At 56.8% G+C, this 68766-nt stretch overlaps 3 protein-coding genes across 7 annotated transcripts in view; 1 reads left to right on the top strand and 2 right to left on the bottom strand.

Moving 5' to 3' along the window:
• INHA (inhibin subunit alpha) overlaps positions 1 to 283 on the top strand; it is a 3130-nt gene extending 2847 nt beyond the window's left edge. Inside the window, exon 2 of the mRNA XM_067537642.1 lies at positions 1 to 283. This exon is cut by the window's left edge and continues 614 nt beyond it. Coding sequence (XP_067393743.1) covers positions 1 to 147 — 147 coding nt within the window. The 3' untranslated portion in view covers positions 148 to 283.
• A 4558-nt stretch (positions 284 to 4841) lies between these two features.
• On the bottom strand, positions 4842 to 10375 carry LOC137146392 (gap junction gamma-1 protein-like). 2 transcript variants are annotated; one of them, XM_067537643.1, is made up of 4 exons: positions 9877 to 9910; positions 7967 to 8043; positions 5118 to 6319; positions 4842 to 4965 (listed from the first exon to the last, which is right to left on the bottom strand). In XM_067537643.1, the coding sequence occupies exons 3-4, from the start codon at positions 6292 to 6294 to the stop codon at positions 4958 to 4960; spliced, it is 1185 nt and encodes a 394-aa protein (XP_067393744.1). In that variant the 5' UTR covers positions 6295 to 6319; positions 7967 to 8043; positions 9877 to 9910; the 3' UTR covers positions 4842 to 4957. The 2 variants fall into 2 exon arrangements, with proteins under 2 accessions (XP_067393744.1, XP_067393745.1); XM_067537644.1 differs by lacking the exons at positions 7967 to 8043; positions 9877 to 9910 and adding an exon at positions 10335 to 10375.
• Positions 10376 to 28201: 17826 nt separating this feature from the next.
• On the bottom strand, positions 28202 to 62033 carry STK11IP (serine/threonine kinase 11 interacting protein). Of its 4 annotated transcripts, none has more exons than XM_067537650.1 (25): positions 61313 to 62033; positions 58878 to 58941; positions 56092 to 56294; positions 49408 to 49482; positions 49002 to 49097; positions 45159 to 45266; positions 44507 to 44578; positions 43089 to 43218; positions 42738 to 42841; positions 41808 to 41897; positions 39874 to 39915; positions 38947 to 39111; positions 38446 to 38527; positions 37958 to 38353; positions 37592 to 37782; positions 36307 to 36417; positions 35013 to 35205; positions 33967 to 34446; positions 32205 to 32320; positions 31884 to 31981; positions 31468 to 31646; positions 31120 to 31204; positions 30649 to 30731; positions 29534 to 29748; positions 28202 to 29109 (listed from the first exon to the last, which is right to left on the bottom strand). In XM_067537650.1, the coding sequence occupies exons 2-25, from the start codon at positions 58939 to 58941 to the stop codon at positions 28969 to 28971; spliced, it is 3519 nt and encodes a 1172-aa protein (XP_067393751.1). In that variant the 5' UTR covers positions 61313 to 62033; the 3' UTR covers positions 28202 to 28968. The 4 variants fall into 4 exon arrangements, with proteins under 4 accessions (XP_067393751.1, XP_067393753.1, XP_067393749.1 ...); XM_067537652.1 differs by lacking the exon at positions 61313 to 62033 and adding an exon at positions 59575 to 59844 and having other exon boundaries at positions 35040 to 35205; XM_067537648.1 differs by lacking the exon at positions 61313 to 62033 and adding an exon at positions 59575 to 59840.
• Between the last annotated feature and the right edge of the window lie 6733 nt (positions 62034 to 68766).

The raw sequence follows: 68766 nt of genomic DNA, 5'->3' as shown, positions 1-68766 counted from the left end.
ACGCACGCACTGGGCTTCCGTCTCTGCTGCGCGGCCCTGCCCAGCACCATGCGGCCCCTGCGTGTGCGCACCACCTCCGACGGCGGCTACTCCTTCAAGTACGAGACCGTGCCCAACATCCTCACACAGGACTGCGCCTGCATCTAGGGCCCGCGGCCCTGCGCTGGGCTCTGCCGATCCGTGGGTCCCAGCCACCACATCAACAGCCTGACTCTGCCAGGCGCCGCCTGCCTCCCCAGCCCCTGCGCCGGGGGTCCCTTTGCCTGCCAGGCGCCGCGGCCGCAGGGGCCATCCCCCTTGTCCCTGTGGGAGGCGAACACCAGCGCCTGGCTGGGATGAGCAGGGGCCCTCGCTACCACCCCCGACCACCTCGCTACCACCCCGACTGCGTGTTCCTCCCCTGCCCCACACACCTCCCTTCAGACCAGCCTCCAGGCCCCACGAACGGGGTCTTTGCCGGTCTCACGTTTCAGCCTGTCCAGCTGCCCAGAGGCACCCGGGCAATGAGCCGCCTCCCATCTCAGGGAGGTGATGAGCCAGGCCTGGCCCCACAGCATCAGTCTGAGCTGAGCCAGGCCAGACCCATAGGACGCAACCACCCGGTGCGACCCCTGGGCTTTCCTCCATCTAACCGAGCCACCCCATAAAGCCAGCTGCCGGGGGGGGGGGGGGGGGGGGGGGGGGCCCCGGGGGGGGGGCCCGGGACTTGCCTGATAAACGCTCTCTGATCTCTCTCCCGCCAGGGAAACCAGCCCCTCAACCCCTCCCAGCAGAGATCCAGGCACAGCACCCGGCCCCAGTGCCTGAGTCCGGGTCAGGAGTGGGGGCTGCCCCGCAGGAGGGAAAGCGAGCAGGGCCTGGGCTGGGGGCACCCTCCCTTGGCACCTGGTGCTCGCTGGCTCCTTCAAAAAGCCTGTCCAGGGCTGGGGGGTGCAGAATTTCCAACAGGATCCAGCTCCCTGGCATCCCCCCACGTGGCCCCCTCCCCACACCAGTCCCTGCCACCCCCCTGCAGCTGTGGAGCCGGGGTAGGGAGCAGTTGGGGGTGCCGTCCTGCAGACAGCGCGCTGCCCAATGCTCCAGTGCAGCGCCAAGGGGCCCTGTGTCACCGGGGGAGGGGAGAAGGGGTACAGTAGAGGGCTGGGGTGAGCACACGGTGGGGCACAGGCCCCCCAATAACCAGCAGGGCCCCAGGGGAAGAGCAAGCGCCTCTGGCCTGGAACCATGGTGAGGGCACAGAACCGGTCAGTTTTATCCCTGCACCGGCCCCGGGACGGGTGCTCTCCGTTGATGACCCCAGCACGCTAGATCCGGGCCGGGTTCCCTCTCCCAGGGCTAGCAGGTCCCTCTCTGACGAGACACAAGCTCCTGGGGGAGTCGGGGAGGGGTGGGTCCTTGCACCCAGGATGTTGACGTTTCCCAGAAGGATCCGCTCATCCCAGAGCAGACCCGAGCTTTGTGAGCCAGAGAAGAGGGGCTCAGGCTGGACCCCAGCAGCCCCACTCCCAGGGGAGGGGCAGCTCCCAGTCGAGAAGCCTGCAGCTGTGGCTGGGCAAAGGGAAGGCATGTTGTTCAACTTGCCAAACCTGCTCGCTGCTCCAGGGGCCATTCCCTGCCCCCCAGAGCCAGGCAGCTCACTCAGAGTCAGGGGCAGTCACAGCCCTTCACAGAGGAGCCTGCACTACCCGGCTACCCTGCCACGCTTCCCCACCCCACCGACTCCCCCTGCCCTACCCAGGTTCAGGCAGCCAGAGGCGGGGGAGGGAGGCGCTGCATCCTGGGAGGGGTCAGCAGGATATTGCTCAGCCTGACAGCAGCAGCAGCCCTGACCCCAGGAAACCCACCAGCGCCCAGCCCAGGCGGTCATGGGGAGCAGGAAGTGAGTCACCCCAAGGCAATCACGAGGCTGGAACGGAGCCAGCCCCGTAGCAGAGTCTTTGCCCTGCAGGGTCACCCTTCCCCAGACAGGCCCCAGGGCTGCTCCCCAGGGGTGTTATCGGTCCCCTGAGCACATAGAAGTGTTTCAGCTCCCGGATTGGGATGACACATTCTGCAATAAGGGGATCATCTCCTGCAACCATGGGGGAGAGCGGGCGGGCGGCAGGCCTGGGTCAGGGGGGCAGATCCCCTGTACCCGGCCTGACAGCCTGGGGCTGGGAAAGGTGGCAGTGGGCTGAGGCACCTAGGTGGGGCATCCTTCCCCACCGCCCCCTGTGCAGCATGGCCCACCAGCCCCTGAAGCATGCAAGTGATGGTGGTGGGGCCCTGGCCTGGGGGGGGGGGGGAAGCGGCAGGCTGCACTCTAATTGGCATGTGTTTATTAGCTAGAAAGGTGGCTTTCTCACCGTGTAAGTTAAATAAACCATCTGTGTTTAAAGAGAGTGCCCATGCAAAGTCTAATCACATGCACCCGAAAATTCCCCTCAGGGCGTAACTGGCAGGATTTGAACTCTGCCCTGTCGGCGCGCCTGTGCAGACCATCGCCAGCTTGAACGACAGGAGTGCCTGGGCCCAGCCCCGGACACACCATAGCAGCAGGCTACGGCTATGTGCTAGCTAGCAGTAGAATATCAGCGATGAGGGACCAGGGTCTCCACATCTGGGAGGAGGGTCACGGCTGTCGTGGTCAGACAGACAGGTTTGACCACAGCGCCTTTCAGGCTGGATGTGCCACATGACAGAGCTGGGTTTGCTGTAGTCGAGACCCGTGCACTAGTCAGAAGTACGCCGGAAGTGACCTGATGCCCCTATTTCCCAAATACTGGGCTCCCTCCTCGAGACCCGGCTGGGTCACAAGAGCTGTAATGAGCACAGAGCTACAAGAGCAGTCAGCAAAGATGAACCCAGAACGTCAGTCTCCTGGCTCCTAGCTCACTTCGCTTTCCCCGGCTGCAAGGGTGGAGGTCTCTCTCCTGCCACTCAGCCAGACACAACCAAAGGGCAGAAAATCAGGCCGTCTGGCACAGAGCTTGCAGGGGACTTGGGGTCACCAGAGCTGGCTGAAAGAGGCCCTCTGCATGGAGCCCACAAAGCTGGCGTTCCTGGGCACAGCCCCTTTGGCCCCTGCCTGCTCCAGCGCTCACCGAGCATTTGCACAGCTTGTGCCAAGGGCCGCATCATCCACTCCAGGGCCATGCTGAAACTTTTGGGCCCAGCCCAGCCCCTCTGGGCTCAGAGACACTCAGCTCAGCTCTGGAGCTGGTACCCGTGCAAGGGAGCCCCAGAACAGGGGGGCAGGGGATGGGCGACAGGGCCTTTCTCCTCCAGATGGCCCAGATTCCCATCCAGCCCCAGGATGGAACAGGATTCAAACTCTGCCTGCTCGTCACCAGCTCAGATATGGCCCAGGGCAGTCTGACGGACGGTCAGCAGGTCTGTGTGACCGGGCCCCCGTGCCAAGAACGGAGTCCATGCCCCTCACTTTCCCCGCTGGCAAACCCCAGCTGAACGGCCCCCTCCACACACGAGTGCCTGGGTCACACGGAAGGGAGGGGAAGTCATAATGGGGAAGGACAGACTGTGGGCAGCACTCTGCTTTTCAATGCAGCGCTCCCCACCCCCACCGAAGGACCAGATGCCAGGGCTCTGTACAAAACATCTCCAGAGTTTACTAAAATATAAAAGACTTCATAATCATCTGAGTAAAAAACAAAGATACAAACTAATCTCATGGGCCGGGCAGAGATGATCAGACACGCCCCACATTTCCCAGCTGTCTCCCGGCTGTCCAAAGGCCATAGCACAGGGACCAGCATTAGCTGTGCCCGCCCCCGACAAGAAAGCAGATCCTCCGGGATCCGGGATGCCAGAGTCTTGGAATGTAACCGAATCAGCTTTGGTCCAAACGCCAGCCACTTCCACAGGACGCAAACAGCCAGATGGAAAGCTGCCGGCAGGAGACGTGAGGTAGACAGGCTGGGCCAGGGGTCCTGCAGCAGGGGGGCAGGAGATGCCAGCCCCTCTGCCCCGTGCTCAGCAGACACCAGGCCCTGTGCAGAGCCTGGCAGTTCGTACCTATGCGTGCAGTGTGGGGAGCGTTGTCCCACGGCCTCCATAACCAGCTTCACAGTCAGTGCGGATCTTTGGCCCCCTTGGCTCTGAGTGTTTGCAGAATGACTGCCCCCTCTCAGCGTGGCCTCTGCCCTCCCGTGTGAGCAGGGCTGTGTTCCCCTCGCTGCCCCGCTCAGCCTTCGGCCAATTTACAACCCAGGGAGCGGGAGCATTAAGAACCCTGCAGGGTCTGCAGGAACACGAGCATGGCCCAGCATGCCCAGTGCCCTCCCAGACAGACAGGCATTTCCCACTGGCAGGGAACCAGCCCCCGTCCCCCCATCTTTAAAACTCAGCGCGACCCAGTCTGCCTGCAGCTCCGGGCAGGTGTCTCCACTGGCTCGGCTCTCCCAGGCCCGGCCCAGCCACGAGATCGAGGTGAAGACGTCTGATCCGGCTGGAAGGAGGGACCCCAAGGCAGTGATGCGGATAGGCCCTGCCCCGTTGGATCCCATGAGATTCCTACTCTGAGACAGCTCCCTGCCACAGTGGGAAAGCATCTGAGCATCAGCCGCCGCACGGCACCTACACTCAAGCCCTTTCCCATGACAGTGCAGCACCCCGCACTGCTGGCTGGGGGGTGGCAGGGCTGGGAAGGTGCCGGCTGAAGGCATTTGGGGGTCGGGGGCTGGGGATGTGCACCAACGAGTTTAAAAAAGTACAAAAATAAGAGATTCCCTTTTTTAAAAAAGTGAGAAAAGTGAAGGAATGCCCCCCCCCTCCCCAGGCCTGGGGTGTCACCTCCCCACTCCACAGGGGGCAGAGGCCTCCCAGCTCAGCCCCCTCCCTCCCCGGAAGCTCAACCCCCAAACCCATCCCTCACCCCCTTCCCTCAGCACAGGCTGCCGCGGGTTCCACCGCTTCATCAAGGCGGCCACTCCCAGCCGCCATCTCTGCAGCCAGCAGCTCACAGCCCTGTGGGGAGGAGAACACGCAGGTTAGGGTCCAGGCTGCCGACCGAAAGGGCTTGAGCACCCCCCAGAGGGGTCAGAGACAGCCAACTCCCCAGGGAGCCCCGTGGTCGGGGCACAGAGACGGGGGCAGGCTGCGGCCCAGCCCTTACTCACCTGTGGTCCTCTCGCAAACAGCCCCTTCCTTTTCGTGGGCGAAGTTGAGGCGGTTCTGCTCAGCCGCGATGCCGTTGGCCTCAGGGCTGCTGCTCCGCGAGGGGCTGGCTGTCTCGAGGGGGGGGTTCAGCTGGAAGGCCATCTCCAGGTGCTCCTGGGCCATGCGGAGGTGCTTGCGCAGCCGGTCCAGCTCGTGCTCCGGGGGCGCCCTGGCCAGAGCGAAGCGCTCGGCCGTGGAGTTGGCCAGGTTCTCGCTGCAGTCCAGCTTGCCGTTGGCCAGCTGGCCCTTCAGGGGCTCTTTCTTCAGCGAGTGGTAGTTGGGGGGCGCACTGGGGGCCTTCTTGGCATAGGGCGGCCCCGGGGGGGCGTTGTGGGGACTCGGGCCGTCGCTGCCCCGGCCCAGCAAGTCCCGGATGCGGCCTACGCCCAGGTGACAGAGCTCGCAGAAGTTGAGGAGGAGGCAGAGCCCGCTGACCGCATACATGATGAGCAGAAAGATGGTCTTCTCGGTGGGCCGGGAGACGAAGCAGTCGACGGTGTGCGGGCAGGGGCTGCGGGTGCACACGTAGGAGGGGCTCACCTCCAAGTGGTACAGCACATACTGCCCGCAGAGGAAGGCCACCTCCAGCACCGTGCGGCACAGCAGCTGCAGCACATAGGCCTTCATCAGCCCGTCCTGGCTGATACGCCGGCGCCCGTCGTGCTTCTCGCCCCCTTCCCCGCCCTTCTCCTTCTGCACCTCGATCTCCTCGAAGATCATGGGATCCTCCTCGTCGTCATCCTCGGCCTCCTCGTAGTCCCGCCCGGCACCCCGCCGCACCACTGGCATGCACGCCCGCCGGCCCCTGCTGCTCTGCCGGCTGCCTGCAGGCTCGCGGGCGATGCGGTGCATGGCGAAGCCCAAGTACATGACGGAGGGCGTGGCCACCATGATGATCTGGAAGATCCAGAAGCGGACGTGGGAGAGAGGCGCGAAGGCGTCGTAGCAGACGTTCTCGCAGCCTGGCTGCTGCGTGTTGCACACAAACTTGCTCTGCTCGTCATAGTAGATGGACTCGCCGCCCACGGCCGTCAGCACAATTCGGAAGACGATGAGGACGGTGAGCCAGACCTTGCCCACAAACGTTGAGTGGTTGTTGATCTCCTCCAGGAGCCGGGTCAGGAAACTCCAGCTCATCCTGATCTGGACGAGGGCTCAGACCCTGCAGGAGGCAAGGGGAGGGGACAGACGATAAACTTCAGAGTGAACCCAGCCCACAAGCCCCAGCTAAGCCCCAGCCCCACAAGCAGCAGCACAGCACTCACAACCAGGAGAGGATGCCCCCCCACCCCACGGCAGCAGGGCTCCAGCCAGAGCACCACAGCATGGGTATACTACAGGAGACAGAGGTCGCCGTGCCAGCCCCCAGTGCTGGGTTCCCTGCCCCACTGGCTGCAGTCCCAGGTCCAGGCAGTGGGCTGGGGCCAGGGGCATCTTGCAGAGGGGCAGAGAGCCAACGGCTCACTCCCGACCACCTACTCAGTACAGCCCCTCCAGAATCCTTCACGCAAAGGCTGCCTGCCTCCCTCCCCCAGGGCATCTCCCACCTGCCACTCAGCGCATCTCTCCCCCCCAAACAACACTACAAGTAGCTTCCCCCTCACGCCCCCGCCTGCCCGCATTCGCCCTCCATCAGCACAGGCCTGCGAGGAGCAGACAGCCTGTTTGCCAGCGGTCCGCCAGGAGCCTGTCGTAAACCCTGCACCTCAGAGGCAGACAGACAGGCGGGTCACGTGCACGCTCCCTCCCCCAGAAGGGAGCACCGCTGTCGGCGACTGGAAGCCATGCTCCCCACAGCCCAGCCCAGCCCAGCCCTCCACCCCCAGGACTGACTCTCTCTTTCAGCAGGAGACTCTGGCAGGGGCTGAGTGACCCAGCCCCACCGCACCCACCAGGGATGGGGTCAGCAGCAACTGGGGCCTACTTCAAACACAGTGCCACTCTGGATTGACTCCAGAGTCAATCCCGTGACTTTCTCTGCTCTGGCCTGACCCAGCCAGAGGCCCTGATCCCAAAAGTGCCTGCCCCGCACTGTGGGAACAAAGAGAGACCCCTGCCCAGAGGGCAGAGTGAAGATGCCTCCCAGCATAACACGCAGCCCCCCAATACACACACTGCTCCCGCCCCGCTCCTACTTCCTGCTAGGAAAGGGTGCAGAAAAGAGCCACAAAAATGATTCGAGGACTGGAGAAAACGTTTCACAGGGCGAGACCCACAGAGCTCAATCTGTTTGTTTGATCAAAAAGAAGACAGAGAAATTACTTGATTGCGGTGTATAATTGCCGCAAGGGGGAGAAATGACAGGGCTCCCTAATCTCGGGGAGAGAGGCAGGACAAGAACCGACGCTGCAAGCTGAAGCCAGACAAATTCAAATGAGAAATTAGGCACAAATTAAGAGTGAGGCTGATTAACCATCAGAACAAGCTGTCCAGGGAAGCGTTGGATTCCCCATCCCTGGACGTTTCAGACCAAGACTGGAGGCTTTCCTGGCAGACGCGTTAGTCCATCCCAAGTCAGTAGGCTGGACACAGGGGTCACTGAGTGGAGTTCTCTGGCCTGTGCTCTGCAGGTCAGACCAGATGATCTAATGGTCGAAGAGACCATTAAACTCTGGGACTTCAACTCTGGGACCATGCAAAAGGTGCTGCGCAGAGGGGATGTGAGGCCAAAGCACTGGGGAGGTTGGGAAGGACATCTCCTCCCCCGGCCCAGAAGAGATCTGGGGAAGGTAAAGAAGGGAGCATCCAGCGCAGAGGAGGCACCAGCTGGGAACGGCAGCGGGACAGCACCCTCCAGCGTGTTCCTTACAGCGCAGCCAGGCCAGGAGCTGCTCCTGTTTGTCCTCGTCACACGGATCCGCGCGGGTCCTGGACCAGTGCCACATCCTGGAACAAGGACAGAGGCTTTGTGAACGGCGCACCGCCCCGCTCCGGTGCTCACACACAACGAGCGCCCCAGGGGAGGCACCTCTGCACTGGCCACGGAGACACCACGGCTGCCTCAGCACCGCCACGTGGCACAGCAGCAGGGCAAGAACTTGCCTCCCACAAGGGGCAGCTGCCCTGCACAGCCAGGAGAGGGAGCTGACGGGTGCAGGCAGGACTCAGGTAGCCAGGGCAGTGGTGGGCACACCAGCCTTCGGAGACATCTGGAGCCGGCCCTCCGTGTGCACAGCGCCCAGTCAGGCAGGGACACTCCTGCGCTGCCCCTCGGGTCCCAGTCAGGGCTCTGCTTCTCCAGCGCAAAATGGAAAGAGACGCCGTCTTCGCCGAGACCACTGCTTGGACTCCCTGCAGCCAGCGCTCTCCCTGCTGCTCCCCGACCCGCCCGCTGCGAGGGGAAAGGCACTGAGCTCTCCCCTGTCCTGACCCAGCCAGGGACAGCAGCTTCCTGGTGCTCATTTCAAGCTCCAAGCAGCACCTGTAACTACGGGAGGGTGGGTCCAATGACACCCAGCCCAGCCCGGCCCAGGGGACCAGCACCTAGCAGCTCCCAAACAGGTCGGGCCCAGGCTGCTGCTTCCAGAGAGCGAGGATTCTCATCCTCTACGGCAGGGTCCCACACGTCCCCCTTCCCCTGTCTGCACCCCTCCCCCACTCTCCCCAGCTGGGGCTGGGAGTGGGGCCACAGTTGGGGCCGGGGGCTATGGCTGGGAGTGGGGCCAGGATCAGGGGGCTGCAGCTGGGGTCCAAGGCTGTACCTGGGGCCGTGGCCAGGCTCAGAGCAGAGCGGGCTGGGTGGCGCTCCCTTCCCACCTCCATGGGGGCTGGCCCGGGCCCTGCTCTGCTCCCCCGAATGTTCTTCCACGGCCCCCAAGGGGGGTGCCCCACAGTTTGGGGACCTCTGCTCTAAGGAAACAAGGGACGGAGCTTCCCCTGTGCCCACCCCCGAAGGCAGCGGAGTCCATGCGATGGAGACGGTGCCCATCCCAGGCCCAGACCGCCAGCCAGAACCCCCTGGATGGGGCATGGGGCACCCTTCAAGTCTCTTTATTTCCAATAACGTAAGCTATAAACCTCCCAGGGGCCCCGGGGGCCATCATCCCCCCCCCCGACCCCGCCACTAGCTGCATGGCCGGCCCTCATCCCTCCTGCATCTAACTCCCAATTTCCCTCCAGCCAGCCAGGCAGCCCAGGCCCCTCCTTGCTGGAGTCAGACCCTGCAGCCCCCTCACCCCGGGGAGGATTCACATTCCCAGAGGGCAGAGCTGGCAGAGGGGCCAGCTGGGAGCAGAGCCGGGGCAGTAGGTAGGAGGCCAAGGAGGCACCTGGCCCCAAAGGTCCCTCACAGCAGGGGCAGGGAGGCCAGAGGGCGGCCCTGGAACTGCTGAGGGGAGCTCCCGACGTGGAGGCTTTGTAGGGCTTCTCCCCTGGCTCCACTCCCTGCTGGCTCCAGGCTGATGCCAAGGGGGCGTCTGGCAAGTCAGCCGGGCCGGGGCAGGGGGGCCTGCAGAGCACAAAGGGGGGGGGCAAGGCTCTTCCACCTCACCCAGGTGACTCCGTGCGGCCCCTGTTCACTAGCCAGGGGCTTCCTCAGGGCTCGGCTACGGGCCAGCCCCAGCCCGCGCCAGCCCCTTTCCCAGAGCGCGGGGGCTGTGCTCCTCTCAGGGAGGGGCCCGGCCCCGGCCCCGCTTACAGCAGCCCGGCAGGGGAGGGCGCCCCAGGGAGCCCGGCCCCGGCCCGGCCAGCACCAAGAGCGAGCGAGCGGCGCAGACACACCTGGCTCGTGCCGCGCCCGCGTGGCTTTCCCGGGCCGGGCCGGATAGGCGAGCCCTGGGGCAGGGGCCGCCCAGCCCGGAGCTGTCCCGCGGCCCGGCTGCGGTGAGTCCGTCCGTCCGCATCCCGCAGCGGGGCCGCCCGAGCCACGCGGAGCTTCGGAAACGTCCCAGCTCCAGCGGCCCTGGCTGGGGGGCGGCGCGGGGCTGTAGCGCCCGGCGGGGGTCGCTACTCGCTGCCTCGGAGCCCGGCCGGGCGGGTTCCCTGCCCCACACAAAGCGCCTTTTGTCCCGGCCCGGCCGGGTCAGGTAACAGGGGCCGGCTCGGCTCGGCTCGGCGCTACACAAACCTGACCCCCGCCTGGCTCCCGAGCCCGCAGCGCTGGAGTCGGGGGCTCAGGCTGCCCCGGGACCCGCGGCGCTCCCCGAGCGAGCCCCCCCGCCCGGCCCCGATCCGCTCACCAGAGCTGGACACGCTCCCGGCCGGACAAAGCGCCGCCGCCGCCGCCTGGCTCCCGCCGCTACGATTCCGAACAAAGCCCGGCGGGGCGGGGAGGGAGGCGGCCCCGGCCCCGGCTGTCCCCGCCCCACGCCCGCCCGCCCGCCGGCCCCACCGCCCCGCCCCGCGGCGCCAACATGTTGCCAATGTTTTTCCTCCCGGGCAAGTGCAGGGCCCGCCCCCCCCCCCCGATCCTCCCCACCCCCAGCGCCCGGGACACCCCCGCGCCCCGGGACAGACCCTGCCCGCCCCCAACTCCCGGGACACCCGCCCGCCCGCTGCCCCAGCCGCCCCGGCCGTGCGGAGCGAGACACGTGCCGGCAAAGTGTGAGACGGGAGCGGGCCGGCCGGGGCTACCCCGGGGCGGGCGTGTGAGTGTGAGTGTGAGTGTGAGGCGCGAGCGAGCGTGTCAGCGGCGTGCGCCTGGGCCCGGCTCTTTCCGGGAGCTGTGCGGGACGCAGCCCCGCCGGGGCCAGCTCTGTGTCGGGGTGCCGAGGGTCGCGGGACACACCCCGCGACGGGCCGTGTGCGTGGCCAGCGGCTGTTCGGGCGGGGGGGGCCCTGCCGCTGGAGTTCCCTTAAAACTGTGCAAAGCGTGCCGTGCGCAGCTTGTGTCATCCCGCCGGTATGCAGCGGCCCTGCCCGCCCCGCACCTCCCGTCCGAGTCACTGGGCAGCTCAGGGCAGGGGTCCCAGCGGCTTGGGGAACCAGAGAAGGAGGCGCTGGGCTGGGCAGGAAAGTGCAGGGGCGCTGGGTTGGGGCAGGGGCTGTGGGGATTCAGGGAAACATTTAACATTCAAGGGACAGGTTGAATGCATGAATAAAAAGCATTGCCATTTAAAAAAACCTCCCGGCACAACCCTAGACCAGGTGCAGGTGTCTGCCCTGGTGTCTGGAGGAATGCGGAGGGGGGCGGGGTGTGTGTGTGTGTGCGCGCACAGACGAGTAAGGGCACATGTGAACTCGGGGGCTGGGGTGCTATGCATCAACCCCACCATCTATTTCCTTGGTGCCCTTCACAGGGACACTTGCTGCACAACTAAATCCCTCTTTAAAACTCTCCGTTGCCATAATGCCCACAGAAAAACCTGGCCTGGGTCAGACAGCCGGGGTGCCGTGCAGCGCCCACTGCCCGCTGCGTTGGCAGCCTTGTCTCACGGCTCCCTTGTGCGCCTTGCGCTGTCTGTCTAGCCAGCTCTTGTCTATCTTGTGCTTAGACTGGAAGGTTTTGGTGGCAGGGACCATCTTACTGCGCTGTATTTGTACAGCGCCTAGCACCACAGGGCTGTGGTCATGGCTGGGGCTCCTAGACTCCACTGCTAAACACGTCACTCATCTCTAACTAGACAGGTACAAGCAGCAGCTGGACAGAACCCGTGACACCGAGTGGTAGGGCTGTTACGGACCACAGGGTTGGTGCTGTGACCCCAGCTCGGGGACAGACTCTGGGAGGCCCCGTCCGTGGGCCAGGCCCCGAGGGGTCTCGCTCTCGCTCCAGGGGAAGCCACGTGGCTTCACCGCCTCTTAGACCGGACCCCTGGGCCTGCCGCCCTCCCGCTGCGCCCGGTGAGCTCCGGTAGGTCAGTGAATCCCACAGAGACAAGACTCTCAGCACCCTCTGCCAGCGTCTGCAGGGACACGCAGGCAGCGCAGGCTGACAGAATTGAACACATGGGGAGGGGTCCACCCAAGGGTGGCAGATCCCACTCCTCCCCCACAGCAAGTTCAGGGCGTCCCACTGCCCACCCACCACAATAGCAGGGGTCCTGCTTCCTCACCCCATGGAAAGGATGGCCCTGGGTCCTGCTGCAGTAGGGTGTTGGGATTGGAAAACATAATCCCAACCCCACATACAGAATGGTGGGAGGGAAAGTCGCTGTTACCACGCGTGAAAGATATCTTGGAGGCCCCGTGGAAAACACCCACTCAGCTGGGAACGAAGAGAACATAGCAGAATGCCGCACTAGAAATCCATGGCACGCCCACACCTTGAATCCTGCGTGCAGGTCTGGTCGTTCAATCTCAAAAAAGATAGATTAGACCTGGAAAAGGTCCAGCGAAGGGCAACCAAAATGGTGAGGGGTATGGACCAGCTTCCAGCTAAGGAGAGATTTAAAAGTCTGGGACTTTTCAGCCTGGAAAAGAGATGGTTAAGGGGGATATGAAAGAGCTCTCTAAAATGGTGCCTGGTGCAGAGAGAGTGAAGAAGGCAGTGTTATTTACCCCTTCACGTGACACAAGACCTGGGGTGGGAGGGGGTCACCCAGTGCAATGAACAGACAGTGGGATTAAAACAAGAGGAAGTGTTTCTGCACACCGTGCACAGGCAGGCCGTCCAGCTCATTGCCAGGGGATGCTGTGAAGGGCAAACCTATAACTGGGTTCAACAAGTCTGAGCTACGTGCTGCAAGCTAGGGCCAGCAATGGCTATTAGCCAAGAAGGTCAGGGATGCAAACTCATGCTGTGGGTGTCCCTAAGCCTCTGCCTGCCAGAAGCTGGGACCGGACAAAGGGGGCTGATCACGCAATAATGGCGCTGAAGCAGCTGGCCCAGACAGGACGCCGGGCTGGCGGGACCATTGGTCTGAACCACTATGGCTGCTCTTATTTTTATTTTAACCAGATGGGGAGTGGGCTGCCGCCCACCTCCAAGCCCATGTGTGGGGCTGTGAGGCACTGGTCAGCCCTGAAGAGGGGACCCTGACTTCCCGGGGGGGCAGACAGATGCTGGGCCTCCCAGGAGACTTGCTACAGCAGCTGGGGCAATGGGTGCACACGTCCCGGATAGATCATCTGCTCCTGTCTCATGGTTATACCTCTGGCATCCTCCTGTGGCAGGGTCACGGGGCAGGAGCCCAGGAGCCCCCCGGCCGGCACCGGTGCTGAACAGGCTGCACCAGCTCTGCCACATCCCAGCCGCAGAGCCAGAAGTGCTAAGCTAGGGCCAGAAAAGCAGCCTGGGGGGCAGGAGGATCCTGGTTCAGTTCCCCCTTGACAGGTGTCACCGTGGCTCAAATCATCACTAGAGACAGGCCCTGCCAGGTAGCCTCAGCAGAGAGGCCAAGGGCTGAATGGGCCTCACCTTTGCCTTCCATGGGGAGTCCTTGCAGGGCATCCCTGGGCTGACTGTGGGCGCCTGCCTGGCCCGGGGCAGGGCTGGGCCTGGGCCGCGGGAGCAGCCCAGCGTGCAGGGGTGGTGCTGGCGCTGTACACCACACCTTTAAACAAATAAACGTCCCTCCAGCTGCCTGAGCTGCTTAGCACGGCTGAGACGGGACGCCAGGCGGCGCTCCCTTTACCCAGCCCCCCAGAGTGCTGCCCCATTTCATTTCAGCTGTTACCATTCGGGCCAGTCTAGTTTTCAGAGTCCCCTTCGGGGAACGGGGCAACGACCCTGGGGCTGGGGGCACAGCAGAGATGGTGCGAAGTGAGGAGCACTGGCTGAAGGCAGCTGGGTCACTCGCTCTCTGCTGGGAAGTGCTCAGCTCTCCTGGCCCATGGTTGTGCAGCCGAGAGCTTCCCAGCCCTGGTGAGAAGTGGCCGGACAAGGGCTGGGAGTGGACGAGCTGGCAAGCAGGCCAGGTGCGGGGCTGGTTTCCAGTTACTCTGATTTCACGCTGCGATACCAGCCCCTGCAGGTTACGGCTGAGGCCTGTGTTGCTGAAATCAGTGCATGCTGGGCCGTGGGCAGGCGCTCACTCACTGCCCCCTGAACTTCCTTTTCCCTTGCACACAGTGGAGTGGCCACATACCCACCCCCCTACACACACACACACACACACACACACACACAGAGATCCTGGCAGGAGAAGCCAGAGCCAAGGACATGGAGGGGGCTAAGAGAGTTTAAGCCCTGTTCAGCTGGTTACTGCAGGAGAGTGAGACCCGCAGGGTGTGTGCTTGACTGGGGGGATGTTTCAGCGTAAAGGTTTTACTTCCTGGCCTGGCTGCCTGTTCCCCAGCCAGGCCCATGGAATTAGCCCCACAGGCAGGGCCGGGGAGCTGCAGTGCTTTGCTCCCATGGGCTGAAGCACGTTAGTTTTGTTTCAACACATTTAGCTCCAATGACAAATAATGAATCTTTTGTGACAAATTCAGAACCCTAAGCCCTTAATGAAGGGGGCGAGGCGCTGCCCTCCCTGGCCCCAGAGCCCTTCCAGCAGAACCAGGGCAGGGCAGACATGCTACAATTTTTAAGGTAAAGAACAAGCAAAGCCCCCCCACCCCCATTAACAAATCTTTCCCCTCCCAGAGACAAGCCCCCTCCCCCCCCTTTTTTGTGCATGTCCCTGCTGGTGGAAGGGACAGGGGGCAGGCGTGGGCGTGCTGGGGACAATGATGCTAATGTTCTTTGGAGGAGAAGGGGGCAGAGTCAGCAGCCAGCCCCACGAGCCAGGGAGTGAGCCAGGCGGGGGCCTGTAGAACCGCAGGAAGTCAGGGTGCAAACGGGGAGTAGCTATGGGGAAGGATGAGCTGTCCAGGTGGGGGCTGGGGTGGTGAAGTTTGCAGAAGCCCTTCTGCAAATACCACTATTGCCAGTTGGTTCGAAACAAACACACGCTGGCCCCCGCCTTCCTCGCACCATTTCAGACACACCCGGGCCCATTTTCAAGGTCTGGATGCAGTGCGCAGGGCTAGCAAGGTTTTGCACGTGTTCGTTCCCAGGCAGATACCAAGTGCAGCGCCAGCTCCACCTGGAAAGGGATTCTGGGTCGGTGCCTTTCCCCAGGAGCAGGGAAATGAGGCCTGAGCAGACACTTGGTTGGAACCTTTTGGTTCCTCCCCCCTACGGAGGTGGGCAGAGCTGCATGTGCCCTTCCTGTGTGCGGTTCTTCGGGCTGCCCCCCTGGGGGTGCTGCACCTCCAGTGCATATGCGCCTCTCCGCCCCTGGAGTGGAGATTTCCATTAGCAGCGTCCGTTCAGCTCACCCCTGCACTGCACTCGACAACGTCGTGCCACGCTCTGAGTGTCCATAGCGCTGCCTGGGTAAACTGCCCTCACTTCCTTCGTGTGGGCTGCTCCCAGAGAGAACGGGACAAAGCGAGGGGCAGGCGGGCAGACAGTGGAACGCCCATGTGGCTGGTTTGCCCCGGGCCCTGCAGCCTCCTAGGGTCAGCCCTGCGGCCAGCAGCAATGCACTCTGCCTGAGTCCTTAGGGCGTTGCAGCCAGTGGGAGGGAAGCAGCCAGCCACTTTGAAAGACGCCCGCGGGCCACAGCTTAGGAACCACTGCTTTAACCCGCGCTGTGAGGAGGTTGGGGTCTGTTACAAGAGGGCGTGGGCCAAGTTCTGGGGCCTGCGGAGTGCTGGCAGTCAGATTAGATGATCATGCTGGTCTCTTGTGCCTTAAAGTCTCTGAGTCTAACCCCGGTTACTCCACAAGGTGAGGAAATATTTCTTCTTCAAGCAGCGTCCCGCCACGCGCTCCACTTCAGGGGACTGCTGGGCAGCAAGCGCACGGGGGCAGGAAGCTTTGGACTCAAGTCCAAGCCTGAAGCGAGAACAACAGAACCAGGTGCTGCAGCCCATCTGGTGGCACGGACCAAGGCGTAGTGTTTGGACAAGGTGTGCACTGAGCCCCCGTGGAGCGCCGCGTATCTCCAGCCCAGGAATGTTTTTGAGTAACGCTGTGGAATTTTTTAGAGGGTTTACCCTGTTAGTCTGCATACAGCAAAAACAACCAGAGTCCTGTAGCACTTTAAAAACTAACACATTTAATTTCTGCAGGCAGAAGCTTTCATGGGCTCCAACCCACTTCGCCAGATGCAAGAAACAGAAATCCGAAATAGAAATCCCAGGGTAAGGAACAACACTGGGCTTGTGATCTCGTACAACGCGCTATGGACCTGTAGGGAGGCAAACCATCAACTGCAGCACAGTAAGCAGTAATACACCGGAGCTCATCTCGATAGCCTCTGTGAAGAAATCGTGGGCCCCTTCGCTCTTTCTGCAACGGAGACACAGAGTCTAGGTGATTTCCAAAACTGCTTGGTCCTATGCAGTAAAAGGCCAATGTCTGTCGTACCTCTCACCTTTGAAGGGAAGGCTGTGGCTGAGATTTATGCGGTTTAAGAAAAGAGAATGGTAGATGAATAGACTGGTTAAGATGGAAATCTGACAGCACCTTAGGTGTGACCTTTGGGGGTACTGTAGGGAGACACTGTCCTGGAAAAATATGGCAAATGGGGAGACCGTCTGCCCTCATGGCTCCAATGGATAGCTACTTGAACGGCCATCTTCATAGATGAGTGAAGCAAGGAGCAGGCGTCAAACGGAGGTGTTATCCAAACAACAAATGTCACAGGATCTTTGTCAGGGGTAAGGCAACAAGTCACTTTATTGTGACTACAGAAATTTGGTCAATAGTATGAATAATGCAAATACCAGGGAAACAGGATCAGCACTAACAATATCAATATTGTGCTTTACAAACACAGAGATTCTTGCTAATAAAGTACACTTCATTGACACACGTTTCAATTGGTGCTTTCATTCACACACACAGGCACACACAGACAGGGAGACAGACAAACACACACAGGGTCTCACAGATGTTATAGTTACCAGCCTCTCAGTGCTCATGGTAGTCACTGGCCAGGTGACTGCAGCACAAGGGTGAGGAGCAAGGTTCTGCCAATGGCACCGGTTCTCCTGGCTGGTTGGTGATGTAGACCCGAACCTCCAGCCTTCATCTTTCTGTCCCATTTTATAGGGAAAAGACCCCATGTCAGTCTGTGGGTTTTTGCTCTGTCCTGCTGCATCTGCATTTGGTGTGATCCTTAATCACCCATATCCTTGCAAGCCTGATCAGATTTTGTCCTTTGAAGTGGGCTGACTCCAAAGTTACCAGGGTGGCTCCTCTTTGGCCAGGTGAGTGGTAAAAGTTATTGTCTTCCCTCCTTTCTTCCTCCCTCAAATGTTTGAGGTGAGGCTGGTGTTTTCTTCATCATGTTTCGACATCTCTTACTTAGACCAATTGTTCGATCACTCTCCTTGTCTACACCCACCTCAATTGCTCAGCCATTCACACTCCAGTCACTCAGTGCCAACTCCTAGCTGAAGAACTCACATGTCCTTTAAAGCAAACATTTCATTTCTTTTTTTGGCTAGTGTCTTTCACAATGAGGTCGGTCTATTACATTTCACAGTGGGGCTTTTTATACTTAAAATAGGTTTTGTACAAAGATATTGAAAGTGGGTAAAATCAACAGATAAAACGGTCAGTGGATGGTTTTACAAACAATCTTAAACCAAACAGAATGATACAAAGTGCAGACAGACGTGGATTATTCTGCAGTAAATGGATATTTTAGAAAGGCTGAAGTGAACATTTCCAAGGGTAGAACAACACCAGTCAGCTGAGGTTCTAGCTTTTGATGAAAGGTGCGGTGTGTCAGGATGAAGTGTCTCTTGCTAGGAAGAGGAGGGGGCGGGGTGTGTGTGGCTCTGCTCTTTCCTGTATTTCATGAAAACAGGATTGGGCCAACAGAGGCCCCTCAGGTATCTAAATACCAGGGTGAGATCCCAAGGCAGAGCAGGATCCTTAGCCTGAGGGGGTAAAGATTCCCCAGACCTTTAATAAAGCTGCAGGACAGTGTGCACCAAAACAGAAAACCCCTCGAGCGGGGCAGTGGCGGCGGCACCAGCTGTGGAATCGCTTCCATTTCTGAAGGTTGGTAATTCAAGTTGACTCCTTCCTACTGTGGAGTAATACTTGTCGTACTCCATCAAGCAGGTGGAGTCTAGTCCCATAAACACCAGGCACTTCCTGTGGTTGAATGTGGCAAATAGATCCAGCAGTGGAAGTCCACACCTCTGGAACATCAAACCCTTCATGGGAGAGTCCAACTCCCACTCCTGGTCCTGGAGAAGTGCCGGCTGAGCATACCAGCTGTGACATTCCGGACTCCAGGCAGGGAAGGGGCGGAGATCTGAATCTGCTGGGTTCTACACCACTTCCATAGCTTGACAGCTCTGGTGCCCAGGGAGAGGGATCGTGCTCCTCCTTGTTTGTTGAGACAGAAGATGCCAGGCCCGCTGCCCATCAGGATTCTGATGGATTTGCCCTGCATGTGGCATTTTTGATTGCCCCTCATTCCACCACACTGATACGGAGACCGGTTCCTTGTTACACTTGTCTAAGAAAAGACGAGCAGGATCTTATTCAGGGGGACAAGGCAACACGTCACGTTTATTGTCAGTGTAAGAATATCAAAGAGCCATCACACACACACACACACACACACACACACCCCACACACACACACACACACACACACACACGAAGTTCTGTGAGCTGGTGTGATATAGCGACCGGCCCTTCTATGCGTTGCTCGAGCCAGCCTAGTGGCCAAATAGGCTGGCCACGAGGAGGGAGCCGGGCCTCTGGTGCTCCAAGATGACAATTGCAGAGCGAGACCCACAGTTTCCATGTTTTTTTAACCCCATCTTTGGTACTTGCTGGCTGTCCTGTCAGTCTCTGGGCCTGGCTGTGCCATGCTGCCTCCAGGCTCAGTGTGGTTGTTAATCACCAGCTAATTGCAGGCAGGACTCGTCTCTTCTTTCTGTGCTTTGTCTGTTCCCAGGGCGGATCCTTCTGTACTTTAGGGCGTTTATTTGCACGTTAGGGTCGTTGGTAGCTATTCTTCAGCTGCCAGGGTCAGGACAGGGCAGTCAGTGTCTTCACTCCCCGTCTGTTCTCAGAGCAGTTTAGGTCGGGTCTGTTCATGCCCTGCACCTGCATTCCTCACTCACACACACACAATTCATCCCGGTATTGTAGGTTCAATAGCACCGGGTTCAGGACAGAGCTCACTGCACGAACTAACGAGATGGATCCACTCCTGCCGCACTGAACAGCCTGCGCCGTTACCAGACCAGGAGAGGAAACATTTCTGTCTCTGTGTCTCAATGATACACTAGAGCAAGGAGCCTAGATCAGATTTGTTTGCACAGCTCCTGGGGAGAGCTCACATCCTGAGATGACCAGCCCCACTGGATCGCATAGTGTTAGGGTGGGGAGCACACCTCAGGATGCATCTGCTGTCCGTTACGATTGGAGTAGGGTGGATGAAAGGAATGTCTGCACGAGCATGGAGTTGATCATTCCACCAGTCCAGGAAGTTCTTCACCTGGAGGTGAATTGCGACCTGTATGTCCAGGCTCTCTCTGGTGAGGAACAGCTCCTCCTGAACCAGCCTTGAAAGCAGTAGAGGAGTCATCTTGAATACTCAGTCACAAAGGTTCAGGCTGCTAACAGGAACTGCTAACAGTTCCTTATTGTAGTACGGGGGGCTTCCTTGAATTTGGTGTATGCAATCCCGTCAAGCCAAGTCACAGAGTTCTTAACGATAGTCAAGGCACGAAGACCTCCAGGAAGTTGAGTTATTTTGCAGTCCTCAGCGATGTGTCTCATAGCTTGTGTCTGCCAACAGTCACGTAATGGATTCTCTCTAAAAACACCACCGAAATTCTCTGCAGCACAATTCCATTGCTGGTACAAACCAGTTGAGAAGGCTCCACTGCCTTTTGGTAAATCAAACCTGGGTTGATGTTGAGCGGGGTCTGAGACAAGCTAGTTATCCGTCACTTCCTCTGCGAACCATGACGCTCACCATGAGTTCTCTCCCGTAAATCCCTCACCCAGTAAATTTATCTGCAATGGTTGCTGTGAAGGCAGATGACCATGTGGTGGATTAAACAAGTCTTTAGTTAACAGTAGCTGTGGCATATCAGGCAATTTCATCACGAGCTTTGCTATGCTTCCCTCCCCACACCCAGTGGCTGGAGTAATATTGCAGAGAACCGGTAACCATGTAGAAGAGTAGATTTAAGAGTGTCTGAAATAATACACATGGAGGAATTAATCATCCGTGTGTGAGGCGAGCGAGCCCATCCTGGAGCGCAGTACTTTACTGCAGAATAACAGAGGCAAAGGCTGGCGTGCGAAACGTTTGGGTGTTGGCGCCCTGAGTTGTTCCAGCCAGTTTTCTGAGCAGGTTGTTGCGTGTTTTGACCTTAGTCGCTGTCTTTGTGAGCTGGTCAGGATAAGAACATAAGAACGGCCATACTGCATCAGACCACCTAGCCCAGCGTCCTGTCTTCCGACAGGGCCAAAGCCAGGTGCTTCAGAGGGAATGAACAGAACAGGTCATCACGTGATCCATCCCATCGCCCATTCCCAGCTTCTGGCCAACACAGGCTAGGGACACTTCAGAGCATGGTTTTGCCTCCCTGCCAATCCTGGCTAATAGCTATTGATGGACCTGTCCTCTATGAACTTGTCCAGTTCTTTGTTGAACCCTCTTCCAGGGATATGTGAGCACTCTAGCCAGTGTGACTCCTAGGTAGACCGGCTGTGAATCACCCTTTGTTTGCTGGCCACTGAGAGCTATATTCAGCTCTCTGCCCACTTGTGCATGATGTAAGTGGGAGACACTTCACATAGTTTTACTTCTGCTTTGTGTAGGTGCACTGACAACCCTAATCAGCCATAGTTGCCATGGCTGCATTCACAACACTCAAATATGTCACAGGGGTGTGACCGAGTGCCAAGGCAGATGATGACTGCATAAACAAACTTGTCAGACCTGAGCTATGGCAGGACATCTGAATGGAAGTTGAATGATGGAGGTAATGCTGAACCTTGGGGGATGCCGCCAAGCACTTGTTCTATCCCCAGTTTGCGCACAGAAATGGTGATTTCTCAAAAACAGCCATTGCAACTTGGCGGTGTTCGAGACAATGTCACCAAACGGCTCATGTGCCAACCCATAATGTGTGCCACGGGCAGGTCAAGAAAACCTGAGCCAGTCTTCAGCTTGTGCTGGAATCCGTTTCTGAGGCCAGCACTTGATCACCTGCACTACAACCATGGCAAAAAGCAGGTTGCTCTGGCACCAGCATGCCGTCCCGAGATGGTGACATGCTTTGTGAAATCAGGGGCTCAAGCACCTAAAAGCAGATGCTAAGAAATGAAACTGGTCTGTAGCTTCAAGGCAAGTGTGGACCTCGCCCAGGTTACAGCAAGGCAATGACCTTCGCTTGGCGCCAGGTTCTAGGCAGTCTGGATTCTGCAGAACTCCGTCAAAAAACTAAACAAGCCGTTCCAAGTGCGAGAACCCAGATGAACCCTAGAAGATGAGGGATGGAAGGGACCTCAGCAGGTCATCTAGTCCAACCCCCTACTCAGAGCAGGGCCAACCCCAACTAAACCATCCCAGCCAGGGCTTTGTCAAGCCGGGCCTTAAAAACCTCTAAGGATGGAGATTCCACCACCCTCCTACTAATGCAGCCCAATATGCCGTTAGCCTTCTTGGCAACCGGGGCACACTGCTGACTCATATCTAGCTTCTTGTCCTCTGTAACCCCAGGTCCTTTTCTGCAGAACTGCTGCCTAGCCCGTCGGTCCCCAGTCTGTAGCTGTGCATGGGATTCTTCCATCCTAAGTGCAGGACTCTGCACTTGTCCTTGTTGAACCTCATTAGATTTCTTTTGGCCCAATCCTCCAGTTTGTCTAGGTCAGTGTTTCTCAACCTTTTAAGTAGTAAGTACCCCCTAATTTCTGAACATTTTAATAAGTGCCTAACACTCAATTTTCCATGGGATTTTATATTTACAGATTAATGTGGGCCATACATTGGAAGAAGGCTGAGTATACCAGGCTGTGATAGGACAGATGTCAGATCTAGTGTGGGTAGGGTTATCACCTTTACACCAGGGGTGCACAACTCACGTATGTACCTGGGCTAGAGGTGATGTTGGCCAAAGCTAGGAGGCTTTGAGCGGCATGCCAATGCTGGGGAATATAAAGCACTGCCTCAAATTTTTTGCCATAGATTTGAGAGGAGGAAGGGGTGAGAGAGACAGGAAAAGAGGGTACCTGGTACAATCTGGGGCTAGAGCAGTGAAATTGACAAGTTTTTTGGGCACTGGACTTGGAGCCGGGGAGGGGAGCTGCCACCTGGGCAAGTTGCAGGTGGCTGCCGCCTGGCTGTCAGCCCGGGAGGTGGGCGACTGCCACCCAATCTGAGCTGGGGCAGAGGAGGCTTCCACGGTGGCTGGGACCCAGGAATGTGGGCAGGCCGCAGCTGCCTGTTTTCAAGCCAGGACGCGGGAGGCTGTCCCTCGGCTCGGAGCTGGGGTGCAGGTGGCTGCCACCCAGCTGTGAGCCCAGCTCGCGAGAGGCCTGCCTCCCCGCTGTGACTGGGCAGGAAGTGGGGCTGCCGCCCACCTCCCAACTGGGAGCTGTGACTGGGCAGGAAGTGGGCTGCCGCCCGGCTTCCCCAGAAGTCAGCAGCTGCCGCCCGCCTCCCCTTCACTCTCTTTGTCCCCGGGTACCCTCTGCTTGTGTCTCACGTACCCTGGGAGTACGTGTACCACAGGCTGAGAAACTGTGGTCTAGGTCACTCTGTATCCTATCCCTGTCTTCCAGGGTATCTACCACTCCCCCAGCTTAGTGTCACCTGCAAACTGGCTGAGGGTGCAATCTACCCCATCCTCCAGATCATTAGTGAAGATGTTGAACAAAACCGTCCCCAGCACCGATCTCTGGAGCACTCCGCTTGTGACTGGCTGCCAGCTAGACATGGAGCCATTGATCACTGCTGTTTAGTGCGATGATCTAGCCAGCTCTCTATCCATTGTATAGTCCAGGTTCATGCATTCAGGTGCAATCTATCGCATCCAGGAGCTGTCCCCGTTTTTGAACCATTAGCACTTTATCCAGTTCCAGACGAGTGAACGCTCCACCTTAGCGCCAGCTGATTGCTCCCTAGGAAACTCGCCACTTCTCATGGACTTGTCCCGCCCAATTCAGCGACCTTACGAATCCGTCTGTGGGGACAGCCCAGGCTGCCAAAGAATCCAAACTTGCCCAAAGGAGTTGTGCTCGCTGCACAAGGGTTACCCCGGCCGTCTCTGCCTGTAGCTGGAGATCCAACTCTGGGGAGAGGGAGAAGGGCTGGGTGGAAGTTAGTGCTGCTTCGTAACATCAGCCCGGAGGCGCCAGGCGTCCAGACGTGGGAAGCTAAGTTTGCTTCTTGCTGAAGGTAAGCAACCGCAACCGCGACCCCCTGCGGTAACGTCCCTGGAGCTGAAGAGAGGCTGCGGGAAGTGCCCGGTATGGGCCGTGATCCTGGCCCATGGCAACGTGCAGGTATCTCCTGCGTGGGGGGTGTCACTATGTGGAGATAGGCAGCCAGCAGGCTGAGAGCAAAACCAATCTCTTGCCTCTAGAGACAGGCTCAAAGCTGCCAGTCACTGCCCACGTTTGTTCGGTCGTCTTAGATCTAAAATCGGTCTCAAGAAAATTCTTTGCGTAAAACCCTTCCCCTGTGAGCGGATGGGACACTTCCATTGCTCTAACCCATCGACTCAGCCTCGTGTGGTGAGACAAGGGCTGGGGGGGGGGGAGCGTGAACTGGATTGGGGTAGCCCATGCTACAGCCTCCAGCCCCATTTCTCGCCTGTAATACGCCACCGGCCTGCTGGAAACGGGGAAGGCGCCAGAAAGTGAGGCTGGTCAAAGTTGCAGCTTGCAAACTGGCGGTGAGGGCGGAGTTGAGGCTCAACTGGTCAGACCTGCTGCTTCGGTGCCTGGGGTCTGCCTGAAGGAGGGTGGGGGGCTCGTTTCCTCCAGAATCTGTGTCTTTTTCTAATGGGTTCGCAGGTTCTGTGAAATCCAGAGACCTGAGCCAGGCACCATCTCTGGACAGTCAGACCTGCTAAATCTCTTCTCGTGGTAGGGGTGTATATATCCAGAGACCTCAGCCTGGCCCTGGAGTCCTTCAGCGTGTGCAGGCATTTGGCTGGAGTTCCCGAGAAGAGCTTCTGAGCATCACACAGGAGATCCTCACCCGTACTCTGAGCCGCTGTCAGAAATCCTCCAAATAGACACTATGCCGCCATGAGCAGGACAATTGCTGGAGATGGAGCTGTCTGCAGCGTCTAAGGGTGGGCTCTGGGCAGCATCACGTCTTACATCTGGTGGGTGGGTGGGGGAAGGGGGCAGTACTTTGTCAGGGTCCCAGCAGCTCCAGGGCAGGATCGTGTCACCTGGCACTCGACTGGCAGCGTGTTGTTAGTGCATGCCAGTGACCGCCAGACTAGCACCACTAGGGCATGGCCAGAGGTGGGTGTGTGTGTCACTCTGGCTGCTGTGGCCATATTCTGGGGCAGATGGTGTGGAATCAAAGCATTAATCATAGAATTGATTAGAGAGGGCCTGGCCTGAAACTGGGTAGCCTGAACTGTGATGGAAGCCCTCAGGTTAAATCATTGACAGGATGCCCCAAACTGAGACTAAGATAAAGATGCTAAAATCCCACAGGATGTCTCAGGACCACCATTTAAATGCAAACTCCTGTTGTGAACGCTAGCCCTTTTGATGTCTGTGAACAGACACCTCCTGTTCTGATAAGTATCGGTACGTGCCCCCCTGTCTTCCTGGCCCCATGGGAAGTTACTCCATAAAAATTAGCATTTTAACATATATTCTGTAGCCACCCATCTTCAGGTGATAGCCAGGGTACCTGATAACCACATTGTATAATCAAGTGACTCTTTGGTCTTTCCTGTGAAAACATCTGGTGTACCCCATTGTACAGATAATTGTCTTTCCTGAACTGTTAATCAAATTCCACTATACGATCAACATGTAAATGAACCTAAGCAACCCCTATATAAATCTTTTGTTTCTGGTAGCCAGGTGAAGTACATTTGCCCAGCATCCAGACATGCTGCTTGACTTCCCTATAGCCACCTGGCTTTTCCCTATGGCTATAGTATTCCCCATAGCTATGGTTATGTGATTGTGTGTGTCACAATTAAAACTGCACCCAATCCAACTCTAAAATGTAGCTGTGAGACTTTATTTTTCCACGACAATTGTCACGCCTGTATTCCCAGCCCTGCCCAGCCCGGGATGGAGCAGTCCCTCTGGCTAGAGGGGGGCTGGGAGAGCAGGAGAGACAGAAGCAAGAATGCCCTTTCATTGTAAGCAGCTCAGCTGCCCCTGCAAGCCCATTCCTCCCCGCTGGCTGGGCAGGAACTCCAGCCGCAGCAGCAGGTGCCATGGTGCTGAAACACCACTGGGCACCTGGGCTCACCCAGCTGCTACAGAGAATTCCTGCCGGGCGCCTGGCTGGTGAGTCTTGCCCACATGCTCAGGGTTGAGCTGAGTGCCAGATTTGGGGGCAGGAAGGAATTTTCCCCCAGGCAGATTGACAGAGGCCCTGGGGGTTTTGCTGGTGGATTCTCTGCCCCTCGCAGTCTGTAAACCATGATCTGAGGACTGCAGTAACTCAGCCGTAGGTCAGGGTCTGTCACAGGAGCGGGCGAGGCTCTGTGCCCTGCGCTGTGCAGCTCAGACTGGAGGATCACAGGGGGCCCTTCTGCCCTAGAGTCGAGGAGTGCAACGCCCACACCCCACGGGCAGTTGTCCCTGGCTGGGGCCTTGGCACACAATGCCCAGGTTGCAGCCGCCCCTCCCCGTGGCTGCTGGAGGGGGAGCACAGGGGCCGCTGTTCCTCAGCCTCTGCAGGTCCTTCGAGAAGCGCTCACGGGCCTCTGGGCCCAGCCCAGCAGCCTCCCCTCCCCTCCCCCCATCTCTTTGGGGGATGGTGGGTAAGAAGGGGGGCAGGGCAGCGTGATTAGTCCATGGCCTTGGCCCAGCTGGAACCTTTCAGCACAAGGCACTGCCCGGGAATGCCTCACGGCCACACCCGAGCCAGCGCCTGGGCGAGGGGGATTCACACACGCACCAGCCTGCCCTGGACCCCCTCGTCCTCCCGCTTCCATCCCACAGCGCTCGGCAGGGGGCCTGGCTGAGGTCGAGGTTGGCAGAAGCCCCTGCCTAGCCCAGGGAGCAGGGCACCTGCCTGGGGACAAGTACTGGCTGTGATCACAACCCCCATCACTCCCTGAGACTCCATCGCCAGCACGATGGAGGTAGCCCTGCCCCGGGGCACTGCCCCCAGGCTGGGAGCCAGCGGGACTCGGCCATTCACAGCGCCATGTGTGGAGTGGGACACGGCTACAGAGCAGAGGGGCTGTCGCTCTTTCCACGGAGACTTGAACAACAAAAAGGGGGGGTGGAAGTGTGCATGTATGTGTGTGTGTGTGTGTGTGTGTGTGTGTGTGTGTGTGTGGAGGGGAACAGGCCCCCTTCCCAGTGAGTTAGACAGAAGCTTGGCGAGTCCCAGGTATGCACTGAGCAGCTGTTTCTCCCCACCCCCCATTTCATGGAGCTGGGCCCCAGTAGCACCACAGAGGAAGGACGGTCGCAGGGTTTGGGCACATGCCTGGGACCCTAGAACATCAGTTCAATTCCCTGCCACCTCCATCTGTCTCAGCCTCTAGGCCCCTGGGGGCCACGGGGATGACAGCACGACCCTACTGCACCCCAGCTGGGGTGAGGGTCCACAGCGTAAAGGCCAGGAGGGGCTCAGCTCCCACTGGTGAGGGGTTCCTGCAGCAGTGCAGGGACTAGAGGCAGCCACTTGCCTCCCCCTGACTGAAGCTGCTGCTCTCCTCTTCAGTGAGAGCTGCTTCCACAGCTCCCGCCAACCCTGCGTGAGTCCCACGCTGGCCCTGGCCCCTGCCCCCAGCTCCTCTGCCCCCACCACCACTAGGCCAAGGAGCCATGGCCTCACTTGCTGGCAGGGAATTCAGAACTGAGCAGTCCTCTGCCCTGCATTCCTGCTATCTGCTGGGACAAGGCCCTGCCCTCCCTGCCAGGACTGCAGCCGTCCGCACAGGGCTGGGCTGGAGAACGAGGAGGGTAAAGGTAAGTGCTCGTTTGCTCACAGTTCAGTCTAGCTGGAACCTCTGCTAGGCCTGATTCGCAGGCTGCTTTTAACAAGGCAGCCCCAGGAGGAGCATTACTGAGGCAAGAGGCTGAAGTGGTGTCCTGGGCTGCCAGAGGGGAGACAGACAGACAGACAGGCACACGTGTGGCACTACCGTTGATGCCGCCTTTGACACAGGCCTTCTGCATCCACAGCTTCCAAGCGGCTGGTTTTCTGAAACGTGCGGCTGGAAGTGAGAGCTGGGAACAGAACGGGGCAGGCCTGATGCAGGTGCTGGCCCTACCTCACCCCACCACCTGGCTCTCAGAGCTGCCTCCGCCCCCTTCCTGGGAAGGGCACTGGCTGCACCGTAAAGAGATGACGAGCTCCCTCCCTCTGGCTGTGCAGTGTCACCTCTGGGGCTGCCTCCCTGGGGACAGGGGCTGGCAGGTGATCCTTCAACCAAGTGTCTGACTGGTGGGGGCCGGGTGCACCCGGGGACTGGAGACCGCTCCTCTCCTGGCCGCCTACAACTGAATTTCAAGGGGGAAGCAGAGAGCCCCCCTTTGACTTTTGCCCTGGGGACTCTTCAAGGCTGCGCTGCCGCCAGGGGGAGAGTAACCTGGGTCAGCAGCACTTAACCTCAGCCCACCCCCCAGCTGGCTCACCCAGGGCAGACCAGAAGTGCTGCACAAGTAGGAGAGAAGCAGTCGCAGTCAGAAGAGGCGGGGCAGCGTAGTGAGGCGGAACAGAACAGCAGACAGCAAACTAAACCCCTCGCCTAGGAGAGGGCTGAGGAGCAGAGATCTCAGCTGTGCGACCCAACAGGGAGACAGCGCGTCCAGCAGCACAGCACAGCACAGACCCCCTAGTGCCACCCGTGGGACGGCCCTGACTCGCGGAGACTGCCCCGCTGAGCCCCCTGCTCACCCACTGCAGCATCCTGGGGCTCCTGGGTCACCGACAGGGCCTGGCCCAGCCTGGCTTGCGCCCCAGCGGGAGCAGACGGCGAGGCAAAGGCTGCAGCACACGGGAGCCAGAACTCAATAAATATAAGCTTTTATTACAATAGGAAATAGTAAAACTGTCCGTTTAAAATAGACTCACTGCCCCCACTCCCACCCCAGGGCACGTCTTCCAGCAGCAGGCCTGGCACCACACTGCTAAGCAGACAGGCCCAGGGAACTCTGCACAGGGTTGTCCTGGCCCCGGCTGTGCAGTCAGGCCCCTGCTCAAGGCAGAGACTGCAGGGGAGGGCCATAAACAAACAAAGGGGGTTAGCAGCATGGAACTGGCGACTGTCCTGAGACCAAGTGACATGGAGCAGAGGCACCCGCTGGAGGAAAAGGGCGTCACCCAAAACCTGCCTATGGCCTGAGTTTGCATAATCCCACCCCAGGCCCTGTCTGAGCTGCTCCGGCTCTGCCATTCTCCCTCCCGCAGGCCCTGGACCCCAGTGGATACATAGGAAGTGACCTTGGGCTAGTCACTATTACCCGTGCGTGAGACGGTCAGAAACCAGCAGGCTGCAGCTTTGCGCAGTCTGCACGTGGTTACGCTAGTGTCCACACGTGTCACCCGTGCCCCCCCAGACACAACCAAGTCAGGGCAGCTGCCAGGCCAGACGAGCCGAAAGACTGTCAGTGCTCCCCACCAGCAAGGCCCGGGGTCCAGAACACAGGAGAAGGCAGAAGCTATTGGCCAGGAAGGACCGGCAGGGTTTGCCATGGGAGAGTCCCCTTTGCCCTGCCCCCTCCGCAGCAGCGTGCCCAGCCAGGCGACCAGCTCCACTTGCCAGCCGCTACCACGCTCACTCTAGGACCTCGAGCACTGTCTGCCGCAGGTCGATGGAGAACATCTCCTCCCAGGGACCACGGATCCACTCCACCAGCTGGGCCAGGAGCTCAGGACATTCGGTGTGGATGTGCCAGGTGCTCTCCACCTTCAGCACCTGCATGGGGAGGAGGGGAGTCAGGGTGGCTGCTCCAGTCTCCCAGGCCAGCAATCAGTCCCCCACAGCCTTGTGCCTGGAGCGCTAGCTGCACCCACTGACCCCGGCAGGTGGCACATCCCACAGCTGGGCGTCCAGTGCAGGGCCACGATCCACGCTCCCAGCCTCCACGTGCAGCAGGCCACACAGCACAGAAGCCAGGATTCAGGACAGGGGTCACGCTCCCAGGACGTGGCTTGGCTGGGCTGGCGTACACACACTGACACACCTGCCCCATAGCCAGAGACACTTGGGTCTGTGGCAGGAGAAAGACGTTCCAGAAGACAGGGTCCTCAACAGGACGGGCTCTGAGTCCGAGCCCAGCGCAGCAACCCCTGCCCAGAGCCCGGGAACCGTGCATGCCAAGGGATCCCCACCCCATCACCTCATCGTAGAACACCAGCTTGACGTCGCAGGGAGAGAAGCGGTAAGTGAGGACGCTGCTGATGCTGCTGATGGGCTGCTTCTCCTTCAGCTGGATGCCACTTTCAGGGGACCCCTCGCTCTCACCAGCTGCACCCCGCTGCCACTGGTGATTCTCCTCCAGCAGGAAGAGGGTGCTGCAGGTGCTCAGCAGAGTGACAGGGAAGGCAGATGCACCTAAGGAGAAGGAGGACAGATCGCTGGGACGGACTGGGCCTGGATTCACCATGGGCAGGCTTCACTGCCCCGGTCAGACAAGTCACACCAGTCCCAGAGGAGAGCCCCGCTCCCCACCCGGGAGTGGATGGTGCAGGAGGCCTGAGCACTCCCCATAGCTGAGGGGCAGGAGAGGGAAGCTCTTTGCAGCTGGCCTGGTGAGGGACTGGCGTGAGCTTTGATCCCTGGATCTCAAGGCCAGAGAACGCCATCCAGGTACCCCTGCACCGAGCCCAGGGACTCGTCTGAGCAAAGAACTGCCAGGAAGGCACCGGGCTGGCTCTGAAGACTCAAGAGATGGAGAATCCACCACTTCCCTCAGGAGTTGGTCCCCGTGGCTAATCACCCGCCCTGGGACAAAGTGTGTGCCGTATTTCTGACCGCGGGAGCTTGCTGCTATCGGTGCCTGTCCTGTCCTGTCCTGCCCGTCTCCAGCACAGCAAGGAGCCCGTTAGCAGCAGGCAGCAGCCCCCGGGATGCGACGTACGCGCTTGTCAAGTCACCAGACAGACGACTGCGAGGCAAGCTAGAGCAGAGCTCCGTCAGCTGCCCTGCAGGCCGTTGTCCCAGCCCTCCGGTCCTTTGTGCAGCTCTTCACCGCACCCTGTCACGCCAACCTTCGAAACGCCGGCCCCAGAACTGGGCTGCTCAGAGCCTGTGACGCTCACTGTCCCTTCGAGGGGGGCTCTGGGCCCAGAGGCGGAGTTGCTGCTGCCCTCCCCACCCCAGCTCTGAGAGGCTCCTCCAGGGACCCCGGCTGTCTGCTCCCAACAACGAGCCGTGCATGCACCGCCAGTCCCAGCTGCAGGCGAGCAGGGCCTAGCACGGGAAAGCCAGCAAGAGCAGCCGCGAGCACCGTACCTTGGATCAAGTACGCCAGCAGGTAGAAGTGGCGGGACGTGCTGTCTGCGGCCCCTGAGCACAGGGCCTTGTCCAGCAGAGGCCTGGCAGAGGAGACGACAGAGAGTTGCACAGACAGGGCACCCATACGCCTCCCGCTCGCTGCAGGGCCGTTCTCGCACTTCCACCACGTCCCCCCCACCTGCAGCACATCCCTCCCCTGCCCCAAGCACGTCCCTGCCTTCCCAGCTCAGATCCAAACCCCTCCCTTCAGGGCTCTGTGCTGCCCTGCACCTGGTCTCCCCACCTCCTATTTGGCCATGCTGTGCTCTGTCCACCCCTCCCCTGCTCCCTGCGCCTGCGCTCCCTATGCCTGGCCCAGCCGGCCTCTTTCCACCCTTCTCCCTCCGGCTGTGTCTGCCCCCCTCCCGCACATCTGTGGTGCTGCATTATGGCAGCTGGGTGGGTAGGGGTGGGGCAGGCTGCTCTTACCAGAGCCGATGCTGGGGATTCATCTCAATAGTGGGGATTTCCTTCACCCCACTCCTGTGCTTGGCTGGCAGCTCTTGCAGGAGATCTAGACAGGAGCAGACTGGTTAACCCTGAGTCCCTGCACACAGGTCTCCAAAACAGAGCATCCAAGATCAATGCGCTCATGCATGGACAGCTGGAGGGAGCCAGTGAAAACACGCTGCCTCTGGGCCGTTTCGCCTGCTTGTTCAGCAGGGAGGGGTTTTCCAACAGCCACGTCCCTGTGCAGCCTCTTGCCAGGAGAGGGGTCAGATCCCCTGCCCTAGAGGGACAATGGACAAAGGCTCCCCCCTCCCCGCCAACTCTTACGTGTCAAGCACTGCAGGAACTGGTCACAGCGGCTTTGGTTCCGGATCAGCAGGTTGTAGGAGGCCTTTGGATTTTCGAACTCCATGTGCAGGCTCTGGTGGCCCAGCCCTATCTCCAGGTAGCAGAGATCAGACAGGTAATGGCAGTCATTTTTCTTCAGCCAGCCCGCTGGCTGCCCCCTAGACACAGATCAGAGTTCTCCACAGGCTGCAGTCACGCCCCTCGGCAGGCCTCTTCCAGAAGAGGCTAAGCACATGCAGCCCCACCAGCTGCCTGTCCCAGCCTCAGCCAAGGGAGAGCCCAGAGCATGGAGCTCTGAATGAGCACCAGCACCGCCAGGACGGGGCCAGGACCAACAGCCTGCAGCAACGCAGCTGCCCCAGGGTCCCAGCAGCCTGTGTAGCACTGCTCCTCACCTGATCTCCTCCGTGACTTCCAGCACATGCAGCCTGAGATCGGAGGCCACCAGGAGAGAAGGAAACTCCCCGCACCGGCCAAACTTCACCACGGCCACCTGGAAGAGCAGAGTGGGGTAGGACATAACCCATCACAACCTGCTCCCTTGCCCCAGGTGCTGAGGAGCTGCCCACTGCCCCCATCCAGCCATCCGACCCACGTGTGCAGGCAGAACAGGTGGACTGAGTGCAGGGGTACTGCCACCGAGGACCCTGCCTCTGCTGGGGGCTGCAAGCTGGACACAGCTGCCCTCCCAGGCCTGTGGGAAGCGAGCCCCTTACCTTGAGGAAGCACTGGAACTCCTCCCCGTTCTCCTCAAACACCTCCATGTCCAGGTAGAGTCGGAGGCGATGGTCCACGGACCGGAAGTCCCTCACATCCAGGGTGCCGTTTGTGGCTGCAGAGAGAAGAGGCGGCAGATCAGCGATCCCGCAGCACCGCCCAGGTGAGCAGTCCCCGGCACCAGGCGCAGCCGCTGGGCAGCGACGCTTGTGCGCACACAGAGGGGAAGCCATGCACCCTGTCCCCCAGGGCAAGCCCAGCACTCTTTGCCCTGGCATCACCTCCAGGCAGGCAGCCCGACTGCTTCCATGCTGAGCTAGGAGAGCGCTCCCAGCATGTGTCCTCCCTCCATCTGCAGATCCTCTCCCGCTGCTCTAACCCCATCTCCCCCTGCTCTGCGTGGGGCCCACTGGGAGCGACACCGCTCCAGATTCCCTGATGTCACGGTTCCACTGTCCCCTCAGAACCCATCCAAGAGCCGCTTTGCATTTACATGCTGATCACGCCATGGCTTGTCCAGGAGCTGGACTCCTTCCCGCACCAGCCTGGGATTGTCTGCTCTGCCCTAGGGCGAGGACAGCTGCTGAAGGCGTCAAGGGATGGAGAAGGACAGCGAGGAAGCTGCAGAGGAGTCCAACTCACACTACGTGTGCAGCTGCACACCTAATTGTGCCCACGGATCACAGGAGTGCACACTCATTGCAACTGGATCCTAAAGCACCAGACCACCTGCCTGAAGAGTCTCCCTGAAGGGAGAGTTTACCCACGGATGCTGCTTTACTAGACCCGCCTGCCCTTGACTGAACGTCTACAAGAGGTCCCAGGGCTCAGCTGAATTCAGCGAGGACAGCAACAGCAAGGGACTGTTGTAGACCATGCGATCCGGTCAGCCTGTCGGACGGAGTCCAGCACGCCTACCTGAACAACGCACAGTCCTGCGCAGCGCCCTCTTTACAGCAGAGCAGCGGGAGTTGGGCGTAAGTGGCACGGGGGCACTGCCAGGATCCAAGTGGCTTATGGGCTCCCAGACCAGGCTTGTAACAAAGCTCAGTGGAAATGACTTCCGTGGGTGAGTCAGGGCCAGGGGGGCCCTGCTGGCAGGGATTTCAGGTGCAGGGAGCTGCCTGCTCCAGCAGGAATCCTAGCCCTTCCGAGAAGGATTCCACACACTCACTGGAGGCAAGGGCTGGGCGAGGGCAGTGCACGCTCCCCACATGCAGCTGAGGAGAGCGTGCCTGGGAGCTCAGCATGTACCAAGAGATCCCCCCAGACAGGAGCAGCCAGAGACCCAGTGTCTGGAGTGTTCCCGTTCAATGCCCCACACCAGAGGAGAGCCGCCAACTCCGCCAGGCAATCCACCCGCCTCCACGCGGGACAGCACGATTCACAAAGAACTCCTTGCAGCTGGCCAACGTCACACAAGCCTGAGAAGCCATTTGTGTTCAGCAGATTGGCCATCCCCAGGCTGCGCTCCTGTCCCTGCCATTGACAGACCTGGGCGAGTCACCCCAGGACTCCGTCTCCCAGCTGTAGGACAGGCTCTGGGCGGGATGGCAGGAAGCGTTACTACTCAGTGGACTGGGTGAGCTGAGGTCACCAGCGCTACTTGTGAGGCATCGGTGCTGTCCCCACGTGGAGTGCGGGCCCCTTGCTCTTCAACATGCTGCTCCCTCCCTGAATCCCCACCTCCTCCCAGCTCAGCAGGGTCTGCGTGGAACCCCGATCAGACGGACAACGCCTGAGCTGCTCTGCTTTACTCACGGGGACTGAGGTTCCAGGTCTCCTCAGGCTCCGAGTTCAGAGAGAGCTGGGAAGGGGTGGGCACACGGGAAGCGCTGTAGTGGTAACTCCCCATCAGGCTCCCCCCGCTGGTGTCCGTGCGGCTGAGGGACGAGTAGCCGCTCTTCAGGCCCGGCTCCTTCCTCCTGTAGTCGTCGGAGCTGCGGGAGCTGGAGGGGACAGTGCTGCCGTGCTCGCCGCTGAGCTCCTGGGCCCTGGCATCGATCTCGGAGCTGTCGTCCTCCCCACCAATATAGAACTTCCTGCTCTGGCTGCCCAGGACAGACGCTGCCTCCAGGCTCCCCTGTGGGCCCGGCTCCGATGGGGACTCACTCGTGCAGGCTTTGTCTGAGTGATGCTGGGAGAGCGAGGGCGTGCTGGACCGCCGCTCACAGGGCAGGATGACGACGTGGTCGCTGCAGCAGCTGGGGCAGACCATGGGCTGACTGGGGGCAGTAGCCTCTGTAAGAGAGGGGGAGGGGTCAGGACTAGACATGGCTCTTCCCAGCCCGGGAACGTGGAGATTTAAACCACTTATTTTTTCTGCAAAAAAACCAGGAAGACACCCCCCAGAGCAGCCAACAGCCTGGGGGTCGGGGCGCTGGCTGGGGCTGGGGGACACTCAGGTTTGAGTCCCTGCTCTGCTGCATTCAAGAACAATCTAGTCAAAAAGTTTCCCTGAGCAGCTGTCCTCAGGACATGACCCCACATCCCTCCCGATCAGCAGGCAATGTTCAAGGACTCCCTGCATACACCTGCAGCCTCCCAGCCCCTGGAGGTGCCTGGAAGGGGAGCCATTTGCCCTAGGGACACCAAACAGCAGCTGTTTAATTCTTCCAGCTGGACAAGACAGACAGACTCCCTCCCAATACCCATGCCCTGATCCGTCCCCATCCCACAATACGTGGTTAGCACCAGTGCCCCCAGGCATGCCCAACTGATGGCACTTCTCATCAATCAGGCAGCCTGCCCTGGGCACAGGGCTGTTGGCCATGGCCATGGCCACGCATTCGGGCCTAGCACTAGACCTTGGTTTGGCTGAGCTGTCTCCATGCCTTTGCCACCTTCATCCTCTGCAGGATACGGACTCTGCTGCCAAGGTGCCAGGGGCTGGGCAAATTCCTGCTTGCATTTCAGGCACTGGAGCTTCGTGGACCCCTCCTCCAGTCCTTGACTTCTCAGATTCTCCTCCAGAGCATGGGCCAGCACACTCAGCACACACTGAAAGAAGCAAGATAGGGAGAGTGGCTGCCAGCCGGGCTGTGTCTTAGTGAGAGCAGGGCATGAGTGTGAGCGGGGCACACCTGGCACAGCACAGACCTGAGCACGGGATTCAGGCAGGAGCATGGACACAGCCCCGGGGCAGGTGCAGAACTAGCTCGCAGGATCAGCCTGTGCGGGTGCACGAGCAGGGACAGCTGCCCCAAGTCCATTTACCAGGACTGCAGGCTGCTGGGTCCCCTGACCAAATGCTGCACACCCAGGGGGATCATCCCACCAGCGCCTCCAGCCAGAGGTGAAACCCAGCCCTGCTCCTAGATCCTGGAGGAAGGGACGCCTCCACCCCAGCTGCTCCTTTGCTAGAACTGGTCTGTGGCTCCTGAGCCAGCTGTCCTGGGTACCTCTCTCCAGAGACAGTTGGAGCCTGTGCAGGCAGAGGGCAGCTCATTTCCAGCCGTTAGCTACCCGGACACATCCAACAGTTCAGGCAGCAGGATTTCCCCACATTCGCAGGACAGCCAGGTGTTCGTGCTCTCAACGCTCCCGTCCATTGACGGTGTCTGGAGCAGCCGGTTTGCTTTCGGTTCAGCAATGCCACCAACACCCAGAATCCAGTACACAATGCGAGATCAGCGCCAATAAGCTTCATGTGCCCAAGGAGGGTTTTGAAGGCTGGGGTTTAGCTAGCTAGCTGTGGTACTGCTCCCTCCTCCCCCATTCCGACAGAGCCCAACCAGCTTCTATTGCCTAGCCCCAAAAAGCCCCCGTGCCAGAGCCCTGTTCCCTCCACAGCCTCCCATTTCAGGGTGTGGCTGTTACTCTCCACACTTGGGAGGGTCCTGCACAACCCATTTCCTGGGTCCTCTGCTGCTTGTGAAACTTGGGAGCCGTGACTAGCCGCCCAGTGCTTTTAGACAGACATCCCCAGTAGAAGCTGCAGGCTCCGAGTGTCTTCTAGAGCCCTGGAGGTCAGCGTACGTGCATTCCGGCCCAGAAGAGAGGGCTAGGCTGTCTGCGGAGCCAGCAGCCCTGCCCATTGCCACCGGTCTGTGCCAGGTGGCAACTCAGCACGTTGAGCCCCCGCCTGCATGTAGCCCTCACCTGCACACAGAGTTCCGGGTGATCATCCAGCACCACGTATTTGCGCTTCCGACGGTCCTTGCGGATGTAGCTGAAATGGAGCGTGAGGACAGGGAACACGCGCTCCAGGTCCTGCAAGAAGAGACAGCCAGTTCCAGGAAAGGAAATACAGCTACAAGGCACAGATCCCATTCAGGCCAGGCCAGCCTGCATCTAGGTGCTACTGGGATTAGCAGAGCATTGCGCAGCACACTGGACAGGACCCTTTGTGGGAGACTGTCTGCAGTCAAATGGGCAGAGAGAGAGTCCATGAGCATTAAAAGCAACAACAGGAGCCTCCAAGACCTAGAAGGAGTCGCTTTTCAAAGAGAACGCCTGCTGTTCCGTGCCAGACCTCTCCAGGGGGAAGTGGCTCTGAGATGAGAGGCAAACAAGTGGAAACATTCAGAGAAGATAAGGGCAGCGGAAGAGCGAACGAGGTAAGTGCTGCCAGATGGGCTAAGTAGGGGCTGAAGAGAAATGCAGAAGGGGCATGAGAACACCCCCAGTTCTCAGCATATACGGACTAGATTTTTAAAGTCCAGTGAGACTGTCTGCCACAGTTAATGCAGTCGTGTGGTTCCCGTCTCAGTCCCAGGATATTAGACAAGGTGGGGGAGATCACAGCTTTGACTGGACCAACTTCTGTTTCGAGCGTTTGAGCTCAGAAGCTTGTCTCACCCACAGACGTTGGTCTAGTAAAAGATATTCCCTCTCCCCTTGTCTGGACACAGCTCAGTTATTTTAGAGCCTAATGATCATAAACTACAGTGAGAGGACATGGGCAGCAGGGCTGAGGGGTCTGCATAGCAGGAGGGCTAAGGAAACAAGCTACTGTGCTCCCAAGGATTGACACAGCCAGGGAGACGCAGAACTGCACTGGACCAATCACACAGGAACTGCCCAGGACAGGAGCTAATCCCAGTGTTGCGCTGGGTTAGTTTGGTCGAGTGCAGAGCCCACCTACACTCCTTTAAGCCAAAGGCCCCTTTAATCCGCTCTATTGACCAGGAGGGAGATCTGTTCTACTCTCCACACCAAGGAGTGTCTAACTCAGGCTCTTACAGCACTGCTCTGTGCGTCCTTCAGCAACAGGGAGCTAGTTCGGTCTCTGGACGTGGGAGAAGGAGAGATCTACTTTAGGTTTTGCATGCTGGACCAATGACCCCTCCTCCTCCAACCAAGGCTTTTCTGTCCCTGAAGCCTGCGTCTGAGATGCTGGCCCATATCAAGATGAACAGGTTAGCACCTCATGCAGTCAACTCACCATCCTTCTCCAGGTCATTTCAGAGGTCTCTACTTTCTGCAGGCTTTTCAGTTCCAGTTTATGGAGGACTCTGGCTGCCTTCAGCTCCACCTCAATGACATGTCGGGCTGTGACTCGCAGGAAGATCCAGTCTGGCTCTGGGTCCCCGTTGCCTTCGATCTGGCTCACTAACACAGGCTGGCAAAGGTCCACTGCCAAGTCAGACGCAAAGAGGTTAGCATGCAGGCAGTTCTCCAGCCACAGGCCTTGCGGGGAACAGCCGCTCCCGTGGAGCCAGGGTGAGGATGGAGGGAGCTCCAAGTGCAGACTGTCATAGCAGGGCCAGGAGAGGGCTACATGCAGAGGGGCCAGAGAGAACCTATTTACCTTCTGGCTTCTCCTCTTCCTCCTGTGCCGCGAGCTCATCCACATCCACATCCAGCTCTACTTTCAGACTTTCTCCCAAGGACTCATCCAGCTGGCACTCAGGCTCCTCCTCCTCCCTCATGCTGTCCAACGGGAGAGAAGGGTCCGTCGGTGTCCCAGCAGGAGTCTCTTGCTCCTGGGGGCTGCTCTTGCTCAGCGTGTCAGTTCCAGCCAGGCGACCCTGGACCTCCTGTGCAGGACAGCCGAGGGAGACGACAGACCCCTCCTGGTCAGGCTCCTCCAGGTGCCTCTTGTACTGGAGCCAGTCGGCGCCGTAGTGATCTCGGAAGGCGTCCATGCGCTCCATCTCCTTCTGGTGCTGTAGGACCAGCCCTGCACAGAGAAAATCTTGGGAGCCTGGAGAGCCCCCGCCCACAGGTCAGAGGCCAACCCCCAGCCCACCCCGGGCAGGGCAGTTACTGTGCTACAAAGGAGGGAAGGTGTCTCACCAGTTGAGTGGGGCAGTGTCTGGGACTCGTGTTCTGTGTCACTGGGCTCGGAGATACTCGCCCTGCGCACCCGAACCTTTCCCTGAAACAGACAGAACGAGCGTGGCTGAGTGGGAGAACCGTGCAGGGGATGAGACAAGGCAGTGAAGGATCCCTCCATCCCAGGCGTACCAGAGGAGGCCAGAGCGCTCCATGCTATCTGGTACAGGATACAGGAGCACCCCTACCATTCCTTAGCACCACCCCCTGAGCGTGTGTTACCGGACAGCAGGGTCAGCCTTTTAATCCAAGCCTCTTCCTTCCAGAGCAAGCTAGCGAACCCCCTTTATCCAGTGAGGTCAAGCCGCACTCGGCCAGAGAGGAATGGATCGGACAAGGCCCACAGGCTTTCCCATGACATACGAACTCTGGGCAGTGACTGATTCAGTCACAAACTGCCCCGGATCAGGCCATTCATCCAAAACCCCAGCTAGGGAGAGAAAGAACTAATAGGAAGAGGACCTTGGATTTTTTCAAAGGGAGCCTGGCAGCCGTCTCCCCCGGGGACTGGCTGTCGCTGAGGTCTGCGGCACAGGAACTGTCCAGGGCACTGTGGTCCAACAGGGTCTTCTCGGAGGTTGAAGAGTGGATAGACTGTGCAATGATCTGCCCAGATTTTGGAAGGTGCTGCAGCCAACAGAAGAGAGTGGTGCCAGCTGAGAATGGAGGGGAGGCCAAGGAGGGTACACCAAGCCAAAGCATGGAGGGGCCAGGGACTTCCCCTTTCCTCGCCCCATCTTTTCCAAAGAGAGATTGTTTGTTTCCCCCAGCGTGGGTGGCAGTCCCTGGCTCGCTGACTGGGACAGTTTATCATGTACGGCTTTGCTTCCTTCCTTGGTTTAACCCAGAGGTCTCAAAACCGTGGGGCATGCCCCATGGGGGGGTGCAGCCGGGGCTGGGCCAGCCTCCATGGGGGACTGGGAGGGAGCACCACCCAGCCATACACGGCCCCCTTCCCCGACCATGGCCCCTGGCCCCGACCATGGCCCCACTCCCAGCCCCAGCTGGAGAAGGCAGGGGGCACGAGGTAAAAAGTTTGGGGACCGCTGGTTTAACTCAATGCCTACAATTCCGAGGGAGATGGGGAATGGGCACAGAGCTCTGATGGGTTGGTCTGAATTTCAGAGATGCTGTGTGTCACACGGCACCTCTCTGGGGGAGACGTCTGGAACAGTCTAGACCTGCCGCCCTGATGCTCCTGTATGGGGCACACTGGCTGGTCCTGAAGAATTGCCAGTTACCAGTAAAAAGAGCAGAGAGGAGCTGCTTTAAGAAGGCAAAGGAGCTGATAGGGAGAGTACCTCCAGAATAAGGCATGTGGGAGTGAAGCCACTTGTCTCATCCCTGCTCCAGAGCCCAACACAGCTACAATTTACATGCCCTACTCACCATCAGGTCTGAGGCAGTCAGTGGCTCTCCATCCAAAAGGAGCTGTAATCACATAGAAACGCATCTGCAGTCAGCTGGAGCTCAGCACAGTGTCCTATTGCCCCACTAGATCAGTGACATTCTGCCTGGCTGGCATGCATCCAAGCCAGCATCCACTCCTTCCCCACCTCCTTCAGAGGGATCGCAGTCCCAGGACACAACTGTTACATAGCCAGATGCCAGTCTGCCAGGAAACAGGTTCCCTTCTGCATTCCTAGTGCTAGAGTCCATGTGTAATTTCTAGTGAACAAGATTCATAATTAGGTTCAGAAAGGACCTCTGGGATCATCTAGTCTGACCTCCCGTATAACACAGGCCAGGGAACTTCCAGAATAATTCCTGGTTGAACTAGGGATGCTTTTCTGAAAAATCTGCTCATCCGGATTTAAAAGTCGCCACTTCCCACAACCCCTGGTGAATTGTTCCACTCACTGTAAAGCTTGCACCTTATTTCTAGCGTGAATGGCTGGCTTCAGCTTTCAGCCCCTGGATTTGGTTATACCTTTGTTTGGTAGATCGAAGAGTCCATTATCAAACTATTGCTCCCCACGTAGGTACTTCTAGACCAGTGACTCTCAACCTTTCCAGACTACTGTACCCCTTTCAAGAGTCGGATTTATCTTGCACGCCCCCAAGCTTCACCTCACTTCAATTACGTGCTTACAAACTCGGACATAAAAATATAGAACGTGCCACAGCGCACTATGACTGAAAATGTGCCGACTCGCTCATTTTTACTATTTAATTATAAATAAATCAACTGGAATATAAATATTGTCCTTCCATTTTAGCCTATTGTATATAGAGCAATATAAACAAGTCATTGTCTACATGACATTTCAGTTTGTTCTGACTCCATTAGTGCTCTTTACGTAGCCCATTGTCAAACGAGGCAAATATCTAGTTTGGAACCCCGGAAGACTGTGTACCCCCAGGGGCCTGAGTACCCGTGGCTGAGAACCACAGTTAGACTGATCAAGTCATCCCTTGACCCTCTCTTCGAGAAGCTGTATACAGTGAAGAACTAAGTATCGTGAAGAAGCTCAGTCTAAGTCATAGTTTCCAGTAGGTGAGACATCAAAAAGGGCTGCTCCCCAGACAGCAATTCTTGAGAGATGGGAGAAGCAGCTATAGTTCCTGTCCTCCGGTGGGCAGATCGGAGGAGTGAGCTGTTTAGTAGGTGTGTGTGCAAGTTGTGAAACAACTGGACAACTGCAGGGGATTCTGCAAACTGTGGGAAGGGACAGAGCCAAGCGAGGCGTAACAGTGAAGAGAGAATCACTGGCACGGTCACACACCCTGTAAAGGCTGTGGAAGGCATGCCTCCTCCTGAGCTCTAAAACCAGTCTGGGACCTTATGTAGCTCTCACCACCCGGCGAACAGATCTGCAGGAACACGACAGGGCAACACCTCCTGAGATGAAGTGACTTTTACAAGGTCACAAAGGAAATCTGTGTCAGAGCCAGGACCTGAACCCCCATCTCATCAGTCACAAGCCCAGCCTTCCTCCCTGAGTTCGAAGTGAGACCGGACAAGCACTGTAGCGTAGAGACTGGTCCTGCACTGGTGAGACATTGATTAGAGGGTATCAAAACCTTTCTAATGTCTGCAGTTCTCTTCTTCTGCCCAGCCCCAGCACTGCCAGACAGACAGACTGACCCTGCCTGGAAATGGTCTGTGGCAACAGCTATTAGCCAGCACAGTGAGGGCTCTAACCCCTGCTGGGAGGCGCTAAACTCCGATGGCCGGAAGGACGGCCCAACTGACACATCGCCCTGCTCTGTTCATGCTCTCTGAAGCACCTGCACCAGCCACTATCAGAAGGCAGGACACTGGGCTAGATGGGCCACTGGTCTGACGCGCGTGGCAGTTCTTATGCGGCTCCAATACTCACATTGACGGAAGCTGCCCTGGGAGACAAGTGTACAATGGTTGCAGATCGGTGGTTCTGGTGGAACCATAACGGGTTTCCCTCCAAGTGCAGCTGGGAGAGAGAGTAACAATGTGCGTCATTAACCATTTGCATTCCAGACTCCCACCAAGCCTGCTTGTGGCCATGGGACTGATGTGACCAGTCCCCCGCCACACACACCAAGGGCTAGCAGACAGAGCCACTTCCTTCCTAGGAAGGCGAGCAAGTGGCCCCTCCACGAACGGGCTAACCCTAGTCCTGCCACCTCTCAGTGGTCCTTTGGACCTGCTGTTTGAAGTCAAATACAGAATGAGATCAAAGTATCTCCAGGCCGTGTTCCTGAGTCCCCAAGAGTCACTGCGATCACCTATGCCTTGAAGTGTAGCTCTGCTCTGAAGAGAGACGGTAAAACTAGCCCTTAATGGCCCGGCTGTGCCCTGTGCGCATCAGAATCAGGGACTAGAGTTTAGCACTCCACGCTCCCCAGGGCAGTAGAGACTGCACAGCAGAGAGGGCAGCTGGAGTCTATTCCTGCTTGTGCATCAGAGCTCTCACATCCCGTTAGTGACACCTGTGCAAACCCTCTGGATCACAAGGGAGTGCACAGGCTTCACCAAGGGCAAGATTTGGCTGCATAACCAATTAGAGGCAACAGATGAATGAGAAGAAAAAAACCCAACTTGACCTGGAAATCAGGGCGAGGCTGCAGGGCTGGGAGTTATGGAAGACATCCCTGCTTGGCTACGAAGCTGGATTCATTGAGAAAGTGAACCTGGAGACCTTTCCAGAGAACCATTCCGGGGCCCCTCAACTTCCCTCACTGAAATCACAGTCTGCATTAAACTCTGAGGTGCCCCTGCACCGCAAGACCCTGGTGTCTCCCTCTGTCACCCCACCTGGCCCTTTGCTCACTTTTCTCATGCTGTGCAGCACGGACAGCGGTGCTAACTGGGCGTGTTCCAGCAGCAGGTTATAAGCTACGTCCAGGTGTTGCAGGTTCAGCAGCTGCTCCACCCCTGCAGACCGAAGCAAGAGAAGCCATCAATAAGCCAGGAACTCCAACACAAAGGAGCCCTTTCTCCCTGGGCACAGGATCAACACCAGCTGCAGTGCCTGACAGATCACCAGTTACTGCAGGCCCCATGCTCTCCCTCCTGAGGTGGGGGAGGAAAGAGGGTCAGAGGGACAGGCCCCAGGCTGCTCTCAGATCTGGGACTCAAGTGCCTCCAATGCTCCCCAAACCATCCCCCTTGCGGGACTCACCATTAATACTGTCAAGTTCATTGCTGCGCAAGATCAGAGTCACCAGCTTGGTCCGGCTGTAGAGTCCAAGGCGTGGCATCTTCGGCAGGAAGTTATAGGCCAGATTTAAGTACTCCAGCTCTGTCAGGGTCTGTGCAGAGAGAAGAGCCCTCAGATCCACTCGGTTCCTTCTCCACAGTCACAGGAGGTGGATCCCTACCTCAGACAGGCACCACGAGTCTATATTCCTACCAGGCCTCCCAAGTGCTTTACAGATCTGCGCCAGAACCAGCACCCAGAAGCCCTGGCTCACAGTTGCATGCGTAGAGCTTGTTATCCGTAATGGTAAAGAACAGTGGAACCCAAACACAAATCTTAAGGGCAGAAAGATCTTAAAGCCGACTGACAGGGTTTAGCTTGAAAGAGCAAATCAAAGTCAGGAGATTCAGTTACTTAATTCTAAGGTACACACTAATGATCATAAGGTCACGTGGATTTACCCTCACAAGTGCCCTGGGAGGCAGGGGCGCTGAATCCCCGGCTACAGACAGAACTGAGGCAGAGAGAGACTAAGTGACCTGCCCGGTGGGAAGTTTGTGGCAGAGCAGGAAACTGAGCCCCTAACCACTGGGCAACCCTTTCTCTCTATGCACACGCCTATCCAAGACACTGTGTTGTAAGTACCATTGTGTGGGAACATCTGGGGCAGCGCTCTGTCCACGCTCCAGCCACAGTCCCAGAGCAGTGAGATGTTTCTGCAGTTTGTATCTAGGGCAGGGTTTCCGACACACCCAGCACTCGTCTAACCCTGCTCCTACTGGAATCTGTCAAGTTTTAACAACCTCTCCCTGGGGAGCACAGCTAGTCAGCACGGACTGCTTTTGAAAATCCCACCCTCCGCTGTCATTGGATTTCACAGGTCACATCCCGAGACAATTCCCTCCTGACTTACTTTAGAGTGAACGGTTAAGTTCTGCAGAAGCCTACAGGGCCAGAGAGGCACTGGTCAGAGTATCAAAGTACTGGCTCAGTCTGACCCAAATGCGGCAGCTTCAGCACTTTCACACCACCGATCGCAAGCATCACACAGTGCACAGATGCGAGGGTAGTGGCTGAGCCCTCCTACATTGGAGCATGAAGGGGGTACATACAGAGAGGTCCCTAGTCTAGGAGAGTGGATGGGCTATGCTGGCTGTGGAAGGGCAGGGGGACCAGGACGTGGATGTTAGAACTGCACACACAGTTTCAAAGCTAATCATTACTGGTAAGCCTTTGACAGAAGTCATTCCTGCAATGGCAATGGCTCGGCGCACCCACACAAGTCTAGTCACTTGGGGGTAGAAAAGCAGCACTGTACGTCAGCACAGCACTGGAACGAGCCTGGTCCTGACCAACGAACACAGGGCTCCACCCCAGAACTTCCCCACTGAGATACTCGCCATTAAATGGTGCTCACAGTCCCGGACTCTGTTGTGACTCAAATCCAAGACCTTCAGGGCGTTCAGTAGTTGCTGAAAGAGAGGGGGGAGAAGGGGTTCTAGAGCAGGGGTGTCTAACCTTTTCATGTGGAGGGCCACACTGCAATTTTTTCTCCCGCACTCAGGGAGCTGGTGAGCAAATTTTGGATGGTGGGGGGGCGGGAGGGCTGCAGCTACTGCACCTGGCCAGCCAGCACAGGGCTGCTCCTGCACACCGGCCAGCTGGGGGGGGAGCGAGCAGCGTTGGTGCACCCGGCCGGCTGGCACGGGGCTGGAAGGGAGGGGTTGCTCCTCTGCTCTGGCCAGCCTTGGGGGGGGGCTGCTGCTGCTGCACCCAGCTGACTGGTGCAGAGCTTGGGGCACTAGGGCCAGAACCGTGCTGGCCCAGCAGGCCGACCGGACTCTGGCCTGCAGGCTGGATAACCCAGTTCTACAGCATCAGCTCCAAGACCGTTGACAAAAACAAACATTTGCACTACAGAATGGGAGGGACAGGCCTGCCACCCAGACTCCCCAGGGGCTCCCAGTGGGGCCCGGCAGCTTCACCAAGGGAACTTGGGATTGTGGCCATGACCAACACCCAGTGCTGGCCACAGTGACAGGGTCCCCTCACCAGCGATTCATCCAGGACGGTGATGGAGTTGTAGCTGAAGTTCACGGTCTGCAATTCCAGCCAGGGGAGTGCAGAGCTCAGGTCCCCTCCACATGCTGAGATGATCTCCTAGGAAGGCGGTAGTGCAGAGAGACTAGCAGCCAGTACTTGACACGCAAAGGGATGGGATAGTTACCAGCTGGGTGCCAGAGAGCAACTGGCCCAGTACAGGGCTGTCACACTGCATCTTACAGGCCATGCCCCTGCCACTCCTCAGCTGCACTGCATCAATCAGTCATCCCCACCCTGCAGAACGTCACGTGCTGCTGCCCAGGGTAAGTGGTGGGAACCCCATGGCTAGAAACTTCCAAGGAAGGGGACATGCTGTGGCCTGAGTCCACAGTTATGCGCACACTCACATGCTCTGATCAGTAATTCCTGGATTGGAGGCATGAAGATTAACCAAGACATTTACAAATCATCATAGACTATTAGCGTTGGACGGGACCTCAGGAGGACACCTAGTCCAACACCCTGCTCAAAGCAGGACCAACCCCAACTAAACCATTCCAGCCAGAGTTTGTCAAGCCACACCTTCAAAACCTTTAAGGATGGAGATTCCCCCACCCTCACCACCCTCCTAGGGAAAACATTTTACCTAATATCCAACCTAGACCTCCCCCACTGCTACTTGAGACCATTGCTCCTAGTTCTGTCATCTACTACCACTGAGAACAGCCTAGCTCCATCCTCCCTGGTGCAGTGAGAATAAGACCTGTCATAAGGCCTGTAAAACAGGCTAAGGCCTAAGTGGAAAAAGCCAAGAGAACAGGAGTATAAGTGGAAAAAACCAAGCTAGCTGAAACTGGCACAGGAAAGTGCTGATACTGCAAGTATATAGTAATATTTTGGCAATCTAAAATGCAAATTATGTGGCAGGTACAGGAGGCACTGAGATATCAAAGAACTAACTCCCTAAAATGACACTGATGAATAGAAATGACTAAAAGGTGATACATGGAGTTGTTTTGCCCAAATGAGCCAATTAACGGAAAAAGGTGGTATTAGACTACGTCAAGAGGTGGCAACTACCTACGTCAAAGGGGGCAGAACGAAATTGTATGTAACAATGTATAAAATAGGGTGTCAGAGGGAACAATGATGTCCGGTCTAAGGGATAACGGAAAGTCCCGCCGTTGGGCCGTGGCCATTGTAACACTGCCTATTCGAAACTGACACAGAGATACTCTGTAGGTCACTTCTTATTATGCCGCACGCAATAAACCTGGCCTGGGTGCCTTCGTTGCTCAGCTAATCCGTGGTTGTGTCGATTCATTCGATTGTGAAAGCCGTCTCGGTTACCTGCGCAGAGTTGGGACAGCATCTACACAGGGACACACACACGCAGCCTACACTGAAAAACATCGGTGGCCAACACACCGTACGCCACTTAGAACCCCCCTGTCAGGTAGTTAAAAGCTGCTATCAAATCCCCCCTCATTCTTCCCTTCTGCAGACTAAACAAGCCTAGTTCCCTCAGCCTCTCCTCATAAGTCTTGTGCTCCAGCCCCCTCTTCATTTTTGCTGCCCGCCGCTGGACTCTCTCCAACTTGTCCACATCCTTCCTGAAGTGGGGGGCCCAAAACTGGACACAATACTGCAAATGTGGCAGTATAACCAGTATCAAATAGAGGGGAATAATCACTTCCCTCCATCTGCTGGCAATGCTCCTACTAAGGCAGCCCAATATGCCGTTAGCCTTCTTGGCAATAAGGGCACACTGTTGACTTCTTGTCCATTGTAACCCCCAAGTCCTTTTCTGCAGAACTGCTGCCTAGCCTGTCGGTCCCCAGTCTGTAGCTGTGTGTGGGATTCTTCCGTCCAAGGTGCAGGACTCTGCACTTGTCCTTGTTGAACCTCATTAGATTTCTTTTGGCCCAGTCCTCCAATTTGTCTAGGTCACTCTGTATCCTATCTCTGCCTTCCAGGGTACCTACCACTGTCCCCAGCTTAGTGTCATCTGCAAACTTGCTGAGGGTGCAATCTACCCCATCCTCCAGATCATTAGTGAAGATGTTGAACAAAACCGGCCCCAGCACCGACCCCTGGGGCACTCCGCTTGTGACCAGCTGCCAACTAGACATGGAGCCGCTGATCAGTACCCGCTGAGCCTGATGATTTTATAGTCCATTCATCCAACCCATACTTCTGTAACTTGCTGATAAGAATACTGTGAGAGACCATATCAAAAGCTTTGCTAAAGTCAAGGTATATCACATCCACCACTTTCCCCACATCCACAGAACCAGTCACCTCTTTATAGAAAGCAATCGGGTTGGTCAGACATGACTTGCTCTTGGTGAATCCATGCTGCCTGTTCCTAATCAACTTCCTTTCCTCCAAGTGCTTCAAAATGGATTCCTTGAGCACCCACTCCATGATTTTTCCAGGGACTGAGGTAAGGCTGACTGGCTTCTTCTCTCTTTTGAAGACAGGCACTAGATTTGCCTTTTTCCAATCATCCAGGCCCTCCCCCCTCACCACGAGTTTTCAAAGATAATGGGCAATGGCTCTGCAATCATATCAGCCAACTCCCTCAGCACCCGTGGGTGCATTGCATCCGGCCCCATGGCCTTGGGCATGTCCAGCCTTTCTAAATAGTCCTGAACCTGTTCTTTCAGCTGCCCCTCTCCTCCCCATACTGTGTTGGCCAGTGCCATAATCTGAGAGCTTGTTTGTGAAGACAGGCAAAAAATAGCATTGAGTACTTCAGCTTTTTTTATATCATCTGTCCTAGGTTACCTCCCCCATTCAGTAAGGGACCTACACTTTCCCTGACCTTCTTCTTGCTAACATACCTGTAGAAACCCTTCGTTAGCCATCATGTCCTTGCTAGCTGCAACTCCAATTGTGCTTCGGCCTTCTTGATTTCCTGCATGCTTGAGCAGTATTTTTATCCTCCTCCCTGGTCACCTGACCAAGCTTCCACGTCTTGTGAGCTTCCGTTTGTGTGTAAGCTCACTGAAGACTTCTCTGTTAAGCCAAGCTGGGCACCTGCCATATATATGCCATTCTTTCTGCACACCGGGATGGTTTGTTCCTGCACCCTCCATAAGGTTTCTTCACATTACAGCCAGCTCTCTTGGACTCCTTTCCCCCTGAACTTGTTACAACTACAATGAAACTCTCCTCCAGCTGCCGTCCCTGCAGTATGCCCTGGAGTATGCCCATGCAATGAAGGTTCTGGCAGGCCAAGAAGCGTGAGTTTCTGAGTTGAGGACCCTGCAGAGAACTCCCAGCTGGCAGAGCTAGCTCGATCCAGGGGGCTACTAGTGAAGCACCTTCGCTTTAAGCATTGCATGAGGACAGAATTGTCGCCAGATTGTTAGCAAGACCACTCCAGCCTCTCCAGGTTAAAACTAGAGCCTCCATCACCAACCAACAGCCTGCAGATCGCAGGGCACTGGATCCAGGTGCTCCCTGCCTGCTGCGGTCAGAGTGTTCCTCAAGCGCAGCCTCACGCAGCATGAGGCGGGTTCAGGGTCACAGGCTGGGATGCCCTGAAAGACCCAGAAGAGAGGCACACTCTAGCCAAGCCTGGGTGAGAAGAGTATCCATGCCAGCCCATGTCACCTGGAACCCACAGAGTCAGAGGTTACAGCCTGCGTGATCTGACCACTCCTGACTATCAAAAGGCTGCACCCTAGGGTGAGTGTCAGCCGGCTTCCTGGGGGAGAAGAAACCCACAGAACAGTGACTGATGGAGACAGGCCCCTCCGCCCCACCCTGGGCCTGCAGGACCAAGCAAACCAAGTCTTGGTCCCAGGGAGCAGTTCCTGGCCCAGCCTCAGAGCCAGCACTCACCTCCAGCGTGCTGACACATTTGCAGCAAGTTAAGGCCTCCAGCTGGGAATAGATGAACCGCAGCCCCCGCAGACAGTGCAGAGGGACAGACTTCAGCTGTGGTGAGGAGAGACAGAGAGCGCCTGTAGGAGTGTCACAGACCAGAGCAGCCACATCCCTGTCCCCATCCCAGTGTCACAGGAGCTGCCCAGCTCCCAGCACTACAGGAGAGACCCATCAGCATGACAGCCAATATTCCCAGCCGCTGCCCCATTCCAGCGCTGGAGAGGCCAGACCTCACTCCTCTAGCGTGGGGGACATTTCACCCCAACTCTGAATAGCTGGGCAGTCAGCCACGGAGTGACCACTCCCAGAAATGCACATGGCTGGGGATCCCGGCGCAGCCAGTCCCCCCAGCAGTACTCACCTCCAGTCGCCGGAGAGACTTGAAGGGGTAGATCTTCACAGTGGATTGCAGGTTACAGCTTGGAACGTGAACAAGCTGGAGGGGGTGGGAAGGGAAGAGAGTCATTCACAAGTATCCAGAAACCACTGTCCTCTGGTTCTGGATTGAGGAGGAAGCAGTCTCCCCTCATTGCCCTCCTGCAGTGTGCCCCTCCCCTCTGCCCAACCAACAGACAGTTTTATTGATGGTACGGGAAAGAACAAAACCAAACTAAAACCAAAGAGCCCGAGGAGGCTGACAAAGCGCAATGGCGCCCCTGTGCGGTTCCCTCAGTCAGATTCCCTCACACAGAAGGTAATCAAAGAAGAAACAGCCTGAGCTAGCGTGTTCATCAATCTACACCAGAGCAGAGCCCCCTCCCGATGCAGCTAGGCCAGTCTCCCCCCACCCCGCATCAGAGGAAACACTGCATGGAACCCCGCGCTCTGCTGCTGGAGGTGCAACCCCAGCGAATGGCCCAGACCATCTGTTCCCAAATGCAGCACTGCTTGCACAAGGCACACCCTAAAACCGGTGTTAGGAAAGCATACTGTTCTCCCGCCCAACTGTACAGCAGTGCGGCTGTACCAGCATCATCGGAAGTGGGAGTGCTGGTGTAGACAAAGCTCTGGCAGTTGGACTCATTTTCCATTTAGCCTTTCCTTTTAGTGGGTTTGACTTAGGCCCGTCTAGCCCTAAAACTCTGGTCTACCTAGCTAGATCACTCAGGGCTGCGACACATTTGGCACCTTGTGAGATGCAATTAGGCTGTCCTAACCCCCTGTGTAGACACAGAAGTGGATTACTGACGATCTGCCAAAAACCCCTTATGTCAACGCAGGAAGTGCGCTGTAACTGTGCCACTGGAGCAGAGAGACCCCTAAGAACATATCCAGTGACAGGAGCCACAGCAGCTCTCGCCAGTGGAACGTCGAGCCTGCCGGAAAGGGGAGTGTTGTGCATTTCCCCAGTGCAGCTATGGGCTGATGAAATCACATGCTAAGATTCTGTAAGACAGACGGGGCCTCCCAAGGCTTCTCCTGGTGCTGTGGACAGGCCTCAGAATCACCAGCAGCCCTGACAGAAAGCGGCTCCCTTTTTTCTGCCTCCTTCGTCCCTCTGTATTTCATGGCTGCACTGTGTCACTCGCTTTCTCCCTGCAGTCAAATTTACTTTTATTGAAGCACGTTAACGAACCACAGGATGAGACTAAGAGCAGGGGCCAGGACATCCAGAGGTCACACGACATTTATCCAGCCATGGCACTGCACAGACTAATCGACGGTTAGCCAGCATTATGAATTCTGCTAGGCTGCATGTGGAACAAGTGCACAATCGGAGATCCTGCTTCTCGCTAGCAGTCCTGACAGCCTGAGTCTTTCTCATCCAAGAGAGACTCACCCAGTGTGGAGCAGACAACTCCAGACCCCATCGCCGCTACAGACTGGACCAGTGCTGCCAAAAGGAGCTGTAAGGCAGCTGTGAGGTTGCACAGCAAGAGTATCTGCGTAAGGGGGCCGGCACACACATCAGCATTTCGAAGAGCTTGTTTCAGGCACTGCCTTTGATCTGTGAGCTGATAATTTAATAACCCCCCTTTGTACAGCTTTCTCCAGCAGGTCACTTCGTGCACCGTAACACCTGAAAGCGTCCTTCCTTTCAGGGCTGGTTACCAATAGCGCCCACTGATTATGTTAACGTAAGCATACAGTGTAGCACCTTTGGGATTGAGTTGTCCTTCCTACCCTACTCCCTTGCGCCTGTGTTTCCCATGGAGTCTGGCCATCATTCTGATCTCCTGCCTCAGGATCCCATTGTTTTAACAACACCCAGCTCTTCCCTCCCAGAGCCAAGCAATTCAAAGTCAAGTCACATTCCAACACGACACATCTGAACCCTGCTCTTGCTGAAAGGGGTAGTAGTGAGACAAGCATTCCAGGTCTCACTCCTGGCAGACTACCGAGCTAGGTCGGCACAAGGTGACTTGCATCAACCCATCTGTGGGTGCGTCTCTACATTCAAATGTGTCTCCAGCCCTGTTCGGGTGATGCAGTAAAGCCATTGCCCCAAACAGCATCAAGCCTGTTCGATCTACTAAGGCCAACACCATGCAAGTGTAGACGCTGTGTGACCTACATCGCCCTAACAGTCCTCCAGTGGCTGTCCCACAACGCACCATTCCTGGCAGCAGTGATTGCTCCGGGCACAAATGTGAACTCCACTTCCTGAGACCATTGTGGCTGGAAACCCTCCCCTTGAACACCCCACTTTTTTAAAATGCTTTTTCCTATTTGCCCAGCTTGGTGAGCACACCTAGCAGCTCCCTTGTTGTGTGCAACAGCCCAACAGGTCAGGGTAGCTCCACAGGCTAGACTCGCTCCTGCCTGAAGCAGACAGGAGGTATCGGGTCTCCTAGGCCTTCCTGTGGGGAGAAGAGGCTGCGCAAGCACAACTACCGACCGACCCCGGTAACACGGAGGCCTGAGACGAAGGCCATGGGACGCAGGCAAAGGGGTATGACAGGGATTGGCGGTGGTGCCATGTGAAAGCGATGGAACTGCAGGAGGCACACCACAGGGCCAGGGAGGCCAACAGCCCATCTGATGCTGAGCTGCAGGCCTGCCATGTCTACATTGAGACCCAATAGCACCCCACAGATCACCGTGGCCATCTCAGAGGAGACAGACCCTGCCCTGAACAGTGAGGAGACAGGTGACCAGGGTGGGGGGTGTCAAGCCATGCAGCAAGCCAGACCTACTTAAGCCTTCACCTGAAACCAGCTAGTCTCACCTGCCAAGCATGGATGAGCCCAAGGGAGCAGAAAGGAGCTCGGGGTCTGCGTGCATTTTCCCTCACAAGGTTTTAAATTTAACAATTGTGCCTGGCCTATCCCCAAATGAAAATACAGGCAACGACTTTTCATCATGTGACTCGCATGAGAAGTGGTAGTAGTACAGCAGACAGAGGCAGAACTGGCCTCTGTCTCTCAGTCCTGCATTTCACTGGAGTAGGCAGGAGTGGCGTACTGAGCAACGTGTTGATGTACATTCACTTTCATGGAGATTCACTGTGATCTTCTCCCAAAGGTGTCTACGGCTGGCAGCCTTATTTTTTCCTCCTCAGTAGGACACTTTTCCATGCCACTCCGTACGGACTTTGGCAGAGATCACTGCAGTAAACAGACTTCAGGACACCAGCAGCAGCTGGGCCAGGTCTTGTTACCCTCCCCACCGCCTGTGGAAAACTGTGCCAACATTCAATACCATTGCCCTGTATACTCGTACCCATGGCAATAGGGACCGAAACTGTATTTCATACGATCAAATCTTAATGCCTTCCTCCTTCCCCTGGCCCCACCCTCGGCAGGCCATGCTCACCATGGCTGGGGCAGGAGAGCAGCACTACACAGCAGACTCCAGACATGAAGTGTCAGCAAGCATCTCTTGTTAAAGAAGTGGTAATAAGGGAAGGGAGTTTTCAAATTCTCTTTCCCTTTCTGTTCTGGCTGTACATCCAATGATCTGTCTGTCTCATCTGTAGCTGCAGCCACAATGGGCATTCCCTCCTCCCTGTAGAACACCTGACCCCGATGAGGATGAGAAAGAAGAGGACTAGGGAGAATATATTCGGTGAGATCCTGCAAGCCAGCATTGCATCGGACCGCATATATGGCAGATAACATGCAGGGGAACAGGAGAAAACGGAGACAGACGCAGGAATCAGAGCTCGAAAAGGAGAGGGCGCTGCACCCAGACATAATGGAGCTTCTTAGGTGATGAACAAATGCTGCAGGCTCTGGATGACCCATCTGTCCTACAATCACAAACTCAAAGGACTGCAAAGCGTGTTGAGAACGCCACGGTAGCAGCCTCCTTCCCTCCAACATATCATGTGGCATGATGGGCACGTCCTATGCCTACCACTCCATGCCGGGGGGCCAGTAAGGGAAAATCAGAGCTTCACATACATCAGCCGTGTGTCTCACAGGTCAGTGAGAGTTTAGTCAAAATGGACGATATTTGTGCACAAAATGGACAGAAGTGTTTGCTGCTTCAGTTCTGTTAATTTAGGTTCAACGTTTGTATTGTCTTGTTTGCAGGTGTTGCACCGTTTATTGAGTGACAAATTTCTATTTTGGGGGGAAATAAATTCACCTTTATTAGTTCACAATACATACCGCAGAACACAGCGCTGCTCAAAGCATCCACCACTTGCAAGTATACAGTAGCGCAGAACTCATCGGTTCAAGACACCCAGCCACGTGTAAGTGTACAGCAAGCATTGCATAGCTCAAAGGTTCAGCAGAAGAGTGTAATACTTACACATTTACACCACGCACCACACAGTTCTGAAGAGCCATAAACCTTCAGCGCCAGAGCAGTGTCAGGCACACAGCACTATCATTAGCACTGCTCTTCCAAAGCCTCTTTCAACCACATAGCTCCACAATAAGCGATTGTAATGGCCATGGTGTCTGGCTCTTCAAACGCTCCACTTCCATCCTGCTGGCAAGCTTTTAAATGTACTGCTCCACCACAATTCAGGAAGCCCATTGCTGCAAATCTATGCACTGTGCCTTGCACATTGCCAAGAGCCGGTCCTGCACAGCAGGAGATTAATGGCCCTACACACTTGCATGACAACAACCCCCACTGTGGATCTTCCCATTCCAAAATGATTTCCCCACTGACTGGCACTGCAAGCCTCCAGACAGTGATGGCCAGTGCAGCCCTCGCTGGAGAGCTGGCGGAGCTTAGCACACAGATCTAGGAATGTGACCTTTCAGGCCCAGAAGTACTACAGCCACAGCTTGCCATCCCAAACCTGCATTATGATGCAAACCCACCAGCCAATGCTCAATTCTTGGGCCCAGAAGCAGCACTCCACCATCTGCAGCTGTTCTGTGAATGCCTCTAACAACCCTGAATTGGTTTTTTTGCTCTCTCTCTTAACAATCTGTCCTCGAAGAAATCGTCACATCCCTTGTTACAAACCCGCAGGAAGAACTGCCAACACCAGAGGATCATTTATCCTGTATCTGCATGAGAACAGTGCAGAGCAGTGCGAGACCCATGCTTCTGTCAGAGATAGCAGACACCAAGAAGTGCCACATGGGTTTTATAAATTTTTTTTTTTTAAAAAGCATGAAAATTATTGCATAGCATTATCAGATGGAGAAAATTGCATGGTGGGAACATGACCCCTAACTCCTAGAGATTCCTTGAGAGACTTATTTCTACCCCACAACACAATGCAAACATTTTTCCAAAAGGCATGGTGCTGTATGGTGGCACACAGAGCAATAGCATATCTACCGACGTCACACTGCGCTTTGCAACTCAAGAGCTCCTGGCGAGCATGCACAGCACCAGCATAAGCAGCCAAGCATGCGTGCGCACAAGCAATATACGAACTTAGCAGCTGTATGCCAACATCAGTTATGGTGACCAGAGTTGGTGGTGTAGACATGGCCTTACAGCTTAGGTTACGTCTACACTAAATGTCTGGCAGCGTAGGAACCATGAACATTAGCTACGCTGACTGAAGCACTCTTGGCACAGCAGTGTCCACACTGAGGGTTTTGTGGGCATAGCTATGTCAGGCGAGGGGTTTTCAATACTCCTGACTGACTCAGCTATGCCAGTATAAGGTTTAAGTGTAGACCAAGCCTTCAAGCAGACGTCATTTCCACCCTGGAGCTCCCGGGCGGTTTCATTTATTAATAATGGTCATCTTCAATAAGCTGTCAAGGTCCTATTCCAGCTAACACCATCTCTGCTCCTTTCCCTGTCTAGCCTGCCCTTCTTACACTTGATGCAAGAACATTCTCCTCTACTTATTTGAAAGACCATCTGAAACTCTCACCTTTGCCTTCATCTCTGTTATTGGTCTTCTTACCAATGGTTTAGTTGGGGCTGGTCCTGCTTTGAGCAGGGGGTTGGACTAGATGACCTCCTGAGGTCCTGTCCAACCCTCATCTTCTAGGATTCCCTCCGTGTTCAAACGTAATTGTAATTGGATCGTAACACATCCAGAGCATTTCTAGCTCTTCTCAGTCCCACTACAATAAAACTAAGAGCTATTGGTCTAGCAGAATCAGTGGGAACCTGAGTAACTAGTAGTCGACATGCACCCTTGCTAAAACAACAGATATAATCTCTGCTAACTTGTCTGCCCATTTCCCAAGCCTACACCCTCAGACTTACAAAGCTTGACCCAGACAAGTAGCTCATCCATACCCCAGTCTCCACCAGACACCAAATAACATGTTCAAACACATTTTATGATTTACCCTTTCGTCTATTCACTACAATGCCACCCAACCAGGGTCAGCATTTGATATTCCTCTCAGCTGTCCTGTTTTCAATTCTGTCTCCAAAAGGCTTTGCAATTTGCTGGGAAAGATGCTATACAAAATAAACACAGGTCATTACCCAAACACTATAGTTCCACACTGTCCCACAATGCTGTCAGTGCCTCAGCTAGAAAGAGGCACATACTCTGATATGCCTGCAACACAGGGTTAATTATACGCAGCTCAAATGAAGCCATCCTGGGACGGGGATACAGAGAAATCTGCTCTAGCAGTCCTGGCAGATCTGCTAAGCTTACCATAATCGCTCTTCGCCACAAAAATCAACCACAGTGCACCTTTTCAGTACAAACCTTCAGGGAGAGAGTCTTCTGCAAGATGTCAAACAGGAACTGGGCCTGGAGAATGGCAGATGTGTCAGCTGGGTGTGACGGAAGTGCAATGAAACCATGATTCTGGTTTCGGGACACCAGATGCTGCTCAAAGACCTGAGTCAGGTGCTGCAGAGTGGAGGTGAGCAAGGTGAGGGTGCTAGTGCCATCTAGAACCAAGTCTCCTGTGAGAGAGATCAGACCATTAACACACTCAGTATATCTGCAGTTCCATCTGAACTCACCTCACCACTTCCCAGGGTGTGATGGCAGGCTAGGAAGTTGGACCTTTCTCCCACGGTCATGAGGCTGTAATCAAGCACCGGTCCATTTGCCTGACATCACACCATTAAATCACTTTCTCATTTTCACAATCCCATTTTAAACAATAAACAAGGCCTGCATACAATGTTCAGGCTGTACAGTAAAGTCACAATGTTTAGAAATGTGTGAACAATGCAGGAGGAAAAGGTTAAGAGAAGCATTTACTCTGCTGCGCTGCAGTTTGAGGTTACAGTTTGGGCACAGCTCAGGCTCTGAAGCCCCTTCCCCTCCCTAGCACTAGCTGAAGCCCTGCTAGCCAGAGTCTGCTGACTTGGCTGGGAAACTTGCATAAGAACAGACATGCTGGGTCAGACCAATGGCCCAGCCAGCCCAGTGTCCGGTCTGACACTGGCCAAAGCCAGGTGCTTCTGAGGGAATGAACAGAACAAGCAACCGCTGAGTGACCCATCCCCTTGTCCACTCCCAGCTTCTAGCAATCTGAGGCTAGGGACGCCCAGAGCATGAGGTTGCATCCACGACCATCCTGGCTAATAGCCACTGATGGACCTTATCCTCCACGAACCTATCTAATTCTTTTCTGAACCCCGTTATATTTTTGGCCTTCACAACACCCCCTGGCAACAAGTTCCACAGGTTGACTGTGCATTGTGTGAAGAAGTGAAGATCCTTTTGTTTGTTTTAAATCTGCTGCTTATTAATTTAATTGGGTGACCCCTGTTTTTGTGTTATGTGAAGGAGTGAAAAACACTTCCTTATTCACTTCACATCAGTCACAATTTTATAGATTTCAATCATATCCCCTCTTCGTTGTCTCTTTTCCAAGCTGAAATGTCCCAGTCTTTTTAATCTCTTCTCATATGGAAGCTGTTTCATATCTATCATTTGTGTTGCCCTTTCCTGTACCTTTTCCATTTATAATGTGTCTTTTTTTTTTTTTTTTTTTTTTGAGATGGGGTGACCAGAACTGCACACACTATTCAAGGTGTGGGCATACCATGGATTTATAATGTGGAATTATGATATATATAACATATAATGGATATACAGGCAGGCCTGCCAATGGGGGAGGGGCTGTGTATGGAGAGGGGCAAGAGGAGCAATTGACCAGGGGCCTGGCGATTTAAAGGGGCCTCGATGGATAGGAGGATAAATAGTACCCTCTTCTCCTCCACACACACCCCTCCCCCAAGGGCCGCATCACTCACGCTCTCTGCCCCTCCTCTGAGCTGAGATTATTTATTATGCACCATGCAGGTTCCGGGGTGGCTGAGGCAATGGTATCTGTTACTTAGCTTCCTGGGTTGATCAGTAATCTCCTGTGGAGTCCAAGGGACCAGGGAAGCTGAGTAGCAGATTCCGCCTCTTCAGCTGCATAGCACATAATATACAAGTAAAAACTTCCGGCGGAAGCCCACTCAGATCGGGTGGGGTGGGGGGAAGAGGACGGCATAGACTGTTCTGCCCTGGGGCCCGGAATTGCTGTCGGCGGTCCTGGATGCAGGCTGCACTATCAAAATCTTGCGGTATGCCCAACTCACCAAAGGAGAAAGGAAACAGAGAGGCCAAAGGAAATGCTTCAAAAATACCTCAAGACAAACATCAAGAGATGTGGCATTGACATCACACATCTGGAGACAGTAGCCCAAGACAGGGCTAACTGGCAAAGACTTGTCAGAGAAGGAACGACCCATTTTTGAGGAACATTGCCTTGCCCTGGTCACAGAAACATGCCAGAAAAGGAAGGACAGACAACTACCATGGCACAACCCTGCCTTCCAACAGCACTGGCAACGCCAGCCAATGGTGCCAACGAGTCTGCAGCTCAAGGATCAGACTCTTAGTCACCAAAGAACCCATATAAAATAGAACCTGTGAAAAAGATCATCCTCGACTCGAGGGATCGACGATGACCAAAACCTTATAGATGTTGCACACAGATATGGCTCAGGAGAAGACAGACATTCTGTGGTTCCTAGTGTCTCTGTGGTGGGCCCGGCATAGTTCTGGGTAAAGGGGCATTAGGAAAGGACCTGTCCTAGCTGGGCCCCCATCTGCCGCCCCCCAAGCAATTGGTGCAGTGCTTGCTGAGGCTACTCGAGCTTCAGTTAGACTTGGTGTTGTTCTTCCCCTCATCATTGCCAAGGTCTGCTTGGGAAACTTGTCCACGTGATATGGTGCCCAAGACGGACACCCGTGTCACTGCGTACAGATGAGCAGAGCCCATCACAGAACAGCAGCCAGGCTGAGCTCTGGAGACTGTCCCATAGCTCTGCACTGGGAAGCCAAAGACTCCTAAGTCATCCGCCCCCCAGACAATCCCACAGCCAGATGTCAACCTGATCACAACATAGAGAAGTGAGAACGGTCTTCCCTTTTCTAACCCCCCTCCCAGCACGTCCGCCCGCACACTCTCCTCCAGACCTGATCCCAGGGCTCATCAGGCAGGTCTGAAAACAGGAGGGTGAGATCCAGCAAGGCCTCACCCGTTTCCTGGAGAAGCCGGGCTAAGCTCTGGACCAGCATCTCTCGTGGTGCGGCAGACGCCATCTGTAAAGGTGACAAAGATCGTTTTCACGGGACACAAGACCCAGCAGCCCCGCCCCGCCCCGCCCCGCCCCAAGCCCTTTGCTCAGAACAGAGGCAGCCTGAGCGAATCGCAGCGCGCTGCCCGCGGGGGCTCGGAGCTGGGGCGCAGACCTCAGCCACGGCTGCACTAGTGCCGGGCGTGCCAGGAGCCCCCCGGGCGTGCCAGGCTCCGCTGCGGGCAAACGGACTGCGAGGACACCGGGGGAGGCCCCACGGCCCCAGTCACCGCTCCCCGAGCTAAGGGGCCACCGGCGACGAGCGGCTCGTGGGTCCCGGAGCTGCGGCCCGGCCCGGCCCGGCCCGGCAGCACGGGCGGAGCTCTCCGGCGTGTCGCCAGCGGCGGTCCCCACCTGCCCGGCCGGGCAGCGCCCGCAGGCTTCCCCGGGCCGACACCCGTCCTGCCGGGCTGCGGCACGCGCCGTCCCGGGCTCACGCCCCAGCCGGGGCCGCTGCCCTGAGCCCGGGGCCTCGAGCTTCCGTCCCCGCAAGGGCGGCGCCGGGCCCGGCCAGAGACCCTGGCCCCAGGCTCGGCCTCACTCCCTTCCGCGTTACCATAGAGTCCGGACAGAGCGGCTCCACGCCCCTCCGCGTTACCATAGAGTCCGGACAGAGCGGCTCCGCTCATTATCCGCGACAAGTCCACCCGCCTCGGCAGAGCGCCTCCGCTCACTTCCGCGTTACCAGAGAGTCCACGAGCCCCGAGCAGACAGAGCGGCTCCGAGTCCGCTCACTTCCGCGTTACCACAGAGAGTCCACGGGGTTCTCTGCTCTGGGCAGAGCGCCTACGCCGGGCGCCCTTCACTTCCGCATTACCATAGAGTCGGCCTGAGAGTCACCCTCCAGGCAAGAGGACTAGAGCCCGGGGGTGGCTCCCGCACGGCCCCCGCTGCCGGCCCCCAACACACGAGAGCCTCCGGAAAGAGCCAACCCCCGGCCCGGGGGCCCCCCGCCCCCCATCCGCCCCCCCCCCGCGAGTACCCCTCCCCCTCCACAGACCCCCGCCCCCCTCTCGCCCCGGGATCCCCCCAACCCCCGGGCAGGGTCCCCGCCCCCGCCCCACCATCCCCCCCCCCCCGCGAGTACCCCTCCCCCTCCACAGACCTCCGCCCCCCCTCCCGCCGGCCCCCCCCACACCCCCGGGGCAGGGTCCCCGCCCCCCATCCTCCCCCCCCCCCTCCCCCTCCACAGACCTCCGCCCCCCCCCCCCGGGGCAGGGTCCCCGCCCCCCCACCGCCCCCCCCCCCCCCGCGAGTACCCCTCCCCCTCCACAGACCCCCGCCCCCGGATCCCCCCTCCCCGGCCCGGAGCGCTCCTCCCCCTACAGCCGCAGCGCCGGTGGGGAGCCCCGCGCCCGCTCACTCCCGCAGCGCCCCGCTCGCTGGCACCGGCCGAGGCAGACGGGCGCGGAGGCGGAGGGGACCGAACCGCACCAGACCGCGCCGCGCCCAGCCCAGCCCCGCACCGCACCGCACCGCCGGAGGATGCTCCGCGCCCGCCGCGCCACGCGCCAAGTGAGTGCGGCTCCGTCCCGCGCGACGAAAGGCCCCGCGGCCAGACAGTGACACCCGCCCCCCCCCGGGGATGTCCTGCGCGGGCCGGGCCGGGCCGAGCCGGGGACGCGGGCAGCGGCGGGCCCCTGCAGCGGGTGCGGGGACAGCAGCGCCCGGCCCGGCCCGCAGCTGGGCTCGCCCTGGCGGGTGAGGTGAGCCCGGCCCCGCAGTCCGACCGGACCGGGGATGGGCGGGGCGGGAGGCAGGTAAGCCGCCGGCTCGGTGCCCCCTAGCCGAGAGGCGGGCCGGGCCGGGCCGGGCCGGGCCGAGGCCGGCGTTGCCCGCGGCGGGGTTCACACGCCGGCCCGCTCGGCCCGAGGCTGCCTTCCCCTCCGCTAACCGGCGTCACGCCGCTTCCCGCACACGAGTCCGGCCCGGCCCCGGCTCGGGTCGCCGGCGGCCCCGCGCTGGCGGGGGAGGGGAGGGGAGGTGGCCCCCGGCCCGCCTGGCCCGTGCTAGGCTGGGGCCCGCTGCGTCCCCCCCGATCACGGCGCGGGCAGGTAGCATGCACCCGGCGGGGCAGACGCTGCTGGTTGCGCTGGTGCCGCCAGCCCAGCGCCTTGCGCTCGCCGGGCGGGGGGCGAGTCAGCCCGGGCCCCGGGAGGAGCAGGCTCCCCTCGCCCCACAGCTCCTGCCGCGGAGAGGGCTTCAGTGCTGGAGGTAAGGGGAGGGAAGCCCCGGGCAACGGAGACAGACGCTGGACTAGCTCCCCCGGGCCGGGAGGGAGCCGGGGGACGGAGCCCGGCGTAGGCAGCTGAGCCGGCCGGCGGCTCCCGGCCTACCTGTGGCGGCGGCTCCCGACCGGGCCGAGCCGAGCCGAGGACGTGCTGGAGGGAGGGAGCGAGCGCAGCCGAGCGACCCTGGCTGGCAGATAAGACTGGGGGCGGGCGGCCCCCTCCGCCCTTTATATCGCCCGAGGGCGGCCGGCGGTCGTGGCTCAGTGGGCGCTCAGGTGAGATCCGGTCCGGCCGCGCTCGGGTGGGGCCTGGCTCGGCTCGGCTCGGCTCAGGGCAGCCTAAGGCTGGGGACGCAGCCTGGGCTAGTGGGTTGTCAAACCCCAAATCCCGGGCACCCGCCGCATCTGCTGCCAAGGGCTGAGCTGTGCCCGGCCCTAGCCCGGCCTGCGGAGGGGTCGGAGCCGGAGCCGGGGCCGGGGCCCCCAGCTCTTGCCCTTGGGTTTACTTGGGAAGGAGATCGCCTGCTTAGAACACGAGCAAAGCTCAGCAGCGACAAGAGACATCCCCGCCCAGCCCCGCCGCTGGTGTCCTGCCCCTGCAAACATTAGCTAATGACTCCGGCCCTCCCCTGCCCAGGGGCTCGCGAGCCTCATTTGATGAGAAGGGAAACTGAGGCAGAGGTGAGCTGCCCCAGCGAGGGCCCGCAGCGGCCGGGATCTGCTCACGCCCAGCCTTTGCTGTCCAGACGCAGCGTGCCGGCCCACCGGGACTGACTCGGCTCGCTCCCTGACTCCGATGAAGCCGGGGGCAGGGCCGTGGGCTGCCGGCGCAGGCTGGGCGCTGGATGAAGCGGAGAGTGAAGGGCGGGGGGCGGTATCTAGATCTGTGCTGAGCTGCGCACCTGGCGGGCGGGCTGCAGGGGTCCGGCGGGGGGGGGGGGGCACACCCCGGAACGGGTGCGCGGGGCTGCCGTGCGCGGGAGCGGGGGGAGATCCGCAGCGTGTCTCCGCGGAGCTGCAGCTCGCCGGGGTGGGTGTGAGAAGCGCAGCGCAGCGCAGCGCAGGTGTGGCGGCGGCGGCGCGCAGCGCAGGGTAGCGCGGCCGGGCGCGGAGCTTTGGTCCCCGCTCTGCGCGGCGCCGGGCTGGCTGCTGGGGCCGCGGGTGGGTGGCCGCGCGCTGGTCTCCGGGCCGCCGCCTCTGACTGTGCCTGGGGCCGGCCCGGCCCGGCTCGGCGCTCGCTGCCGGCGGCGCGCGGGGTTTTATTTCCAGCCGGAGCAGCAGCCGCAGCCGCCCGGGTGCGGAGCTGTGCGGCGCGGCTCCTGAGCGATCCCCAGGCGGGCGGCAGAGGCTGCGTGGCCGCAGGAGGAGCAGGACGCTGCTGCTCCGCGGAGGCGGTGGAGGGGGCAGGGTCTGCCCCAGCCCCCCTGCCTGGCCCCTGGCCCTAACGGGGACATGGCCACGGCCACTTGTTGAGCGATGCCCGGCGGGCGGGAGTTCCTGGGCAGCGGCGTGTGTCCGGGGACCCCTGGATGGAGGCGAGCGGCTCTCCTCCTCCGCAGCTGCCAGGTACAGCACGGTACGGCACGGTGCAAGCTCCCCCGCCAGCGTCGCACTTGCTGGGCAGCTCCATGCCGGTGACACTGACGCAGAGGCATGGCCAGGAGCCTGTCTGGAGTTGGATCAGCGACGGCAGCCCCTCCAGCCTGGGCTGCGGGGCTGGGGTGGCCAGCCCTTGTCAAGGGGCTTCGCCACCGGTTGGTCTGTGTTACAGCCGGTGCTGCCCTGTGTTTCTGGCATGGGCTTGCACCCTTTACCAAACTGTCTGAGCCCTTTAGCTGGTGCTTGCTGGGCATCTCCCTCCTGGTACCAGCCAGGAATGCCCTCCTTCCCCCCCAGCTGGACGGCATGCAGGGGAAATTAAGGAGACTAGGAGATTTGTGAGCCACTGAACATGAGACAGCAACATTACCGGGCTCTGAACAGGGGCTCCGAGCAGTGCACAGGGCATATAGGTGGGCCTCTGCCTCCCAGTGCTGCGGGCTCCTGTGCAGCATGGCTCCCATGCAGTTGTACAGGGTCTTCCTCTTCTCCCATTGCTGTAGACGCCTGCATGTGCACGACACCAGCAAAACTGTGTTCCACTCCGTCAGAGCCGCAGGCTCCCAGGGACATGAGGTGCCAGCACAGCTGGCCTGTGAGTTTCCACCTTCTGGTGCCACAGGCTCCTACGCACATGTGGTACCTGCACACCTGGCATCTGCGCTGTTGTCTCCTGGTGCTGCATGTTCTGTGTTTTCATGCAGTCTCCATGCACCCTACACATGGGTCCCCATCTCTTTCTTGTACAGCCTGCATGTTTGTCTCAGTCTCTCATCACTGCAGGGTGCTGTGTACATACTGTACGTGTATAATCGGCTTGTGGCTCCAGCATGCACACAGTATGCATGTGAGACACACACAATATGTTGTCAGGGTCCATCTCTGTTCCTTTCTTCCTGAGCTCTATGTATCCCTGGCATAGCTATCTAGAAACCCAATTTTAGGGACTTTCCTTGTAATTGTCTCTTGTGTTAATACCTCATCCTGTCTGAGTGATTTCTGTATCTGTGTATCTGTCTAGATCAGACCAGTGCTCCATCTAGTCTAGAATCCTGTCTCTGACGGTGGCCAATATTGGAGGCTTCAGGGGAAGGTGCAAAAAATCCAAAAGTGAACCATTGTGGATATCCTCCCCACAGGTTATCCTGTCTAAAGTAACCTCATCCATATAAATGTCTAATCTTTTTCTGACTTCTGCTTTGCTCTTGGCTTCTCTGGCAGTGGCAATGAGTTCCATGGGTTAATTAGTGTCACACGCAAAGTTTTCCCTTTCATTTGTGTTAAATTTGTGAACGTTTTTGGTTTCATCCTGTGTCCCCTTGTTCTTGTGTTAGGAGAGAGGGGGAATAGGCATGCAGAATTGATCTGTTCTGTTCAGGTTCATATACCATGCCTACCACCATGGCAACAACACTTCTTTTTAATTGTTATACTTCTGTCATATCCCCTGTTCATCTCCTCTCTGAACTAAATAGTTCCAGTCTTGCCAACCTCTCTGCATAGGGAAGTCTTTCCAGCTTCCAGTCCTAGTCTAATGATTCTCACTTGTCTTTGAACTCCTGCTTTTTCTAACTACCTAATTGACCTGTCTGTCACCTAGCTTTTCATACTGTTTCTGTTGCCATGCTAGCTTTGCCCTCTGACTGCCTCCACCCACTTACCTGGGGCTGCTGCCTCTACAGGGTCATAGATGTTAAAAGATGGCAGATACCTGTCAGGCCACTCCTTTTCCAGGGAGCCCAGGGTGGAATTGTTCCCCGCAGGGTTCAGTCTGGTTTTCCATGAACCAAGCAATGGAGCACTTCCCTGAGGAGACTGCCCCAGCGCGTGGCAAATAGACTTACATAGCTGGGTAAGTGTACCTGTTACAAAGTGCCTGCGCCAAGGAGCTTGAGTGGATCTCATTACAAAGAACACCACCCATTTCAGACCCAAAGTTGCTTCTGATCCACAAAAACATACAGAATCAAATTCAGTGGTGGTGCAGGTTAGGCGCCTTACACTGAGACTACTTTAAACCTACCTAGAACCTATTCTTCCAATGGGTAAGGAAGTCTTAAGGCCTCCATCCTGCCAGTTGTTCCAAAGGGAGGGATCCCAGCACCCGCCTGGAAGCCCACTGAAGTAAATAGAGCCCTGTGTGGTGTGTGGGAGCTAAGTTACAGTAACATGCCTTCTTTAACATACATCCTCTCACCCACTCTTGTTAGTGGCTTTCCTTGCTGAATTACTTTTTCCCAGCCCCTCAGTGTGTGAGTTACACCAGCGTAGACAGGTTCCCTTCCACTCGGCTAGGCTCTGGGCCAGATTAAAAGCAGAAGTCTGTGAGCGTGGGGGATGTATGGCACACTTCAGTAAATGGGACAGGATTCAAGCTAGTGTAATTCATGAGCTGGGGGGATAACGTGTAAGTTCTACAAGAGTGTGAACTGGTGTATGTTCTTAGCCTTCCCTTTGAATCTGGTCTGCTGTCATATGTCTTTGTAAATTAATTACATCGGGAATGCTGAATCATGGACCTAGAGACAACTTCGTAGATACTAAAGGGATGATGGTCTCAGTATTTAAAATGTCTTTGACTGTTATTTTTTCTTGTATCTCTCATATGATAACCCATGTGGAGGCCACAGCAGACCGAGATGTTCACATTCCCTCAGACTGATTCTCTGAGTTACATTCTGTTGGGCCACCTGGAAAAAACAATTTTCCTTCAGTGATGTTTACACCCATGAGATCTTTCTAGACTATTGGCACTTTCTCTCCACCCCTGCCTTAGTCATCTTTTACCCACTCTAGACAGATTTAGCTCTTAATATCTCTTCATAATTCAATCCCTCCAGCCCTCTGACAGTTTTTGTTGTTCTTCTCTAAACTCCTTTCAGTTTGAAGGATAATAGAAAATACTCTGACACTGGTTCTCAACCAGGGGTACAATTTATTTATTTTATAAATAGTAAAAATGAGAAAGTAACCAATTTTTCAGGAATAGTGACACTTTTTTATATTTTTGTCTGATTTTTGTAAGCAGGTAGTTTAAGTGAGGTGAAACTTGAGGTACACAAGACAAATCAGACTCCTGAAAGGGGCACAATAGTTTGGAAATGTTGAAAACCACTGCTCTGGGAGAATGGTAGAAGAGCTACAGGAATGATTAAAGGATGAGAAAGCATGCCTTAAAGCCAGGGTGCTCAACGTACAGCTCGCAGACCTTACATGGCCCACCAGAGAATTTCATAAGGCCTGCGGCCTGCTTAACACAATATGCTAATGGGGGATTTATTAGCGTTTTGTTGTCATGTTTACATTTTCGTTTACCCAAGGAAGTATGTAGAATCTATTTGGCACATACAAGGTCGTGCTTAGGTTATGTGGCCCTCTTGTGGAATAAGGTTGGTCACCACTGCCTTGATGTGATAGACTCCAGGAACTCAATCTATTTATAGAGTTCCAGAGGGGTCGCTGTGTTAGTCTGTATACAGCAAAAACAAGCAGAGTTCTGTAGCACTTTAAAGACTAACACATTTAATTTCTGCAGGTATCAGCTTTCGTGGGCTGCAATCCACCTCCTGAGATGCAAGGAATATGTTGCCTCCTGTATGATTTCTATTCCTTGCATCTGAGGAAGTGGGTTGCAGCCCAGGAAAGCTGATGCCTGCAGAAATTAAATTTGTTAGTCTATTTATAGAATCGTAGGCCTGGAAGGGACCTCCCAAGGTCATCTAGTGCAGTCTCCTGCACTTATGGCAGGACCAAGCGTTCTCTAGACCATCCCTGACAGGTCTTTGTCTATCCTGTTCTTAAAGATCTCCAAAGACAGAGGGCTGGTCTACACTGACCTCGCGATTCGGCAGCAGTCGACGGGAGTTACTCAAACTACGCAGAGTCGACTCACGTCAACTGCTCTGCTTCCCTTCTGCGCGCTGTCTACACTGTGCTGCGCTTCTTGAGGGGGTGGTTTACAAGCGTCGACTTCCTGATCGATTGAGTGGATCTATACTGACCGCTCAATAAATCCAGAAAGATCGATCTGGCGACGGCAAATTTGCCACCATCAGTATAGACATGGCCAGAGATTCCACAACCTCCCTAGGCAATTTATTCCAGTGCTTAACTACCCTGGCAGTTAGGAAGTTTTTCCTAATGTCCGTCCTAAACCGCCCTTGCTGCAATTTAAGCCCATTGCTTCTTGTCCTAGCTTCAGAAGTTAAGGAGAACAATTTTTTTTTTCTTTTCCTTGTAACAATCTTTTATGTACTTGAAAACTTTTATCATGTCCCCCCATCAGTCTTCTCTTCTCCAGACTAAACAAACCCAATTTTTTCAATCTTCCCTTAGAGGTTATGTTTTCTAGATCTTTAATCATTTTTGTTGCTCCTCTTGGACTTTCTCCAGTTTGTCTACATCTTTCACATTTATCTTAATAAAGAGAAGGTTAAGGGTGACTTGATTAGAGTCTATAAGTACCTTCCTGGGGAACAAATATTTGATAATGGGCTTTTTAATCTAACAGAGAAAGATATGTGGCTGGAAGTTGAAGCTAGAGAAATTCAGACTGGAAATAAGGTGTAAATGTTTAATGGTGAGAGTAGTTAACCATTGGAACAATTTACCAAGGGTCGTGGTGGATTCTTCTTCATTGACTGTTTTTAAATCAAAATTGTATTTTTTTCCAAGATCTGCTCTAGGAATTATTCTGGGTAAGTTCTCTGGCCTGTGTTATTCAGGAGGCTAGACTAGCTGATCACAATGGTCCCTTTTGCCCTTGGACTCTGAGACTCAGATCAGGGGTCTGCCTAACTCAGTATCCTGTCTCTGAAAGTATCTGCCAATAGCTGTTGCAAAGGAGAGAGCCAGGAAAGGAATGTTCCATATAAACCCCTATTCTCATTGTTAACCTCACTAACACGTGTCCTCAGTGTACTATGGCGATGAGTTCCACACGCTAATTGTGCCTTTTTGTGATGAAGTGTTGTTTCCTTGTATAGGTTTCACATTTGCTGCCATTCAGTTTCATTAAGCACCTGTTCTTGTGTTGAGAGGAGGTAAAGAAAAGTGCCCATTTTGCCTTCTCTGTGCCTTCTCCATACCTTACTACACATACCTTTATCATGTCCCCTCTTAAATTAAACAGCCTCGGTCTCCAGTCTGTCCTCATACAGATGTTTTTCCAAGCTTCTCATAATTTTCATTGCCCATGTCTGATCCCCTTTACTTCTGCTATATCTTTTTTTAGATAAGATGACCAGAACTGAATACAGTGTCCCAGGTAAGAGTGTCCCACTGATTATAGAATGGAATTGGAATATTTTCATTATTGTTCTCCATCCCATTCCTTACACATCCTGAAATTATGTTTGCTTTTCAGAGTTCCACTGCACAAGGAGCAGGTTTCTATTATGTTGCCCACGTCTCATTCCTGAGGGGTTACAACTTATTTAGAACCCAGTAAAGTGTATCAGGGGTTCACATTTAATGTGGGTTCTTATGTGCATTATGTTGCATTTGTCAACACTAAGGGTGAAATTCTGGCTCTACGGAATTAAATGGCAAAATTCCCATTGACTTCAGTGGGGCCAGGATTTGCTCTGAATTTCATATGCCCCATACTGCCCATTCACCTAACTTTGTGAGTTCCCCCTGAAGTTCTTCACAGTTTTCTCCAGTCTTGACTAACGTAAATAATTCTGTGTAATCTATATCTTTTGCCACCTCCCTGGGGCTCACTCTCTCTTCAAGATCATTAATAACACTGATTCTTCAGTGGATCCTTGAGACACCCATTGTTAATGTCTTTCTCAGTATTGTTGTACCCAGAATTGAATGCAGTATCCCACATGAAGTTTCACTAGAGCCACATGGAAAGGATTTGGTCACCTTCTTCTCTGTATGGCCTATGTGTGCAGCCTCAAAATCACAGTGTACTTCTCTGCAGACATAACACACTGCAGTTGTCTCATTTTC

Source organism: Emydura macquarii, unplaced genomic scaffold, assembly GCF_026122565.2.
Source record: "Emydura macquarii macquarii isolate MOO-44397 ecotype Brisbane River unplaced genomic scaffold, CSIRO-AGI_Emac_v2 contig_446, whole genome shotgun sequence".
Taxonomy (NCBI): Eukaryota; Metazoa; Chordata; order Testudines; family Chelidae; genus Emydura; species Emydura macquarii.
The sequence above is the reverse complement of the archived record's forward strand: the minus strand, read 5'-3'. Positions and strand labels throughout refer to the sequence as shown.

Excerpts from the sequence above, each read along its gene's own strand:
- LOC137146392 (XM_067537644.1), bottom strand. The coding sequence starts at position 6,294 with ATGAGCTGGAGTTTCCTGACCCGGCTCCTGGAGGAGATCAACAACCAC.
- STK11IP (XM_067537648.1), bottom strand. Across the intron at positions 44,579-45,158 it reads CCGTCCTGGATGAATCGCTG|CAACTACTGAACGCCCTGAA; the intron begins GTGAGGGGACCC and ends CCTCTCTTTCAG. Across the intron at positions 29,110-29,533 it reads AGCTGGTGTTCTACGATGAG|GTGCTGAAGGTGGAGAGCAC; the intron begins GTGATGGGGTGG and ends CTCCCCATGCAG.